Source organism: Pongo abelii, chromosome 7, assembly GCF_028885655.2.
Source record: "Pongo abelii isolate AG06213 chromosome 7, NHGRI_mPonAbe1-v2.0_pri, whole genome shotgun sequence".
Lineage (NCBI taxonomy): Eukaryota > Metazoa > Chordata > Mammalia > Primates > Hominidae > Pongo > Pongo abelii.
In genome coordinates this window covers 91,059,468-91,131,556 of record NC_071992.2, presented here as the reverse complement: position 1 = coordinate 91,131,556, position 72,089 = coordinate 91,059,468, and the positions used below count along the sequence as shown (strand labels likewise).

Here is a 72,089-nt window from a genome sequence, read left to right as displayed (position 1 = left end):
CCAGTGTGTGTTGTTTCCATCCCTGTGTCTATGTGTTCTTACTGTTCAGCTCCCACTTATAAATGAGAATATGTGGTGTTTGGTTTTCTGTTCCTGTGTTAGTTTGCTTATGGTAATGGCATCCAGCTTCATCCATGTTCCTGCAATGAACATGATCTCATTTCTTTTTATGGCTACATAATATTCCATGTTGTATACATACCACATTTTCTTTATCTAGTCTATCATTGATGGGCATTTGGGTTGATTCCATATCTTTGCTATTGTCATTAGTGTTGCAATGAATATACACATGCAAATATCTTTGTAATAGAATGATTTATATATTTTGGGGTATATACCCAGTAATGGGATTGCTGAATCAATGGCATATCTGGTTCTAGGTCCTTCAGAAATTGCCACACCATCTTCCACAATGATTTGAATTTCTCTAATAATCAGTGATGTTGAGCTTTTTTTCTATATGTTTGTTAGCTGCATGAATGTCTTCTTTTGAGAAGTGTCTGTTCATGTCATTTGCCCACTTTTTAATGGGGTTGTTTTTTCTTGTAAATTTGTTTAAGTTCCTTATAGATTCTGGATGTTAAACCTTTGTCAGATGGATAGATTGCAAAAATTTTTTCCCACTCTGTAAGTTTCTGGTTTACTCTGATGATAGTTTCTTTTGCTGTGCCAAAGCTCTTTAGTTTAATTAGACCCAATTTGTCAATTTTTGCTTTTGCTGCAATTGCTTTTGGCAATTTTGTCATGAAATCTTTGCCTGTGCCTATGCCCTGCATGGTATTGCCTAGATTTTCTTCTAGGGTTTTTATAGTTTTGGGTTTTACATTTAATTAAGCCTTCAATCAACTTTGAGTTAACTTTTGTGTAAGATGTAAGGAAGGATCCAGTTTCAATCTTCTGCATATGGCTAGCCAGTTTTCCCAGCACTATTTATTAAATAAGGAATTATTTCCCCATTGCTTGTTTTTCTTGGTTTTATTGAAGATCAGATGATTGTAGACATGCTGTCTTATTTTTGAGTTATCTATTCTGTTCCATTGTTCTACGTGTCTGTTTTTGTAATGGTACCATGCTGTTTTGGTTACTGTAGCCTTGTAGTATAGTTTGAAGTCAAGTAGCATGATGTCTCCAGCTTAGTTCTTTTTGCTTAGGATTGTCTTGGCTATACAAGCTCTTTTTTGGTTCCATATGAATTTCAAAATAGTTTTTTCTAATTCTGTGAAGAATGTCAGTGGTAGTTTAGTGGGAATATCATTGAATCTATAAATTACTTTGGACAGTATGGCCATTTTCATGATATTGATTCTTCCTATCCATGAGCATAGAATATTTTTTCATTTGTTTGTGTCCTCTCTGGTTTCCTTGAGCAGTGGTTTGTAGTTCTCCTAGAAGAGGTCCTACACTTCCCTTGTTAGCTGTATTCCTGGGTATTGTATTCTCTTTGTAGCAATTGTGAATAGGAGTTCATTCATGATTAGGCTCTCTGCTTGCCTGATGTTGGTATATAAGAATGCTTGTGACTTCTGCATATTGATTTTGTATCCTGAGATTTTGCTGAAGTTGCTTATCAGCTTAAGAGGCTTTTGGGCTGAGTCGATGGGGTTTTCTAGATATAGGATCATGTCATCTGCAAAGAAAGAAAATTTGACTTCCTCTCTTCCTATTTGAATACCCTTTATTTCTCTTTCTTGCCTGATTTCCCTGGCCAGAACTTCCAATACTATGTTGAATAGGAGTGGTGAGAAAGGGCATCCTTTTCTTGGGCTAGCTTTCAAGGAGAATGCTTCCAGCTTTTGCCTATTCAGTATGATATTGGCTGTGGATTTGTCATAAATGGCTCTTATTATTTTGGGGTATGTTTCTTCAATACCTAGTTTATTGAGAGTTTTTAACATGAAGGGATGGTGAATTTTATCAAAGGCCTTTTCTGCATCTATTGAAATAATCATGTTGTTTTTGCCTTTAGATCTGTTTATGTGATGAATTGCCTTTATTGATTTGCATATATTGAACTAGCCTTGCATCCTGGGAAGAAAACCAACTTGATCCTGGTGGATAAGCTTTTTGATGAGCTGCAATATTAAGTTTGCCAGTATTTTAGCGAGAATTTTTGCACTAATGTTTATCAGGGATATTGGCCTGAAGTTTTCTTTTTTTGTTGTATCTCTGCTAGGCTTTGGAATCAGGATAATGCTGGCCTCATAGAATGAGTTAGGGAGGAGTTCCTCCTTTTCTATGATTTTGAATACTTTCAGAAAAAAAAGGTATCAGTTCCTCTAGCTGCAAATCCATCTGGTCCTGGGCTGTTTTTCGTTGGTAGGTGACATGGTTTGGCTGTGTCCCCAGTCAAATTTCATCTTGAATTGTAACTCCCACAATGCCGACTTGTTGTGGGAGAAACCTGGTGGGAGGTGATTATATTATGGGGGGCAGGTCTTTCCTGTGCCAGTCTCATGATAGCGAATGAGTTCATGAGATCTGATGGTTTTAAAAATGGGAGTTTTCGTGTACAAGCTCTCTCTTTGCCTGCTGACATCCATGTAAGATGTGACTTGCTCCTCATTGTCTTCTGTCATGATTGTGAGGCTTTCCCAACCAGGTGGAACTGTAAGTCCATTAAAGCTCTTTCTTTTGTAAATTGCACAGTCTCAGGTATGTCTTTATCAGCAGCATGAAAATGGACTAATACAGTAACAAAAAATGGACTAATACAGTAAAATACAGCAGCATGAAAATGGACTAATACAGTACTAGTAGAGTGGGGAGCTGCTGAAAAGATACCCAAAAGTGTGGAAGCAACTTTGGAACTGGGTAACAGGAAGAGATTGGAACAGCTTGGCAGGCTTAGAAGAAGACAGGAAAATGAGGGAAAGTTTGGAACTCCCTAGAGACTTGTTGAATGGCTTTGACTAAAATGCTGATAGTGAAATTGACAATGAAATCCAGGCTGAAGTGGTCTCAGATGGAGATGAGGAAATGGAGTAAAGGTGACTCTTACATAGAGAGTGGTGGCATTTTGTCCCTGCCCTAGAGATTCATGGAACTTTGAACTTGAGAGAAATGATTTAGGGTATCTGGCAGAAGAAATTTCTAAACAGCAAAGCATTCAAGAGGTGACTTGAGTGCTGTTAAAGGCATTAAGTTTTAAAAAGTGAAACAGAGCATAAAAGTTCAGAAAATTTGCAGCCTGACATTGCAATAGAAAAGAAAATCCCATTTTCTGAGGAGAAACCTAAGCTGACTGCAGAAGTTTGCATAAGTAATGAGGAACTGAATGTTAATCCCCAAGACAGTGGGGAAAATGTCTCCAGGGCATGTCCCCTTTGTGGCTGCCCCTTTCATTAAAGGCTCAGAAGCCTAGGCGGAAAATGTTATTATTATTATTGGTTTTGTGGGCTGAGCCCAGGGTCCCTGTGCTGTGTGCCGCCTAGGGACTTGGTGCCCAGCATCCCAGCTGCTACAGCTATGGGTGAAAAGGGCCAATGTAGAGCTCAGATTGTGACTTCAGAGGGTGCAAGCTTCAAGCCTTGGCTGCCTCCACATGGCGTTGAGCCTGCCAGTGCACAGAAGTCGAGAACTGGGGTTTGGGAACCTCCTCTTAGATTTCAGAGGATGTATGGAAACCCCTGGATGTCCAGGCAGAAGTTTGCAGTAGAAGCAGAGCTCTCATGGACAATATCTGCTAGGGCAGTGCAGAAGGGAAATGTGTGGTCAGATCCCCCCCACAGGGAGTACCTACTGGGTCATTGCCTAGTGGAGCTGTGAGAAGACAGCCGCCATCCTCCAGACCCCAGAATGGTAGATCTACCGACAGCTTACACCATGTGCCTGGAAAAGCCACAGACACTAAACAGCAGCCTGTGAAAGCAGCTGGGAGGGAGGCTGTACCCTGCAAAGCCACACGAGTGGAGCTTCCCAAGACCATGGAAACCCACCTCTTACATCAAAGAGATCGAGGTGCAAGACATGGAGTCAAAGGAGATATTTTGGAGCTTTAAGATGTGAATGCACTGCTGGATTTCAGACTTACATGGGGCTTGTAGTCCTTTTGTTTTGGCCAATTTCTCCCATTTGGAGTGGCTATATTTACCCAGTACCTATAACCCTTTTGTATCTAGGGAGTAACTAACTAGCTTTTGATTTTACAGGCTCATGGGTGAGAGGGACTTGTCTTGTCTCAGATGAGACATTGGACTGTGGAGTTTTGAGTTAATGCAGAAATGAATTAAGACTTTGGGACACTGTTGGGAAGGCAGGATTGATTTTGAAATGTGAGGACATAAGATTTGGGAGGGGTCAAAAGTGGAATAATATGTTTTGGCTGTGTCCCCACTCAAATTTCATCTTGAATTGTAACTCCCACAATGCCCATGTGTTGTGGGAGGAACCCAGTGAGGGGTGATTCAGTTATGAGGATAGGTCTTTCCTGTGTTGTTCTTGTGATAGTGAATGAGTTCATGAGATCTGATGGTTTTAATAATGAGAGATTCCCTGCACAAACTCTCTCTTTTCCTGCTGCCATCTGTGTAAGATGTGACTTGCTCCTCTTTGTCTTCTGCCATGATAGTGAGGCCTCCTGAACCAGGTGCAATTGTTAGTCCATTAAACTTCTTTCTTTTGTAAATTGCCCAGTCTTGAGTGTGTCTTTATCAGCAGCATGAAAAAGGACTAATACAGTAGGCTATTTATTACTGCCTCAATTTCAGAACTTGTTAATGTTCTATTCAGGAGTTCAACTTTTTCCTGGTTCAATCTTGGGTGGGTGTGTCCAGGAATTTATCCATTTCTTCCAGATGTTCTAGTTTATTTGCATAGAGCTATTTATAGTATTGCCTGATGGTTGGTTGTATTTCTGTGGGGTCAGTAGTGATATCCCCTTTATCATTTTTTATTTTGTCTCTCTGATTTTTCTCTTTTATCTTCTTTATCAGTCTAGCTAGCAGTTTACCTATTTTATTAATTTTTGTTCCAAAAACCAGCTCCTAGATTCATTGATTTTTTGAAGGATTTTTCATGTCTCTATCTCCTTCAGTTCCACTCTGATCTTGGTTATTTCTTGTCTTCTGCTAACTTTGGGCTTTGTTTGCTCTTGCTTCTTTAGTTCTTTTAGTTGTGATGCTAGGGTATTGATTTGAGACCTTTCTAGCTTTTTAATATGGGCATTTAGTGCTATATATTTTCCTCCTAACACTGCTTTAGCTGCATCCTAGAGATTCTGGTACATTGCCTCTTTCTTCTCATTGTTTTCAAAGAACTTCTTGATTTCCACCTTCATTTCATTATTTACCCAGGAGTCATTCAGGAGCCTCTTGTTCAACTTCCATATAGTTGTGTGGTTTTGAGTGAGTTTCTTAATCTTGAGTTCTAATTTGATTGAACTATGGTCTAAAAGACTGTTTGATATGATTTCCATTCTTTTGCATTTGCTGAGGAGTGATTTACTTCCAATTACATAATCAATTCTAGAGTAAGTGCCTTGTGCCACCAGGAAGAACGTATATTCTGTTGTTTTGGTATAGCTGTCAGGTCCACTTGATCCAGAGCTGAGTTCAAGTCCTGAATATCTTTGTTAATTTTCTGTTTCAATGATCTGCCTAATTTTGACAGTAGGGTGTTAAAGTCTCCAACTATTAATTATTGTGTTTGAGTCTAAGTCTCTTTGTAGGTCTCTAAGAACTTAGAGTGCTACATACCTACATACCCAAATTCATACCTTTATGAATTTGGGTGCTCCTGTACTGGGTGCATATATATTTAGGATAGTCAGCTCTTCTTGTTGAATTCAACCCTTTATGATTTTGTAATGCCCTTCTTTGTCTTTTTTTATCTTTATTGGTTTTAACTATGTTTTGTAAGAAACTAGGATTGCAACCTCTGCTTTTCTCTGTTTTCCATTTGCTTCGTAAATTTTCCTCCATCCTTTTATTTTGAGTCTGTGTGTATCTTTTCATGTGAGATGGGTCTCTTGAGTACAGCACACTGACAGATTTTGACTCTTTATCTAGCCTGCCACTCTGTGTCTTTTAATTGGGGCATTTAGCCTATTTACATTTATGGTTAATATTGTTATGTGTGAATTTGATCCTAACATTATGATGCTAGCCTGTTATTTTTCACACTTGTTTATGTATTTGCTTTATAGTATCACTGGTCTGTGTACTTCAGTGAGCTTTTGTAGTGGCTGGTAATGATTTTTCTTTCCATATTTAGTGCTTCCTTCAGGGGCTCTTGCAAGGCAGGCCTGGTGGCCCTCAGCATTTGCTTGTCGGAAAAAGATTTTATTTCTCCTTCACTTATGAAGCTTAGTTTGATTGCATGTAAAATTATAGGTCTGAAATTCTTTTCTTTAAGAATGTCCTATATTGGTCCTCAATATCTTCTGGCCTGTAGGGTTTCTGATGAGAGGCCTGCTATTAGTCTGATGGGCTTCCCATGATAGGTGACCTGGCCTTTTTCTCTGGCTGCCTAAACACATTTTCCTTTATTTCAACCTTGGATAATCTGATGATTATGTGTCTTGTAGTTGATCTTCTCTTGGAGTATTTTCCTGGGATTCTCTGGATTTCCTGAATTTGAATGTTGGCCTGTCTTGCCAGGTTGGGGAAGTTCTCCTGGATGATATCCTAAGTGTGTTTTCCAATGTGGTTCCATCTTCCCCAACTCTTTCAGGTACACCTATCAGTCATAGGTCAGTCTTTTAACATAATCCCATAGTTCTCACAGGCTTTGTTGGTTCCTTTTCATTCTTTTTTTCTCTTATCTTGACTGCTTAACTTATTTCAGCAAGATAATCTTTATGCTCTGATATACTTTTTTCTTCTTGGTCTATTTGGCTATCGATATTTGTGTTTGGATTATTAAGTTCTTGTGCTGTGTTTTTCAGCTCCATCAGGTCATTCATGTTCCTGTCTAAACATGTTATTCTTGTAACAGCTCCTGTAATGTTTTATCATGGTTCTTAGCTTCTTTACAGTGAGTTAGAACATAATCCTTTAGCTCAGTGAAGTTTGTTGTTACCCGTCTTCTGAAGGCCAATTCTGTCAATTCATACATCTCAGCCTCAGCCCAGTTCTGTGCCCTTGCTGAAGATGTGTTGCAATCATTTGGAGGAGAAGAGACACTCTGGCTTTTTAAGTTTGCAGCATTTTTGCATTGATTCTTTCTCATCTTCATGGGTTTATCTATTTTTGATTTTTGATGCTGCAGACCTTTGGTTGGGGTTTTTCTGGGGTCTTTTTCATTGATGTTGTTTTTGTTGTTGCTGTCTGTTTGTTTTTCTTTTCGCTGTCAGGCCCCTCTTCTGTAGGGCTGCTGTGGTTTGCTCGGGGTCTGCTCCAGACCCTATTTGCCTGGGTTCCTCTCACCCCTGGAAGTATCACCAGTGGAGTCTGCCAACCAGCAAAGATGGCAGCCTGCTTCTTCCTCTAGAAGCTCTGTCTCAGAGGGGCACCAACCTGATGGTGGCCAAAACACTCTTATGTGAAGTGTCTGGAGACTTCTGTTGGGAGGTCTTGTGTAAGACCACACTCAGTCAGGAGGAGCAAGATCAGGGACCTGCTTAAAAAAGCAGTCTGGCTGCCCCATGGTAAGGTGGGTGTGCTACACTGGGGGGAATCCCCTTGGTCTGGGCTGCCATGATTCTCCAGAGCCAGCAGGCAGAAAAGATTGTTGATCCACAATGCCACAGCTGTCCTTCCCGCTAGGGACTCTTCTCAGGGCTATCAGAATTCTGTCCATAAACGCCTGGCTGGGGATGCTGAAATTCCCACAGGGAGGTCCCACCTGGTGTGGAAGAGTATATCGGTGCCCTGCTTAAACAAGCAGTCTGGTCACAAAGTGATCCAGCCACTGTGCTGTGCTGTGGGGAACTGCTCTTGGTCCAGACTGCCCCATCTCACTGGCACTGATGGCAGGGGAAAACTGGCCAACTAGAGCCTCAGTGATGGTGGCTGCCCCTCCCCCCGCGAACTTGGTCTTCTTAGGCATTCTCTAGCCTGCTGCGCTGGCCAGCTGGGATTCTAAGCCAGTGGGTTTTAGCTTGTGAGGCTCCGTGGGAATTAGGCCACTTGGCTCCCCGGCTCTAGCCCCCTCCGCATGGGAGTAGAAGGATCCCCTGCCTCATGGGAGTTCCCAGAATTGGAATATGCAAATACTCCTGTTTCTCAGTGCCTGCTGTAGTGGCTGCTCACCCTAGCAGCCACCATAATTCTCCAGAGCTTGGGACCCAAGGCTCTGGTGGTGTGGACTCAGGAGGGGACCTCCTGATCCGCAGGTTGCAGGGATCCATGGGAAAAGCATGATTTTCAGGGAGGGGAGGCACAATTCTTTACCACCTCCCTTGGCTGGGCAAGGCAGTTCCCTTTGCCCTGTGTACCTGCCAATGATTCCCAAAGATGCAGAATCACTTGCAGTTTTTGTCCTTCTCTGTAGGAGTCCCAGAGCGGAGCTCTTTCTATTCAGCCATCTTGGCTGCTCTCTTCCTCTACTTCTTTAAAAGTATTTTTTAGACTTTTGTTCTTTTATACAAAATTGAGCATTGGTTTGTCAAGTTCCTAGAATTAGGCTTAATCTATAGATAAATTAGGAAACCATAGCTTTATAAAAATGACTTTTCCTATGATTAAATATATTTCTCTCCTTTAAAGAATTGCTTAGAATCTTACAAAGTTTTATAATTTTATCAATGTATTATTGTCCTAAATATAAGAGTTAAATAAAAGTTCTAAAAGAAAACATATGAGAATTTTTTTGTGACTTTAGGTTAGGCAAAGATTTCATAGGTATTATACTACAAGTACAATCCTCAGAGGGAAAATATTGATATATTGGACTTCAAAAAAACTTAAAAACTTTTACTAATAAGTAGTCACCATTGAAAAAAATGAAAAAAAAATAGGTTACTGACTGGAGTAACATACTGGCAAAATGTACGTCTGATAAAATTTCTATCCTGAAGATAGAAAGGAATCTTGTAACATTAACAAACTAACAGAAAATAAATAGATATTGGACCAGTGAAGATATATACATTGTTAATAAGCATATGAAAATGTGTTCAATGTAATTATTCATTAGAGAAATTCAAATTGAAACCACAGTAAAATATCACTACAGACTCACTAGAATAGCTTTAATCATAGATATTGAAAATTACCAAGTTTTGCCAAGGATGTGTGAAATGGAACTGTCATATATTCATGGTAGGAGTGTAAAATAAAATTGCCATTTTGGAAAATAGTTTCTTAAAATTTTAAACATATATTTACTCTATGATCCAGCAATTCTATTTTTATGTATCTACCCCCACAAAAAATAAAACATAAGTCCAAAAATGACTTGTATGTGAATGTGTATGCTTCATAATAGCCAAAAACATGAAACAACAAATGTACATTAACTGATGAATAGAGAAATAAAGTGTATTATACCTACTAAATTGAATAACATTCAACAATATAAAGAAAAGTACTATTGATATCTGCACCAATATAGATGTACTTCAAAAACATCATACTTAGGGAAAGAAGCAAGACACAAATGATTATATATTTTTAAATTTGATTTTTATGGAATTCTTAGAAGTAAAACTATAGATATGGAAAGCAGATTAATGGTAGCTGAAGGTGCAAGTGAGGTTTGGCCCTTTTTGTAGTGATAGAAATGTTCTAAACAGAGATTGTGTGGATGTTGTCTAACTACAAATTTACTTAAAATCAACCAATACATTTATGATGTATCTGTTTTGTAGTAAGCACATTTCACCTTTAAAAAATTATTATATAGTTAAATTTAAGTGTCTCAAAATCACTGCCAAATATATTTCTTTTCAGAATTCAGATGGTAAATTTAACTTCTATTCTGGTTTTGACCCACAGTGTTACTATAAACCAAAGTTCAAAAAAATCAAAATATGGTCTTCCTTATCTCCTATTTTCTTTCAATATCCTGTTTTACTGGTGTGGTGGTGATAGTTTGTTTGTTGTTTTGCTTTATGACTCAACATTCTGTCCTTCATCTGGAAAACAAATTAAAACAACTTTTCCAGTTAAGCCAAGTAGTTAAAATGGTCTTACACTTGCTTCCACAAGATGTCATATTCCATGCCAGTCTGCAGAGAAAATATTTTATGTGCCAGAGATGGCTATTTGGCCATCAAATTTCAGGCACTTCCTTCCATAGAAAAACATTATTGTGACCAAGTACACAATTTAATTTTTTTTTGCATTCACTTAAGCACTAGGCACCACCTCACACTGCTAGTGTATCTAATTTTTTAAAAACACTAGAAACTAAATCTTGAAATAATACAGGCACCTGTGGAAATCACCCTCCACCAGGAGATTGCTTCAAGACTCCACCAGCCCATTCATCAGATGAAGCAATAACTCAAGACGGAGACTTTTTAGTATCTGACTTAAGAATCACAAAGTAAATGCTCAGTAAATGTGCCTTAAGTGCAAATTAGTGAAATAGTTATCAAATTTTGAATCTCATTTCATTACAGTTCAAATAATTGATGCAAAATGCAATATTTTGTTGATGCTATAGAGAAACCCATACATTGTAAGCTTCAGTTTTTTCTTACATATATTTTACTCATGTACTAATCAATAATCTAAAAAATTCTGATTGCGGAAGGAAATTAATCAATCTATCAGATACTTATTTACAAAGACAACAAACATTTATAGCATAGTTTTTCCTTAAGGAAAGGGAGAAAAGACTCTAAACACAAAAAGAAAACTGGCAACACATGTAAACATTTCAATTTCTATTGAATATTACTGACAGTTATTGTTATATGGTTTTACATAATGGAGAAATTTATGTACATTAGAATGAAGGATGGTGTCCTGACAATTAAGACAATGTGTTTCAAGGTGGGGGGGTAATTAGTCAGTGTAATGTGCCCAAAGTAATATTAAGCTAAAACTAAATGATCAACTGGATTTAGTTAATGCTGTTGGTAAGTTAAATTTTTATTGTATTCCAGAGAAGGAAAGGTGTTGAAAAATCCTGGAAGGCAAAGGGGTAACAGGGATTATTGGTGTATAAGAACCTTAATAGAATTGGACTCAGAACACATGGGGAGTCTCTTCTGTCCATCAACAATTTGCTTTACACAAAAATAAATTAATTCATTATGATCGTATTTAAGCCTTGCTGGCTATACCATCTTGTTTAGAAAGATGAGAAAGAGATTTCCTTGATGCAGGCTGAAAGGCTTGAAGCAGATTGAAGAATGAGAAAAAGACATAACCAAGGAAAAGGGCAAAAATGGAGGAAGAGAAATGGGTAAGGAGAAAATGAAAGATAAGAAAAGAAGTAATGAAAGAAGAAGTGAAAAAGAGGAGTAAGAAATGAAAAGAAATAGAGAATAAGAAAGGCAAATGGGAAAGGCGAAGGAAGATGAGGGGAAAAATGGGGAGGGAAGGCAAGAAGAAAGTAAAGTAGATGCTCACAAAGCAATAAAGCAATGTTTAAATTTCTCTTTTTTTTCATTCCTATTCATCTCATAAATAAATCAATAGACAAAATGCTGTATCTTGTATAGATTCCAAAGGCTAACAAAGTCTTCTAAACAACGAATATGTAAGCTTAGAAAAAATTGTTTTTAACACATATGTTTGAATTATTAGGAAAATGTCTAAAAATGCACTGGTAATGATTAGAACCTCTTGTGACATGTATTGAACGTTTTTTTCTATCCATCCACCCTTTTTCAAGCAAAAGGTGGAATTTTACTCTAGGAACCACATTGCTCCTTGATTCCCACAATTTATCTTATGAGCTTTCCAGGTCACAGAAAATCATAACACTGAATTCCCCTGACCATAGCAATTGGTTTATAGTAAATTTCATTACAATTAATCTCAGGATATATTCTGAACAAAATCTCTTGCTCTCTGATACAGCCCTAAGAGTTGCTAGCAGCTCTTCTGAGACCACTAGTGAATGAGGTTTTGTGAGGATGGAGTTAATATAGAGGAAGCAGACCCAACAGACGGGAGGAAAACCCAGTCCTAAAATTGTTTAATCCAGTCCTGAAGCTAGGTCTACTCTTCAATCATTCTGTTATGGATTAATTCATTCCTTTCATTCATTCCATTTTTCTTTCCCCCTTAGGCAAATTACATTTGGGTTTTGTCACTTATGACCGAAAAAAAAAAAAAAGAAAAATCTGAAAAAAAAATGTAAAATTCATTGAACATAGTTTTTTCATGAGTAATGTTTCTCTTATATTTTCATTTGTGTATTAGTCTTCTTAGTATGTTCTATGAAAGAAGGCTCCTAAAATTATTACGTTTTTATAGGATATTTGTGAATCAGGATTTCATAAGAAGTGCAATTTAGTTTTATGTTTAAGAGAAGTAAATTTAGGAAAAGGAATTAGCCAAAACTCAAAATATATCACAAGTATGTCATTATTAAAAGAAAAAAGAAAATAGTAATTCTGTTCAACACTAAGAATATTATGAAGAAGCTAGGATGTAAAATTTATATAAAAATGAAATTTATAATTTGAAATTGTTCCCTTAACATTCAAGTAACCACAATATCATAAGAATGAACAGCTAACCATGAATTTGGCTTTAATCTAATTTCAAAATATATGCTCCTGATTTCAATGGTAAATAAAATATAGTTTTGCAAAATGCAAAAATGTGGAGTAATGACTTTCTAACTTTAAAATTATATACTTTTCTGACTACAACTAACTTATCAAACAACTTTTTCCCATGCTGATTTCCACAAAGATATAAATTATTTTAAAACCATATATTAAGGGGAGCTGATTTATTTCCAGTTGAATTCCTCAGTACTTCATTCATCCAAAATACTTTGTTGTCAAATGAATCAACTTTGTGATAAACTTCAATGGGTCTTAGGCATAGCTTTTTCTTTAGAAAATTCTATGTCCTATAATTATATTTTTTAAATATTATATAATTTGAAATTTTAAAATACACTGTAGTTGTAATAGAAGAGCCAGGTTACATAAAAATATATATTCAAATGAAGAATAAAATGTCTGCTTGGAAGATAAATTATCCTAAGGAAGTAAATAATTTAATTTTTAAAATGTATTAGTGATAGAAAACCTACAGAAAAGAGAAAAATTCCTGAGCACACACACCCTGACAAAATTGAATCAGTAAGAAATAGAGGACCTGAACAGAGTAATAGCAAGTCATGATATAGAATCAGTAAGAAATAGTCTTCTAACAAAGAAAAGTCCAGGACTGAATGGGCTCACTGAAGAATTATCCAAATTATATCAAACTTACAAAGAAGAACTAACACCAGTTATCTTCAAACTATTACAAAAAATTAAAGATAAGAGAATTCTCTCTAACTCATTCTACAAAGCCAGCATTACTAAAACCAAACAAAGAAATAACAAGAAAAAATAACTAAATAATAATAAACAAACAAAAAACTCCAAAAACTACAAGCCAATATCCCTGATGAACATAGATGCAAAAAATCCTCAAGAAAATACAATCAAACCAAACCTAAAAACATATCAAAAAATAATAATAATACATTATGACCAAGTGGGATTTTTCTCAGGGATGCAAGCTGGTTCAACATATGCAAATAAATAAATGAGATACATCACATCAACAGTATAAAGGACAAAAACAATATGATCATCTCAATAGATGAAGATAAAGCATTGATAAAATTCAGCATTTCTTCAGGATAAAAATGCTCAACAAATTAGGAATAGAAGGAGCATACTTCAATTTAATAAAGGTTGTATATGACAAACTGACAGTTAACATCCTACTGAATGCTGAAAGCCTTTCCTCTATGAACTGGGACAAGACAAGGATACCCACTTTCACCACTCCTATTCAACATAGTACTGGAAGTCTTAGCCAGAGTTATCAGGCAAGAGAAAGAAATAAAAGGCATCTATATTAGACTTTTCTTACATTACTATAATGAAACACGTGAAACTGGGTAATTTATTTTTAAAAAATGGGTTTAATTGGCTGATGGTTCTGCAAACTTTGCAGGAAGCATGGTAATAGCATCTGCTCAGCTTCTAAGGAGGCCTTGAGAAGCTTACAATCATGACAAAAGGTAAAGGGGAAGCAGGCATATCATACGGCAAAAGCAAGAGAGAGAGAGAAAGAGAGAGACAGAGAGAGAGGCAAGGGGAAGTGATACACACTTTTAAATAACCAGATCTCACGAGAACTTATTCACAATTGTGGAGAGAGCACCAAACCATGAGGAATCTGCCCCCATGCCCCAAACACTTCCCCCCAGGCCCCACATCCAGCATCGGAGATTACAATTTAGCGTGAGATTTGGGCAGGGACAGATATTAAATCTATATCAGCATCTAAATCAGAAAAAATGAGAGTAGAATCTCATTTGCAGAGGACATGATTTTACATTTGTAAATACATAAAGATTCCACCAATAAACTCATATCTGATAAATAAATTCAGTAAAGTTGCAGAATCTAACATCAACATACAAAAATTAATCGCATTTCTATACACTAATAATGAAGTAGCCAAAAAGAAATAAAGAAAGCAATCCATTTATAGTATGTACAAGAAGAAAAATATGTAGGATTAAATTTAAACAAGAAGGCAAAAGATATCTATGAGGGAAACTACAAAACACTGATGAAAGAAACTGAAGAGGACACAAACAAATGAAAAGACATCCCATGTTCATGGATCAGAAGAATTAATATTGTAGAAATGACCATACTACCTAGAGCAATCTATGGATTCAGTGCAATTCCTACAAACATACCAATTCATTTTTTACACAATTAGAAAAACCAATCTTAAAATTTATATAGAACAAAAAGAGCCCAAATAGCCAAAGCAATCAGGAGCAAAATAAATAAACCTGCAGACATCACACTACCTAACTTCAAAATATATTACAAGGCTGTAGTAATCAAAACAGCATGGTATTGGTATAAAAACAGACACATAGATCATTAGAACAGAAATAGAGAACCAAGAAATAAATCCATGTATTTATAGCCAACCAATTTTTTACAAAGGTGCCAAGAAAAAACACTAGGGAAAGGACACTCTTTAATAAATGCTTCTGGGAAAATTGGATATCCATATCCAGCAGAATGAGACTAGACCCCTAACTCTCACCATATACAAAAATCAACTCAAGAAGAATTTGAAGCTGAAGTCTAAAGCCTGAAACTATAAAACTACTAGAAGAAAACACATAAATGCTATTCAGACATGAATTTAGGACATTAGTCTAGCCAAGGATTTTATGGCTAAGACTACAAAAGCACAGGCAACAAAAACACAGGTAGACAAATAAGACTATATTAAACTAAAAAGCTTCTACATGGCAAAGGAAATAATTAAATGAGTGGAGAAACAACCAGTTGAATGGAAGAAAATATTTGCCAACTATTCTTCTAAAAAGGGACTAATATTCAGAATATTAGAAACACAAACAATTCAACAGCAAAAACAAACAAACAATAATTTCATTAAAAAGTGGGCAAAGGCCATGAATAGACATTCATTAAAAGAAAGCATACAAATCATCAACACGTATATGAAAAATATGTTCAACATCACTAATTATCAGAGAAATGCAAATTACACTCATAATGAGATATCATCTCACCCTAGTTAGAATAGCTACTATTTAAAAGACAAAACAAAAACAAAACAACAACAACAACAACAACAACAAAACATGTTGATGAAGATACAGAGCAAAAAGTACTCTTATACACTATTGGTGGGGATGTCAATTAGTACAACCACTATGGAAAACAGTATGGAAAATCAGCTGTTAACTAAAACTAGAACTACCATACAATCCAACGATCCTACTACTGAATATTTATCCAAAGAAATGAAAATCAGTATGTCAAAAGGACACCTGCACTACCATGTTTATTGCAGCACTATTCACAATGGCAAAAATATGGAATCAACCTAAGTGTCCATCAGTGGACAGATGGATAAAGAAAATTATATATATATATATAATATATTATATAATATATTATATATATTTTATATATTATATATATAATATATATATTATATATTATTTATATATTATATAATATATATATTATATATTATTTATATATTATATAATATAAAAATATATATATAATATATATATACACACACACAGACAAAAACACACACACACACACAACAGAATACTATTCTGCCATAAAAAGAATGAAATAATGTCATCTGCAGCAACATGGGTGGAACTGGAGGTTATTATGCTAAGTGAAATAAGCTAGGCACAGAAAGACAGATGCAGCATGTTCTGCCTTTTATGTGAGAGCTTAAAAATTTGATCTCATGCAGGTAGAGTCTAATGAAAGATACCAGAGGGTGGCAAGGATATGTGAGTGGAGGTGGTGGTGAAAAGGGGTTGGTTGATAGGTACAAACATACAGTTAGATGGAAGGAATAAGTTCTAATATTTGACAGCAGAGAAGGGTGACTATAGTTAACAATATGTATTATATATTTCAAGATATCTCTAAAAAAGAAGACTTGAAATGTGCCCAACACATAGAAAAGATAATTACTCAAGGTGATGGATACCCTAAAAACCCTGACTTAATCATTAATTATACATTCTGTGTATGTAAGAAAATATTACAAGTACCCCATAAGTATATACGAATGTTATGTATCAATTTTTTAAAAGGCTAGAAAAAGTATTAGTGCATTTATTAAATGTATATTAGCTAAAGACTGGAAATAACTCAAAGGTCCATCAGTAGAAGGTTGTGTAGATAAACTATGGTATATCTCCATTGGAAAAGAGTACTTTGCAGGCTTAAAAAAGAATGAGGAATATCTTTATACAATGCTATGGTATGTTTTTCAGGATATTATAGTACATAGTAGCTAAGATAGATTGAAATATATCAAAACATATTTTAATCTATAAGTTCACAATGTTATTAAAAACACAAGTACACTTTGTTTTATGTTTGGGGGGTTCTTAAGGAAACAACTATTCTGAAATGTGGTGACAGGACAGAATCTTGTAGGCATCCTACATCTCCAAACTCATATGTATGACTAATACCTTTGGGTAACCAAATAGTTGATGAGAGGAAATTTCTCTCTTAGGAATATTTCAGCTAATAAAGAACAAGTGATGGAATTAGAATATCATCAATTTGTTACCCCTAATAAAATATTGAATCTGGGTCATGACTGTCAAGAAATGCTAAAACCATTATGTAAAAAGCTAAAGAAGGGCTTTATAGTAGATAGATTAGGCCAGCAACTGAACCCACTGACCTACTGACTGATTAATCATTACAATTAAGGCTGCTGGACATTCCTGTGCCTCCTTATAGAAGTATATGACACCACCTGGGAAATGCGATGTGTTGTTGCCAAAAAATAAGGGGTGGGAAGGGAGGGATAAAGAGAGACAGAGAAGGAGAGAGACTAGACTAAAAGATATTTAAGAGATTATTGACTAGTTGCAATGGGTAGAATTTATTTGGATTCTGATTCAATAAACCACCTAAAAATAATTAAAAGGAAATGAGGAATATTTGAATATGGACTGAATATTTGATATAAAAACATTATTGAAAGATGTTCAAATTAAGAGAAGTGATACATTATGGATAACATTTCTATAATATCAGTGATTTTACTTCAACTAATCTATTGGTGGAATGATGAAATGGTTTGAAACAATATTACCATGAATTGACCATTGTTAAAGTGTGGCACAAATGCATAGAGGGCTACACAAAATGAAGCCTTGCTCCTCCAAAACTTCAAAGGCTTCTAGCAATGAATGAATGTTGGCAGAGCCTCCAGGCAGCATCTGGTAGATGCAGTGATGGCGAAGACAGTTGAAGTACTTGAAAGGGTGGCAATATCAAAAACGAAAGCTGGGCCAGGTGTGGTGGCTCTCACATGTAATTCCAGCTACTCAGGAGGCTGAGGCAGGGGAATCACTTGAACTTGGGAGGCAGAGGTTGCAGTGAGCCGAGAGGGCACCACTGAACTCCAGCCTTGGTGACAGCAACAGAGCAAAACACTGTCTCAAACAAAACAAAACAAAAACCAAAACAAGCTAAAGCTGATAGTGTTTCATGAAATGACACCCTTGGAAGGGCCATCATAGATCTACAGAATCCTCTTTGATGAAGTTACCTCAGAAGGTTTCATAGACATCAGAGATATTGGCACAAGACCTCACTAAATGTGGCCAGAAGAGACCAAGATCAGGAAAATGATAAGACATCGTGGGCTAATATATGAATACTTGTCAGACACTTCTAAGAAAGCTGAGAGATATGATTGAAAGTTGAAGGGAGCCTGGAAGCCTTAACTATATTGAGCATTAGAAGTGGATTTAATGGTCCTCCTCCCCCACAAAGATATGCCTATATATCATGATCCCCAGAACTGGTGAATGATACCATATTTGGAAAAAGAATTTTTTTGCAAATGTAATTAAGTTAGGGGTCTTGAGCTGTAGAGATTATCTTGGATCATCTGGGTGGTCACTAAATCCAATGTAAAGTGTCCTCATAAGAGACAGAAGAGAAGAACACAGACAGAAGAGGAAGAGGGGATGGGACCATGGAGGCAGATAGAAGGGATGCTGATAGAGTCAAGGATTGCCAACAGCCAATAGGAGCTATAAAAGACAAATAGATTCTCCCCTACAGCTTCCAGTAAAAGGAAATTGGCATGTTATCCTTGCATGTCGCTCTTTTTAGTTACCTGCTGAACAGAATTTATTTTCAATCTAGAGAGATAGAAAGACAGCAGAGTCATTTATGAGCTCCTGTCTAGCTGAGACATACTGATCCAGGGTATCATTTGCAAAAGTTTTCTTATCAGTATTTGTAGCCTAAATTAAGTATCTGCAAGGATTTGAGCTTGGCCATCAATATTTATTCTTCTCTCTCAACACTTCTATGTAAAATATGCTATTTTTATAATGAAATGCTTTGTTTTATATTGAGAAACACTGAGATTCAGGGAGGTAAAGGACTTGTGCAACTTTACAATGGCAGAGCTGGGATTCCACCGAAGGTCTGTAGACTCTGTATCAGGAAGGCCACTGGTTTCTTTCTTTCCTCCTCCTTCTCCTCCTCTGTTTCTCTTGCCTTCTTTTTTCTTTCTTTCTTTTTTTTGTTTTTGTTTTTGAGACAGCTTCTCACTCTGTCACCCAGGCTGGAGTGCAGTGGCAGGAACATGGCTCACTGCAGCCTCAATCTCCTAGGCTCAAGCAACCCTCTTTCCTCAGCCTCCTGAGTAGCTAGGACTACAGGCATGTGCCATAAACCCTGAATAACTTTCTTTTTTTTTTTTAATTTTTGGTAGAGATGAGCTCTCACTATGTTTCCCAGGCTGGTCTCCTGAGCTCAAGCAATCTCAGAGCTTAAGCCAGACTCAGTCTCCCAAAGTACTGGGATTACAGGTTTGAGCCACCATGCCTGTTTCCCTTATACCACTTTATTCACAGAGAAATAAACATGAAATCCTAAGTCCCCAAACTGACTGAATCCCTCTCTTGGCCAAGGACACACTAAAAAAAACCTTGAAGACTGAATTCCTGGCCATGATAGGGTGGGAGGTTGGATACAATTTCAATCCCTCCCTCACTAATCACCATTAGGCTTTCTTTCCTAAGGTTTAAACAGAAACAAATCCTTTGGAAAGACTCACTTCACACTTAATATCAACCAACTCTGACACTGCTTGCCCTTCTGCATTTTTAACAAAACAACCAACCAGCATTCCTTCTTGATAAAAGACCACTGATCACAGAGTGGTCTGCTCAGTCTATGAAGGGTGCACAGAGGACATGAAAACTCTTCACTGTGTAGCCTTGAATCATGCTAACAGTGACATTTTTTAAACATGGATGCCATGGAGAGACATAAAGCTCAATTTGCATGCACACATTTCTCCTTTCAAAATATTCATGACTCCTCCTATACCTAATTGAATATGTACATCTGGCCGCCAACTTCAGCATACATCTCCCTTATTCTTTTCACCCTCTAAGTGCCTGTTTCTGGCTTCTGACTGGAAGCTACACTTCCCAGCCTGTCAGAAATGTCCACCCCGAAGGCTGCAACCCTTTATAAGAAGTAAAGGTCTCCTTTCCAAATTTGTGAAGCTCGTCATTCTTCAGTCAATACCACATTTTCCTTAAAAAGGAACAGAAAACAAAATAAAAGAAAGAGAAGCTAAAACCTAAAGAACTGAGAGTCTAAATCCACAAACTTGAAACGGCTCGTGCTTGGACAAATAACATAAACTAAAAGAGGATACCAAAGTAAAATTCTCTTTTCCTCATTTGATGAAAGGATTATTTTTAAGTAACCAAAATGTTTTTATGACTCAGTAGCATGTTGTTTCTTTTGTTTCTTCCAGAAGGCAGAATTATCAAGAGCAGAAAAAAAATGATTTGGGTTGAGAAACCATAATAAATGTATTCTATTTCACTTGCATGTAACATCTCAACTGACTGGCATTAGCATTAGGTTAAAATATTTTTCACACTTATTCAGGATAAATTGCATCAATATAATTTATTATTTAAGAACAAATGCGAATAATCTGTATTGGTGAACGTAAGATTGCACCTCATACTATTCTTGACAAAGGCAGGTTTAAGGAAATGTTAAACTACTTGGTTTATAATTTATAAAATACAAAAATGTAACTGTAAATATTTTAACATCTTTATGAAAAAAGAATTAAAAGGTGTGACAACCAACCCAAGGGGTGGGGAGAGCATGCCCCAAAGACATTTCAACAGAAAAGTCTGCCTGTGAAGCATTCTAGAGAGTACTGAATTAATCAGACTATCTCCCTGTGGGTCCTTTAACAGTTCTATTTTAAATGAGGAAAGTAATTTACATCTACACAGATTCTTCAATAAATAACTTCCACCACTGAGTAACATGGCTTAGTTTTTTTCACCCTAACTTCTGTGACTAAGAACTTATCTCCTAAGAACTTAAAATAAAATAATACTTAGAATTAGAATACTTAAATGTTTAAACTTCCATTTTCTTAGGTTTACTAGCTTTATCTTACCATTGGTGAAATCTGCATTCATAATAGTGATCTCTTGTACTGTCATCATGAAGGATGCTGCCGATATTTCCACTGACATCTTTTCTGTGACTGTTTTGACATCATCCTAGATATTACTTTCCCATCATCTTGACATCATAGCATAGCCTCCCCAGACTGGTGGTGATATTGCTTTGCATTGTTTTAACATCACAATCTGGTCTGTGTAGATTTGTATTGACCTTATTTTGCCATCAATTTGACATTGTAATTTAGTCTCCATGGAAACATGAAACCATTTTGTCATTATAATTTGTCATTATAATGTGGTGTCCATGGGCTTATCAAAATTGTTTTCATATAGCAATTTGACATTACAACACAATCTCTATAGGCTCCCCCTTAGAATGTTATGATGATGGTAAATTGCATTCAAATGAGTGGGAATAGAATTATGATAAGCATGAAAAAATATCCATTGTATGTACTCAGAAGACATTTTTCAATCTTAAGTATGTGCATAACTTAAGGGGCTTTTTTTTCTTTTAAAATCATGGTGGTAGATGGTGTTTTGTGTTAAGCATTAAATTTTATGCAGTTTAAATTTCTAAATTATTGAAATAAAAAAAACTTATTTCTGCAGAGTAAATTTTCTCCTGTTGGCAACAACCAGAATGCACAATTATCTTTGCTTATTTTCTTCAGTTTTCTACATATAGTAACACTAAAACCTGTCTTTGCTCTGACATAGTAATAAATAAAGAAGAACCTTCTCCAAGCTAATCCTCAAATTTTCATTTCTAAGTGCCTTCCTCTTTTTGAGATTTTAAAATATGATTTTATTATTCTCTAAAAACATCTCTTGACATTATCTTTCATGATAATTTTCAGAGTTTCTTGGTAACCAATACATATGTAAACTACTCACATTATCTTCAATAGAAATGGGACATTGATTGGCTCAGAGAACCAAATCGCAGGAAAAAATAGTAGTATTGGCTGTAAGGGTGCTAACACTAAAGGAATTGAATGCTTCTTGGCTCTGTCTAGTTTTCACATCCACTCCTTTCTGAGTATCAGTTTATACTCTCTATTCTAATCTAAGTAGAATAGGAAAGTGGCAAATGAATGGCTGACAGCAGTTTAGAACTTCAGATCCTATAGGCTCTATGACCAAAGAGGAATAAAATACATTTAGAAATCACCTTCCGCAACCACCCCAGTAAGAAAAACTTCAGAAAAGGAACTTCTTATCCAGTCTTTGTTACTTGCTTACTCCTAGAATAACCACTGTGGTCAGGGATGAAAGATAAAATGGGCCCAATTTGAGTGACCTATTACTCCCATACCCTAGTATAACAGTGTTATGATCTGAAAAATCATCTATCGAAACCAACAAAATATTATTTACATGTTGCTTTACACTTTTTCCCAGTGATTTCAATTCTTAACTCTAGTGTTCACAATTAACCTTGTTCTTTCATTCCATTTTTCATACATTTCAATAGGCTTCATTACAATCTGTCTTCCTATTATTGAGTCTTTGGCCTTAGTTTTCAGATGCATTCTGACCAACCTTTATGTATAGGATAGCAACCATCTAGCCAATGATAAAGACTGTTATGAGAAGAACATGGAGCTCTCTAAGATCTGAAATATTTGTGGCAATTTTATTTCTCATTTCTCTTTTACTTATAAATTTAAAATTTATATAGCATCTTTTTCTATAGAATATATTTGGAAAATAAAACATTAAGAACCAGCATTGTTCTAAACAAAAATGTATAATTAAACAATACAACTTATGTAAAGTCTTCTTAACTAATTGTAAATAGATGCTAATTTTACCCTCACCATTCTTGTAGAGAACATCTTACAATATTCATTTTATATATGACTAAACTAATGTCCACAGAGATTAAGTAGCTTGTTCAAACACTCACAAGTGTGTTAGCTCCTGACTCTTGGGCATTCAGACTCAGACTAGGATTTATATCACCCCCTGACTTTCAGGCAGGCTGACTCAAATTGAATTACATCAATAGCTTTCCTGGATCTTCTGCTTGCAGACAGCAGATGATGGGGCTTCTCAGCCTCCATAATCATGTGAGTCAATTTCCATTACATATATACATATGTATATACACACACTATTGTTTCTGTTTCTCTGGAAAATCCTACAAGGATCTATAGATCTGGGGAATTTCTCTCTTCTTGAGGTTCTCAAAATATCCTGTTTCATGGGTCTTAAGAAAATCCCAAACCACTTTTCTTCTGCTCTCACACCACAACAATCATCAACACAGAAGACTTCTGTGACCAAGAACACCATGACCAAATGAGCAATCAATTCTGCAGCAGATACCAACTGGGTGTCCTCCAATCCAATTCCAACACTGTCTACCTAGAGATAGTGTCAGATCCCACAGGTTGGGAGCTCAGTCTCCAAACTGCTCTCCCCTCAGACACCAGTCACAAGTTTTGGCCTCTGGAACTTCTGACCAATCAGCTTTAAGTTGGGGTTCCCATAACCCCCACTTTGGGTTCAATTGATTTGCTGGAGTGGCTCAGAGACCTCAGGGAAACACATTTACTGGTTTATGATAAAGGATATTGCAAAAGATACAATTAAAGAGATGCATAGGGTGAGGTATGGGAAAGGATGTGGAGCTTCCATGCCCTTCCTGGGTGTACCATTCTCCAGGAGTCTCCATGTGTTCAGCTATTTGGAAGCTCTCTGAACCCTATGTTTTTGGGTGTTTATGAAATCTTCATTATGCAAGCATGACTGATTAAATCATTGGCCACTGGTGATCAACCTGGCTTTAGCCCCTCTTCCCTCCCTGAAGGTTGAGGGGTGGGGCTGAGTGTCTCAATCAGCTAATCATCCCTTTGTCTTTCTATTGTCTAGCCCCACCCTGAAGCTATGTCATCACTTAGCATACAAAAACGACAGCACTTTGGAGATTCCAAGGATTTTAGGAGTTAATATATTTCACAGTATCACACTGAGCTTGCCAGGAAGTGACATCCCTTACTCACCTATAAGCCTGGAAACCCTGTAAGTCAGGTGATAGGTCAGTTTTTCCAACGCAGCTTTGTAAGCATTGGCTCCATAAAGTCAACTTTGGTTCCTTAAAACCGTCTGCTCATATGTAATTCTACGCATCATGCTCAAATATGACATTCCAGTCAAAGCTTTGGTAACATAACCAATGTTTGCAATTGTGTTCTGTTGTAAAGAAAAAAGATTCTTATTTAACTTAAGCAAATAATTGTGTTGCCATGAAAATAAGAATAATCAATAATAGTTTCTAAATTCTGGAGGTATCAGGGCAGGGGACAAATATAAGTGTTTTATTTCTGTTAGCAAAAGTATAATCTACTAAATTGCCACAAGTATAGACAACTTAAAAGGGGAAAGGGAGTTCTTATATCTGAAAAATAGAACATAAAACATCCAGCAAAATTCTAAAGAAAATCTGTAATCATCCTTTACCAGTCAGTCCACTGAATCTCATGTAATGAATTCTTATTCTGCTTAATTTTAGATGAGATGTTTAATGAAGCTGTCAGCTTCTACCCTTGAGTTCTGGAAACTCTTACTCAACCCAGTAGCATTGTTTGGGGTGCGATAAATATTCTAATTACTGAATTACTGGAGGGTTTGCAGCAACCTCAATTCTTGTCTCCTCAGAAGAAAGAATTTAACTGAGGAGTATGAGGCAGAAAAAGAGATAAGGCAAGTTTCAGAACAAGAATGGAAGTTTATTAAAAAGCTTTAGATCAGGAAAGAAAGGAAAGTACACTTGGAAGAGACCAAAGCAGGCTAATTGAAGGACAAGTGTGGCGTTTGACGTTTTGACTTGGGGTTTTATATGCTGGCATAATTCTGGGGTCTTGAGTCCCTTTTCCCATGATTGCTCCCTTAGGATGGGCTGCCTGCATGCATGGTGCCCTCCTTGTGCTTAGGAGGAGAACACGTGCAGTGTGTTTAGGAAGTTGTACACATGCCCGCCTGAGGCTTTCATCCCTTTTCTAGTGGAATGGCCCCAAAAGGTCATACTCCACCATTTTATCTCTTAATGCACATGCTTGAGCTCACTTGCACAATTCCTGAGATTTTATTGGAAGTTGATTACCAATTTCAAGTGTTTTTATCTGCTTGGGAAATTGCCTCTCCCTGGTGCCTATGATCAATTACCACTTTAGGGTGATAGCTGTGGACCATCGGGAAATTGCCTCTCCCTGGAACTTGCTGCCAATTTTCATTTTTAGAAAGGCATTGTGATAACTGCTGAACCATCACCTGATGGTTGCCTGACATTCCTAGTGGGTATGAGGGGGAGCCCTCTCCTGTCCCACTCATGTCTGGCTAGATACCTACTGTAACAGTACAGTCTCAAAATTATTTATGTAATGCCATCATGAAGCATTCTGTTCAGTAGCTGATAGCAAATACTTTCAGAGAATAATTTTAGAATAAAACAAGAAACTAGGAACAAATTCCTAGGAATTTCATACAATTTCTGAAATAACTGCATTTTTATCAATACATATAGTAACCTAGGAGGGGTTAAGCATCTTTTCTTATTTGGCAATGTTTCCTGTGTCATTCAAGTATCAAATAAACCAAATTATTTTTAATATTTCTTTTTAGAAGGTAAAAGAATAAATGCTTTAAGATTTTCCAGGGGCCTTTTGCAAAATCTTAAGGTCAGTTCAAGAACAAGAAGATTTAATTTGCTGGGCACAGTTGCTCACACCTGTAATCCTAGCACTTTGGGAGGGTGAGGCAGGGGGATCATGATGTCAGAAGTTCGAGACCAGCCTGGCCAACATGGTGAAACCCTGTCTCTACTAAAAATACAAAAATTAGCTGGGTGTGGTGGTGGGCACCTGTAATCCCAGCTACTCAGGAGGCTGAGGCAGGAGAATTGCTTGAACCCAAGAGGTAAAGGTTGCAGTGAGCCAAGATCATACCATTGCACTCCAGCCTGGGCGACAGAGTGAGACTCTGTCTAAAAAAAAAAAAAAAGCTTCAATTTAGGATTTTATTTCGGGAAGGCAAAATTATAAAAACTATAAAAAAGCAAAAAAAACTCTTTGCTCTTTTAAAATTCAGAAGTCTTGATTCTCTTAAATAGTTAAGGACATAACAAAAGTTAATATAAAGCAAGGAAAATTATTCTCACAGAACACAAAATTTTAGTTTCCTAGGCAGATTACTAAAAATGTAAACAAAAATCCTTCACAATCTCTCATTAAGAAGAGACTAATATAATACAAGAAAATGTCCTTTTAACAAAAAACTAAATTCAACTTTTATAATAGTACTCTATTAGGCTTATTTTTTTTAATTCCTGTAAGTAAATCCATTCATTTTTACCATCTTTGATCACCATGAAGTTTACTTTCCACAAATCTTCTATAATTTTCTATACCCATTTTGTATTTGTCCTGTATTTTCCTCTTTCTCCTTCTGGAATAACCAGTATCTTACTTTAGGACAAAACTGCTCTCATTTGCCCTTAAGAAACCATATCCTTCATATTCGTTACCTTTTCTTATCAATGACACATCTTACTTTCCTTGTATAGTTTTCATAGAACTTTCTTTAGTATTTTAGGTAGTTTCACTTACAAATGTCAATTATAATTTTTTAATGCTTGGTAAAATTTTTACACAGAAAACTAGGAAGTAAACCATTGTGAATTGTCTGTTGCATACCAGTATTCAGTATCAGATTACAAGCACTTAAACTTAAACTTATGCTTAGCTGTTAATATTTAAGTAGTCGATGTTTGTTAGAAATAATCTAGATGTTGAATAAATGTCTATTACTTAATTTAGCTTAGCATAACTCAACAATTTCAAGATACTAAAACAATATTGAAATTGTTTATAGGCAGACATAGTACAACATTGAACAAAACTAGCCGTCATTGCAATTCCCTATTTTTCAACCCACGAATATTAGACTTCACTACAAATCAAAAACCTAAAAAAAGTTAAATACATGTCTTATAAAAGTTTACTCTTGTGCTTGAAACACACAAAGTAATATATATCAAGTCATTCATTTGTATTGCCTCTTTACTTCTATATTTGTTCTTAGGTTGAATATATAATTTTTATAGTCTTAAACTATATTATTAAGTAGAAATAATATTACCTTATTGCACTAGAGAATCCAAGTAGAATAAAAACATATGCTCATATTATACTTAATGCTGATAACTAAGAAGATATAGCTGCTTATATTAAACCAATAATATTAAACTAATCATATTTACCAAGATTTACCCTAGTCATGTGTACTTGAAAAGCACTTGGGCTAGTTTCTGTATTTCTGGAAATGTTGAATTATATTAGCATTTATTTATCTCCAAGCCAATAAGACTAGAACCTTTATGATATTCTACAAATTAATTTGGTAATACCATCGGGAGGTAGAAAATATCATACACAGGCATACCTTAAAGATACTGCAGGTTTAGTTCCAAACCACCACAATAAAGCAAATGTAATAAAACAAGTTATATGAATTTTTTGGTTTTCCAATGCATATAAAAGTTATTTACACTATTCTGTAGTCTATTAAGTGTGCAATAGCAGTATGTCTAAAAAACAATGTAAATAATTTAACTTAAAAAATACTGCTTGCCAGAAAGTGCTAATGATCACCCAAGCCTTCAGTGAGTTGTAGTTTTTTTGCTGGTGGACATTCCTACCTTGATGTTGATGTCTGCTAACTGATCAGGGTGGTCATTGCTAAAGGCTGGGGTGACTGTGGCAATTTCTTAAAATAAGTTGTGCACTACTGCTTGAAAGCATTTTATCCACAGTAGAACTTCTTTCAATATCAAAGCCAATTCTTTCAAATGCTGCCACTACTTTATCAACTGAGTTTATGGAATAGTCCATATTCCAAATGACTTTGTTCATTTCAACAATATTCACAACATCCTCACCAGCAATAGATTCCGTCTCAAAGAAATCACTTTTCTTGTTCATTGATAAGAAGCAACTCCTCATCCATTCAAGTTTGATTGAGATTGCAGCAATCCAGTCATATTTTCAGGCTTCACTTCTAGTTCTAGTTCCCTTGCTATTTTTACCACATCTGAAGTTACTACCTCCACTGAAATCTTGAATCCCTCAAAGTCATACATGAAGCTTGGAATCAATTTCTTCCAAACTCCTGTTAATGTTGATATTTTGACCTCTTCCCATGAATCACAAATGTATTTAAATGGCATCTAAAATGGTAAATCATTCCAGAGGTTTTCAATTTACTTTGCCCAGATCCATCATAAGAATCACTCTCTATGTCAGCTGTAGTCTTACAAAATGTATTTCTTAAATAATAAGACTTGAAAGTCAAAATTACTCCTCAATTCATGGGCTGCAAAATGGAGATTGTGTTAGCAGGCATGAAAACAACATTAATTTCCTTGTTCATTTTCATCACAGCTCTTGGGTGACCTAGTGCATTGTAAATGAGCATTAATATTTTGAAAGGAATCTTTTTTTTTAGGAAGGGTAGTAGGTTTCAACAGTGGATTTAAAATATTCAGTAAACCATGCTGTAAATAGACATGCTGTCATCCAGGCTTTTTGTTTCATTTCTAGAGGACAGGTTGAGTAGATTTAGCATAATTCTTAAAGGCCTTATGATTTTTGGAATGGCAAGTGAGCACTGGCTTCAACTTAAAGCTACTAGTGCATGAACCCCTAACAAGAGAGTGAGCCTGTTTTTTAAATTTTGAAGCCTGGCATTGACTTCTCTCTAGATAGGAAAGTCTTCTTCCAATAGAAAGGTGTTTATCTACAGTGAAAATCTATTTTATACTATGGCCATCATCACTGATAATCTTAGCTAAATCTTCTGGATAACTTACTACAACTTCTACATGAGCACTTGCTGCTTCGCCTAGCACTTTTATGTTATGAAGATGGCTTCTTTCCGTAAACCTAATAAACTAGCCTCTGCAAGCTTCAGACATTTCTTCTGCAGCTTCCTCACCTTCCTCAGCCTTCACAGAATTGAAGAGAGCTAGGGCCTTGCTCTAGATAAGGCTTTGGCTTAGGAGCATACTGTGGCTGTTATGATCTTCTATCTAGACCACTAAAAGTTTCTCCATATCAGTAATAAGGCTGTTTTGAATTTTTATCATTTGTGTGTTATCTAAAGTATTGTTTTAAATACCTTCAAGATATCACTTGGGGGGGGGTGGTTGGAGATAGGAATTTGACAAGATATTGACGGTGATCGGATATTCGGTGGGAAATGATGATTAAACCGACTTGATTGAATTGTTGCTAAAACTGGGTTCTTGAGGACATGCCCACTGATGGGCCCAAATTGAGAAAGGACTTAGAGAAGTCTTTCTAGAGTTTGATTAAGGAGATAATTTTAATTTTGTCACTTAGCATAACATCCTTTGCATTAAATGGCACTGTAATTATTGTTGAATTATTAAAATTATTTTTACACTTGCCTTCATCTGCATTTGTGCAAATCCTTAAAGGCAATCTGTTTCAAGCTGATATTCTGTTTACAAAAACAATCTTACTGAAGAATAGCTTCAATTTTAGATTTCCCTTATTACCATACTTCAAAGTCCAACTTTTTTTCTTGGCAAAAGCAAACCTTAAGTTATTAGGTAGTAGGTAGGCAGTCAACCTTAAGCAAACCTTAAATTAGTGCTTAGTCAAAGATACAAATACAAAGGACCGATATAATTTTATGAAGGTGGCAGAAGAAGGAGGAAGATTCATTGCATCTTGATTGCTGAATCTAGTCCCCTAGGTCAACTGTTGTAACTCAAATAACTTTCGAGTCAGGCAGGTGATATAAACAAGTTTTGCTCTAATACAGGATCTCGATAGTTTTCTTTAGGCAGAGATACTCCTTGAATAGTAAATACATAGGGTAATATTTCATGAAACATGCAATCTCTTTATTTTTCTGTTCAGTAGCAAGAGAATAATTGTCTAACACAGACGGTAAGTAAAGCAGAGACATGAGGGAATAGCAGTGACTATGGTGAATGCATAAAATATATCTTCTTGAAAGGGCTAGTTACTCTTTAGTTCCAACTGATTATTCCCATATGAAAATGTATAACCACTGAGGCCAGATAGCCTGACTTTTCAAGAGAAGTTATATATTCATATATTAATAGGAAATCTTTAGATATTTAAATTTTGATAACCAATTCAAAATTATCAAAAACATCTTTCAGGTCACAGTGAGATCCAGATGCCCTAACCTGAATTAGAAATGCATATAAAGAGGGCTGACATCATGAAGTAAAATAAAAATTCTGAAAAACAACATATTTTAATGGCTGCTGTGAGAATTCTGTCATTGGCATAAGGTCCATAAAGTTCCAGTTCAGAGTAAGGATTAAACTAACCTTTTTATCAATTAAGTAAAAGTGTACTTTTCTTTGCTTAGGCTGACAATTCTCTAATTTAAAAACAATGGCCAGGGAAGTAATTGAAACACTCACAGCTCAAAATTGCTAAGTAAATAGGTAGATTGTTTGCTAGGAGACCAAGGCTTTCTAAATGATAGGTTCTGAGCTTCCAGTTAGAATCTAGGCTTAAATAAAGGTATACCTTGGAATTCTTCTGCCCAATGGTGGTCATTTGCTCAGGAGGAGTTGCCCCTGGATGATTTAGGTAAATGTAATGTACTTCAATCAAACAAGGAAAAAAAAGTACCTTGATGGTATTCCAGAAAGCCACAGCACATTATCTGTCTTCACTTTATCTCTTCCTTCTTCTAGTACACGGAGCTTTTAACGACACAGGAGAAAACTATTATTAGTAGTAATAATTTAAAATAAATGTTACCTTTTTAAGTTGAGATAGTAATTTCAGAGTAGTGGTTAAAACTTTAAGATTCAATGTCCCTTTGCTATAATAAATATTTTTTGACATGTGTAATGAAATAAAATTCATAGATAATATAACATTTTAAAAATAACATTTAAAAATAAGCTATGTAATGCCTTAATTCAAGCATAAAGAGCAAAACAAAGAAAACAATTCGTGATATAAAATAAAATAGTATACATTAAAATATGTTAAACATTGACTACTCTAAAAGGTAAAAATACTCTCTAAAATTTCTAAAATGCCCCTGCAAGGCAGAACCATATGAACTGAGAACTATTCTGGTATATTTGAATTTGTGGTACACACATACTTTGCCTAGTTAAGTGTTTCCCACATAGAACTGAGGTTCTTAGGACATCTGTCTCCTGAGATACTTCAGGTTAAGGATGGCACATTAGAATACACTTTTAAAAGCTGACTATTCTCATTATTATATTTGATAACCTGAAAAGTCTTGCAGAAGTGAAATGCGTATAATTTTGTTTATCCTAGTGTTCCTCAAATTTATTTGATCACAACACATCTTTTTCCCATAAAAATTATTTTTCTCTGCTATTTTGTTTCATAATATGGAATTTTCAGTTTAGTAGTTTTCCCAGGGGAAGGATCCATGGCATGTGTAAAGTTAAAATACATTAGGAATAGGTGTCTATGTTAGGCAATTACAGGACTGTAAACCATCTAAGAGATTATGTTTTAAATATCTGGGTACCTTTTAAAATCCTCATCTTTTCTGGATGGATTATAGTAATTTAAGAGATAATTTATGGTACAGCTAATTCTCCATCTGTACTGTTTGTAATTATTATTTTTATATAATATCAATTTAATCTGAAACACATAAGTACTGCTTTGCTAAGCACAGGCCCTGAGCTGAGTGAATAGTGAGTTTGATAAATCTCTTAGGCACAAGCAGCTTATTTTCTTCCAAATATTGCAAGATCCTTTCGGTCTTCCACTGTGTTTAGCAAATATTAAACACTTGGTGAGTAGTTGTTGATTCCCCGATTTTTATATTTGAAAGAACTGTTAATGATTCTAAAACATAAGCATACTTAGATTAAAAGAAGACATACTGTATTTGAGGGAAGCCATTACATTAATATCTTCATTATCATTATAATCATCATCATTATCATCACCTAAGTTTCCCTATAAATGTCACAATACAAAGTTCATACAAAAGTTGTAATAATTAGTCATATCTTTAGAGCAAAATCACTTGTGAGAAATTACTCCTTTTCATCTGTGTCATCATCATCATCATCATCTTTATCATCTTTAGCAGGTCCTGCCATTTCCGATGTTTTATAAACATATAAAGGATGGAAAGGCATAATTATCATATCAACAAGGCATTCTTAATGTCTAATATTTAATGAATACTTACTATATTCCAGCCACTGTGCTATCTTCCCTACATGAATTATGCTTGGTAACCATCACAACTCTATGAGCCAGCGGCAAAGATAAGGAAACCAGAGAAGAGTGATGTTAAATAATTTCCTCAAGGTCATAAATTGGGACCAGAGTCAAACCTCGACTCTCAGGGCTTTTGACTCCAGAGCCCACGCTCATAAGCTAAAGACAGTCATGAAAAGAACTAAGGTTACTGTGTTTACTCAACTTTCATACACGTACTTGTAAAGCTGTGCAGTTGCGGCATGAATTAGTCACCCAAGCTCTTCATGTATTGGTACAAGAAGTCATTCTCAAAGCTTAGGGACTTGACCTTGTTCTGAAGTTCTAAGACTAAGTTCCTTAGGGGAAAATGTATCTGTGTGTGTTTTCAAAAGGAAAGACAATTATATCTAGACTTTTCCAGCATCCCTATGATGGTATCTATCTCTCATCCATGTAATTTCTTAGCCTGATTTGGAGCCTGAGGTAAAGAAAATAATCCTAGGTATTCTGACCTCTTCTCACCCCACCTCTACCTCTTCTCTGATTTTATCCTTAAATGGATAAAGGATGATTTGTTAATATGGTTACTTTCTCACATATTAACAAAAAATATTTTAAATATACATGAAGAAACGAGGTATTTATTGACTAATGAGTTCAAATTTGGAAGGTAAAATGAATGTGAGTTATTTTTATATAAGCTTACAAAACTTAACAATAGCAATAAAAATTTAAGAGCAAGAAATTTAATGTCATCCACCAATTGAACAGTTCCCTACCAAGGATTGGTCTACAAGAAAGAGTGTTTTCTTCAGTATCAAAAGTGAGCTATCACAACTATTAAAGGAACAAAGGCAGCAGAATTTTAAAAGGTACTGGCTGAAAGGAGAAAAATAATTGCTCATTCACTGATCTTTACATCATGTAGTTCAACATCTTATTTCACTTATAAGTAAGATTTTAACATCTCATACACATTCTCACTTTTTATTGTCACTCTCTACTATGAGTTTTACTGTGTTATAGATAAAAATGAGAGAAACAGAAACAAACTCCCTATACTGAGAAGTATTCATAAATGATTATCATGACTCCAAGTTTTTAATTCATGTACAGGGTTATAAATTTTAGTAGTTAGCACCTATATGTTTACTTCATTTTCTTAGAATCTATATGCAAACTTTCAAAATACACACATTCACGGGATTTGCAGCATTTTGGAAAATTATAAATACCTTTTAAAAATACCTTTATAAATTAAAAATTATAAATACTTAAAAAGTACCTTTATTTCCAGCTTTAAATTATATAAGCTATTCTGCTTTCCCTCTACCATGATTCTGGCATTTTCCCATGTAATGTGAAAATAAGACTGTACTACATTAAATTTCATTTGTAACATTCCCGGTCACGGCTATATTCTATTAAGATTTCCCTGTAGCTTTATCCCATACTTCGGTCTGTCTACTGTTTTCAAACCAAGGTATGGTTGAGAGTTTACTCCTATTTCAAGGTCATTTATACAGAAGCTAAATGAGATTGGCCCTAGTATAAATCTCAGGGGAACTATATTTGTTACTTCTTATTTTCTACAATCTTCTACTCACAATTGTGGGGAAGGGCTGTGTATGTTTGTGTGTGTGTGTGCATGTGTGTGCATTTTACTCTTCCTTTTTAATTTCATTCTCAGATACAATTTACTAATCTATTAATACAACACTTTATGGACATGAGCAAAGAACTATTATAGAAAAGAAGGTTTAATATTTATTCCAATGGGAACAAATCTATAAATGCCTCTACGATTACACATGTTAAAATTCAAGTACAGAAAGAAACATATTGAAAGGGATAAAGATCAAAATAGGTAGTAAAACTGTGATTATATGAACATCTTTACATACTGTTTCTAGTTGTAAACAATGATCCAAAATTTAGCGTCTTGTTTTTATATTTCTTTTTCATAGAATTTAGCCCTCCACTTTGAAGGCTTCATTTGCATATGATTTTAAAAGTTTTGAACTAACATTTTATTATTTATAAGGACTATTTTTAATTATATATTATTTACGTAAAGTGATGGTGTTATGCTTTGTAACATCTTAAAAGATTTAAGGACTGGAAAGTTTATCACATTTATCCTTAAAAGACACTGTACTGTAAAACTAATAATTTCTAATTTGTTATATTTTCATGGTTGGATTATGCATCAGAAATATGAATTGTTAGTGCTTTCCTTAGCACGTAGTTAGAATAGCTAATAGAAAGCATTTTTTTTAGTTAGAAAAGTGTAGTGTTATGTATTTATAAGGGGATCCTATTATTTTGGGGATCTATATTTGCAACCATAGATGATTCTGAGAATTTAGCTTTTGCCACCTTTATTTATTCCTGGGACACCAATGTACGTAAAAGAGATCACCGATATTTTTTTCCTACCATTGTTTGGCTAAGGAATTAAATGTGAAGTGTCTTTTCTTAGGAATATCTGCTTTGCTACTTTAAATGCTCATACTTGAAACACCCATGCATTCCTGCTTGTAAATGGCCGTGTGGAGAGCCTCTGAAACCACATGGAGAAGACAAAAAACCCAGATGAGCTCAGCCTTCCCATAGCCTTTGCCAAAACACAAAATATATGAGGGCAGCCCTTTTTGACCCTCAGGCTAGTCTTAGTTAAGAACTGAATACCTCTGACTGATCCATGTTGATGCCTGATGAAATAGAATACTCTCCCAGTCCAATCCTATCTAAATCTGTAATGCCCAGACTGTGAGCATAATAAGATGACTGATTTTTTTTAAGCTAATAAATTTTGGGTTAGTTTCTTATGCAGCAACAGGTAACTGGGAAACTACCTTTCAGATTGTATGAAAACATTTATTATACAAAATACAGTTTCCATGCATTTACAAATAACTTATTCTTTAAATAGTTCATTATTTATTCTATAACAAACTAAAAGTCATTAGCTTCTTTTTCTGTGTTCTCTTAATTAAGTTTTTTTACAGTCTTCCATCACAGTTCTTTTTTTTTTTTTTTTTTGCAATACATTTTAACTGTTACTTTATGTGTCTTGCTTCTTTCTTTAGACTACATGTGGGTCTAAGATCATGTGTATTTCTTTAGTAAAATAACATGAGGTTAAGCAAATACACTTTTGCTCAGACAGTCTGGGCTCCTGGTCTGTGTAACTTAACCTCAAAAAAATTCTCAGCCTCTTGATGTGCAACATGGAGGAATGAATAATATTTAATCAAGAAAATTTTAAAGATTAATCAGGATTAAGCATAGAAAGTTCTTAAAATATTTTAGCTTACCAAATTTCCTGCTCCTAAATTTTATTTCTTGTCAAGATAAAGTAACAGTTAACTCATTTCCCCTCTCACCTAAAATAATAAAAAAAAGAGATAATACATATGAAGCAACAGTTTTCAGGACACTGAACATCAAACAGCAAAGAACAGTAATCTTCAAAAGACAGGAGAGAAGTCAAGTGATGCTAGGAGTGCTCTACCTTACCCTGAGGGTCTCCTTGCTGTGACAGAAAGAGGGGGAACACAGGTGGAGTCTGATGGCCCATGAATTGAGGAGCCGGAGCTGAGACAGATCAAGGAGTTGAGTGTTCGTAGGAGAAAGTACTGGAGATTTGAGCACCTCACACAGAGAGAATTTTGGATATCTCAGGGGGCCCCTTTCTAGTATTCAATGGAGTACTGCTCAACACAAGCATGTAAAGGGGCTACCTCATGCCCAGGGAAAAAACAGTTCAAAGGATTGCAAGTGAACAGGACATATAACTCACCTAGGGCCAGAAATAGTCCTGTTTGCATCAACCAAACTGGAAAACTTTATGACTTAAGGAGCACTGAGTAGAATACACAGAAGAGTCTTGCCTAGTAGTGGAGAATAATTATCCCTGGAATGGGCACTGCTCCAGTCCAACCTAACACATCTTGAAAACAAGATGTGAGAGAATTAAATCATTTCTAAGTTACCTATCCACATCCAATGAACACAACTCAAGAATATTTACAGATTCACAAAAATGTCCAGAACTCACATAGGTAAAATTTACCATGTTTGGCATTTAATAAAAATTATTAAGTTTTCAAGAAGCAAGAATATATGTCCTATAATGAAGAGAAAAATATACAGTTAAGTTCAACTCACATAGATGTTAGAATTATCAGAAGATATTAATGAAGTTATTATAGTTGAATTACACATGTTCAAAATATTAAGTAGAGATATATGATATATATCAATCAGCCTCCTTCTTCATGAAAACTAAGATGGGGGAGATGATTAAAAAAATACACTGGACAGAATCAACAGCAGATTAGATAGAAGAGATTACACTTTTGTAATTAATTAATATGCTTCACACATCTACTGAAAAATAATTAAAAAATAGCTATATAGAATATAAACTTAGAGTTAAATAGAAAAGAATAGGGAAGAGAAATAACATTTTTTGTAGTTGTATACTGTCCTAGGTACCTTGCACACATTATCTCATTTTACTCTTACAATATAATAATTCTTATAACAAAAACAACCTCATTTGATTCTCACAATAATATTATTCATGTTTTTAAATGAGAAAACTGAAGTTCAGAGAACTTCAGAGACTTTTCCAATATTATACTGCTTGAGATGATAAAAGCCAACATTTGAGTATTCTGGCTTTTTAAAATCAGAATTATTTTGGTTTGTTTCTCTGCTCTCCTGAACTATTTCCTGGAAAAAAAAAATTCCATTTCCCACTATTCTATCCACATTCCTATCAACAGGAAAGAGGATGATAGGCAGGGAGGCACACATCTAGTTTAGGGCAAGACTGTGAAATTTGTTCACCTAAATACTGCTTATTTTTTATTGGACAAAAATCTAGTCATATGCCCAGATCTATTCAAATGGGATGCTAGGAAATGTATTCTGTAACTGGGTACCAAATCAGTAATTGGCTGTTCTTACAGGCCCCACCACAGCTTGCTCTAAATGCTGCAGTAGAGCTATTCAATTCAGTAAGTTGATCCCCAGAGTTCATTGATCCCCACAGTAAGAAACAAACTAATAACAACACAAACAAAAGAAGAAGGAAGGGGAAGAGGAGGAGGAAAGAGGAGAAAGGAGGAGGAGCAGGAAGAGAAGATGGCAAGAAGAGAAAGAAGTAGTTGTTTTTCCCCCACAGTCAATGACAAAAACTCATTTGTAAAATTCAAAAATACTTAACACATGATTCTCCATAGCCAATAGATCTGTGGCATTGTACAGAGAAGAGCTAAAGAAAATACCTCCTTTTGGAGCAAGCAAAAACAGAAATAGTGCCTGAAGGAAGTAAGTAACCACTATTGTCATGGCCACTTACAAATCAGATACATTGTGACTTGTAGTCTACACTTTGTTAAATGTCATGAAAAAAGTCATTGCAAAGATTAGGTTACTTTGGTAATGTTAAACTTTTAAAAATTTCATCTCCAGAAGATGAAATTTAAAACAGTGGTATTATGCGAAAAGATAATTCCTGAAGTATCTTAACCAATTCATTAAATAACAAGGGAATAAAATCCCCATAAAAGTAGACCCTAAATAAATATTATATTTTGAAATAATCCTCTTCTTAATAAGTATCACTTGAATAATCATTTTCCAAGTTAGAATGTAATACATTTCAATGAGAAAAAATTGGACAAATGTTTGAGAACCTCTATTAGATTTCTTGACCGGGTAAATATCACATACAATTTGTATAATTATTTAAAGATGGCCAAAAGGGACAAAATAATGTTGAGGTGTAAAGTGATTCGATTAATGGTTCTTTTTTTAAGTACAAAAGTGAGATATATTAGAGAAAGGAAAAATGATTGGAGGCAACCAAAACCAGGACTCAGAAGATAACATCATTTTTCTTCTGGTTTCTATTCTGTCTGAACAGAGCTTTGAGTTTCAATCTTCCCCAATACTATATCTCATCCTTTACCACTATCTTTCTCTCTTAAAGCTATTGAGGAGAGAGTCAGGGGGATGATAAGGAATGGAAGATGGCTGAAAGAAATGATTAATAGGATTCTAAAATCTTACATAGTTAAAAAGAAGTTACTATAGCGGTGCCCTCTATATTCTAAAGTATGTGAACTTAGCTAAAACCCAGAAAATTTATCCCATGTTCTCAAAAATCTTTGTCTCATTTTTCCTTTAGTTATAATTTCAGATGATTTCTTCCTTTTGTTCACATGGTGTTTTTCATTTTATCTCAAATCCTATGCCATATAAATAAAATAACTGCAATTTTGTCTCTATCTATCTATCTATCCATCTATCAATCATCTATATTTAGTTGAAAATGTATAGGGAAGTCTTTTGCAGTTCATAAGCATGATGATTGGGATTTCACACTCCTGTGTGAAATATACCTTCCTCAATCCTTGTTATAACATCAGCACATTACCTAACATGAAAAAAATGTATACAGAAGCAACTTATACCATAAAGAATAAGTAGCTTAGAAAGATATTTTTCTCAGGTTCAGCTAAGACATAATGTGTCTTTCTGGCTAACAAAACACTATGATTTCAAGTATTTTTCATTTTTCATTTATTGTTCCCAAAATATAAATGGATATGGCTCAAATATAAATAAAAAGCATAAGATTAGATTCATGGGCTTACAATAAGGTCCTTAATCCTGCTTCCAAAATTCCCATTAAAATTGTCTACAAACTATGAAAATGTGAGAGGAAAATGTTAATGCCAGAAAAGATAGCTAAAGAAAAGTATCACCCATTTACCAGAAAACTGGTGGAATTTCTAGTAGATTCAATGTTAAAGACACCATTTTGAATCAAATCCAATAAAAAAGATAAATCACTACAACACTCATTAGCAACATTTTACACAATCCCACTTCCTCCACTTTCTTTCAAGTACATAGTATTTTTAGTCAGTATTAAGAGTAAAACCCTAAGTAGACTCCTTCAAATGATACCCATTAAATCAGAAAGGCTTCAGCTGCACAGCCCTCATTAAACATTATTTGGATCTCTATCACCATCAAGAAACAAGAAAATTTTAAAGACAGTCATTACCAAAATTAATTCCCTCCCACAATGTTCCTGGGTGGCTGAATCATCAAATGGTACTCTACTAGGAGTCTCTCTTTCATCTGAGGTCACCTAATCATAAAAATTTCTTTGTGAAAATTTTGAATGGAGATCCATACTTATTATCAACAAAAGCCAACTCAAGTATTTTAATAATTTCAAATCAATATTGGCAAATATATGCAGTTAATTAAACTGTATGAATTTGATGATGCACCAACATAAAACATTTTTGTTTTTCTCCTTACAGCATTCTTCTCTATTTGATATGGTTTGGTTCTGTGTCCCTACCAAATCTCATGTTGAATTGTAATCCCCAGTGTTGGTGGTGGAGCCTGGTAGGAGGAGACTGTATCATGAGAGTGGTGTTCATGAATGGCTTAGCACCATCCCCTCAGTGCTGTTCTCATGATAGTGAGTTAGTGAGTTATTGTGCGATCTGGTTGTTTAAAAGTGTTTAGTGTGCACCTCCCACCTCTCTTTCTCGCTCCTGCTCTGGCCATGTAAAACGTGCTTGCTTCTCTTTCACCTTCTGCCATGATTGTTAAGTTTTCTGAGGCCTTCCCAGAAAGAGAAGCCACTATGCTTCCCATACAGCCTGCAGAACTGGGGCCAGCTGAAACTCTTTTCTCTATAATTACCCTGTCTCACATCTTTCTTTATAGCAGTGCAAGGATGGACTAATACACTATTCGAAAGTTATTCCTAGAGTAAATGCAGAGATTAAACAATCACCAAACATCCAGTTGTTGAAAAATATGACAGCCTTTCTTTGGGGCATCCTGTTTTCCTGATTTATTCACATGGGACCCCATTTTGCTTGGCCTGTAATGGTAGGAAGTCCCCCTCCTCTCCTATTTTCCTCCTACCAAGAACTCCTGATTTTAACCTTTTATTTTCTTCCCCAGGCCTTTATGTTTATAGACAAAAATCTGTGTTGTGTTGGGTTATGGTTGGAGATAGCATAGCTTGTTCAATCAATTCTTAAGTCCTGAGAAAGGAGTTTAGCTCCAAATGTCTTTTTACCACTTGTATAATATATATGGACTTTTTTCCTTGGCTTCAGCCTCTAATTCCCACTTCAGTTGCAACAAGAATCTCATATTCAACATGTTCTTATACATAGAGGCTTTTGTAATTCAAAGATGCTACAATGCTGTGAAAGTGTTCTGCAGCCAACAGTGATGGAAGCAACAATCTGACAAAAATTCTTAGAGAAGCCATCAAGCAAGGGAATAATCCAAGCTAGGGAAGAACTATTTAGACATGAAAAATTGGCTTTCTAAATTATTAATTGTGATGATGCCTCTAAAACAGATGCTTTTTTACTCCCTCTATCCATAACTGGAATTCATTTTCTTTTGTCTTGAATCTAGACAGGCTATGTGATAGCCTGACCAACTCAATATGGTGGAAATGATGCTGTGTCTGTCTCTGAGTCCAGATCCTTAGAGATTGGCACCCTCCATTTCCTGACTCCTACAACACTTGCCATGTATATCCTACTGCCCTGACACTGCCATTTTGAATGGACCATGTAGAAAAATCACTTGGAGCAGCCCAGAGACTTCACAAAAAGAAAACATTTCTTAGCCCTCCAGCTAACCCAGGCCCCAGGCCACTGAAGCACCCCATGGACAGCCATGATTGAAAAGACAAGCTACCCCTACCTGGACCTGTCCAAACTGCAGATTCATGAACAAATGTGATGATAGTTGATATTTTAACCCATTCAGTTTTGTGGTTATTTGATACATAAGCAGAACATATAGGAGATGCAGAACATACAGTATAGAAAATAAAGTAACATATAAAAGACAAACTTAATAAACTCCCTGAAACAAATGTTTTAAGAAAGTGATAAAAATTATGAGGAAATTATAGCTTTGAGGTAAAGTTATAGAAAACTTGGCATAAAAGTAGAAACTTGAGAAAGAGAAAATATACCTTGCTCTTGTTTCTACATGATATGGCCATAAATTTTATTTCTCTAGAATATTTTTCAGTTTAAAAGTCATAAATCTGTTTCAAAGGAAGGCAGCCCATCCCTTTAAATATAGAAGAAGAGAAGAAAAACACAGAAACACGAGAAACATTGTATATCTCATATACCTGTGTTACATCAAATTACAAAGAATATAGAAAATTTGAACAATAAATTAAAGTTGAGTGAAGTCACATTTGCTTTTGAACTTCCCAAATATGATATGATACCTTCTTCTTTCCAAGTGTTCATTAATTTTTTCAAAAAAAATGATATTTCATGAGGCTAAAAATAAAACATTGCTAAGTATAAGACAGGGAAACTTAAAAGCTTCATTCTCTAACCATGTTATTAAAAATATATGTCAAAAGAGTTGGTGGGTGCAGCGCACCAGCATGGCACATGTATACATATGTAACTTACCTGCACAATGCGCACATGTACCATAAAACCTAAAGTATAATAATAATAATAATAATAATAAAAGAAAAAAAAATATATACGTCAAAGTTTAAACAATGCTTACAGAACACTTGGAAATAACACCCTTTCTCCAACACTACCTAACACATAGTATAGACACCCTCTAAAACACTCTTTCACATCTGAATATTTATTGATGCAAAAAAGGAAAGTAAAATTACAGTGATAAGAAAAAATGTATGTGAAAACTTTGAGACAAAAGGCACAGTTTTACTCATAAATAAATAGCTTAAGTAACTTACTTTAATAATAAAGCATTAAAGTTTTTAGATAAAAATTAAAGTAGTGTTATTTATTTTAAAAACATTTTCCATTTTTATTTCATTTTGAAATAATTAAAGAATAATGATATATGAAAATAAACTAACGGTTTAAGTGGTTTGAAAGTAAAAAATTAAATAAACAGAGAAAATAATAGAAAAGGGAAAAATTAAAAATAAATATTGAAGTAAATATATGTACAAAAAAGCAAAAATATAATTTATAAATAATTTGTAAACCTGATTTTAGAAAGTTCAATACTACAAATGCTGCCAAGTTGTTTTGAAAATGAGAGAAAAATAGAAAATTGTATATTTCCTCATTCTCAAAAATGATAAACTGGAAAGTTTATATGATAATGTAAAAGCATATTGTCTTTAATTATGGGATAATAATATATATTAACATCTTTGAAAATATCAACTAGAGTACATTTCTGAAAAATTGTAATTTACGAGATTTCACAATAGAAGTATAAAATTTTTTATCTCAGTAATGTGAAGAAAACTGAGTAGGTCAATAATGTATTATCTTAAAAATGGCAGGATTCTGCTTGAGAACTTTTCAAACTACAAATCTTATTTCAATGCTTTATAGATAATTTTTAAAAATAAAACTCTAGAAAGCTTCTCAAGTCATTTTAAAATTCCAGAATTTTGACAAGATACCAACATTTTTACAAGAAAATTGACAACACATTTTAAGAATATGATATAATGTAAAAATCCTAAAGACAAAATGCCAAAATATTTAAAAATATATTGATAAATAGTATTTTAATAAAATGAAATGCCTGTTTTGATATTAATTTTTAAAGAGTAGAACACACATCAATATATATTTTATTTTGCAAAAAAATATGAAAGACTGAAGGAAGTTTACTCAAGATCAGTACTAATCATCTCATAGGTATGTTGGAATTTCTTCTCTATATTTCTTTTAATTTCTAATTTTATAATAAACCAAATAGTTTTATAGTTTAGTAACTTCTTTTTAAATAAAATGTTAAAATTAAATTCTATTATTTAACTATACTGCAAGGATTGTATCGTCTTCCAAAAGAAATGCCTTATTTCATATGCATGTACAGCTTTTAAATGTACATTTTTAAATGTCCATGTTTTAATTTGAGAACTGAAGAAATTTGACAGCTATTAATAATATGTTAGCCTTATACCAGACACTCTATTTCTTTTTAGAAAATGTCCACTTTAATGCAATGATATGTGAGAAACACTATTGCTTTACATTTCATGCTATAGAAATCTACGAACGTATCAAGTTTAGATAACATCAACCCAATAAAAAAGAGTGACCTGTAGGTCATAAAAGCTTGCATTTTTAACAACTACCATCATTGTAAGAATGAAAGAAAAGTTTAAATTATTTTGGTTGTAAAAATAAACACTACAAAAATCTATAGATTTTCATGGCAATCTTACTGTCTGAAAGTACTTAAATGTGTACTTTAACTCATTCTACTTTTTATTTTATTCTATTTCCAAGGAACTGTATACAATACAAAAAATGATAAAAATATCTAAATTTTGAGCTCCTATAAGATGAACATTTTTCAATTAAAAAATACAAAGTGCAGCAAAATACTAATCAACCACAGTTGAGGTCAAGTGTGTTCAAATTATGTTGGTTTCATTCTTTTTGTTCTTTTTCCAGAGATGAAATTGTGTATTTACTGTATTATAATATTAAGGATTTGGATATGTTTTAGAATAAATCACATCAATAAAACCTAAAAAAACCTTGGTATTCATTCAAACATTCAGCAAACATTTACTAGCTGCTATACATTGTATTGAAGATGGAAAAACTATGAGTCAGAAACCATCTATAAACTTTAGATCATTTTAATATAGAGAAACAGATTTGTCAGTGACAGAAAGCTTTTTGGTATGTGATAGCAACTCATACACAGGCACAATGTCTGGGGCTAGTTTTGGCAATAGTGGTACAGAAAATCTTCATGGAAATTTAATTGTTGAATTGACTTTGCAGTTGAGCAGAAAGGACAACATTAATAAGTAATATATTTAATAGCATGGCTGCTTTGGGGACCAGCAAGATATTCAGAAACCCTAGAGCATGGATGGTAGGGTGTCATGGGCAATAGCAGAAATATAATAATAAAGGCAGTCAAAAAATAGATAATGCAGGACTTTGCCTGCCTTATTGTGGATTTTGACCTATTCCCTATATGTAATGAGGAGTCATTAAGTAATTTTAATCAGTAGAGAGCCATAATTAGATACATGTGTTTATCCTACATTGGTAAGGACTATGGTGGGGGGATTCATAGGGAAGGTCAGAGATCATGCATTTATTCTAGCAGAGAAATGTTAAAAGAAGGCAGTAGCAATATAATGAAAAATGAGAAAAGATATAAAAAAGAAAGGATCAATAGAAATTAGACACCAATGATGGTGGAGCCAGTAATCAAGACAAAAAATTTAAGAGAACCAAGATCAGCAGAGCCATGGAATCAAGAAGGGAGGAGCAATAAAAATCTGAATTCAGTTTGAACACATTTACAGTGTCTGTGGGACAACAGAAAGGAGAAATGAGGTAGTTAAATATCCAAGTCTAAATAATAAGAGAATAAATTGAATCCGAAATTTTTTTATTTGGCCTCTTAGAATTTTGATGATTCATAAAATTGTGTGAGAAAAACACTACAAAGGTAATGAAAATGATCGTGGAACATACCCAGGACAGAACTTTAGGGGACGCCACCATTGCAAGGTATGCAAAGAAAATTTCACCTATGAAGAACACTAAAAAAGGCTGATGAGAGAAATGGGATGAGTTAGAAGCCAGTAAACCTTGAAAGATAAAAATGATTAACTTCTACATATACTAAAAGGGAGATTCTTATGGAACAAAATCATGCTAATTTGATAGTGACTTAAATCTATGTAAAATTTTGCTTGAATTAGTCACAAGAGTCCTTAAAAAATGTTGTAAAGTATGCAATTATCATGTACATCTATAAATTCATTTTTCAGAGTTTATGAAAAAAGTATTTGGTAATAAAAAGTGTAAATCTCCCACTTTATCTTGTAAGGACATTGATAATCACTTTATTCAGGAAACTCATAATGACTTCTTCAATTTTACCTACCTTACTGAAATTGTACATGTCAGACTTGGCAATGTAAAAGCATTTGTTTACTGTTTTTCTGTCCTATTTTGATGAACTGCTTACTTTTTTCTTGTAAAATTTATCTCAAATTTCTAATTGTTCCACAACAAATATTTTAGAATGAAGACTAAAGTTTCCAAAGATAACATTTCACTTTCTTCTATCTTCCATAATTTCTGTGAGGAATCAGATGAGATGAAGAAGATATTTTTTTCTAGCAGCTTTAATATTTTCTCTTTATTTTTAGTTTTTAAAAGTTTGATTGTGCTGTTCCTAAATCGTATTTTCTTCTTGTTTATCTTGCTTAGGTTTTGCTGAGGTTTGTAAACAATGTGTTAAAGCATTTCAGTAATTTTAAAAATCTTTGGCTATTTATCTGTTTCTTAATAATTCTCTTATTCCAAATAGTATTTTGGATGTTTAAATTATATTCCACGGGTTTCTTATCTGATCATTATTATTTTTTCTTTATGCTTCAACATACATATCTTTTGTTAATATTACTTCCAGTTGACTAATCCTGCGTTCTCTTCTGTTCAATCTGCTGGTAAATGCAACCACCAGTCTTAATTTCAGATATTTATCTTTTAATTCAAGAATATCCAATTGATTATTTTTATATATTATCATTCTCTGTTGCAATTAGCCTTTTTAAATCTATATTTTTATTTATTCTTTAATCTTCCTCTAGCTTTTTAAATATTGTTATTATAGCTTAAAGTCATTTGGGGTTAACTTCAACATCCGGATCATCTAATGGTATCCTTTTAGCATCTGTTTTATGCCCTTGATTATCATTCCAATCCTGTTTGTTTTAAATGTCTGTAAATATTACATTTAATGATGAATATTTCTATTAAAATTTTTAGTGGCTGAAGGTCATTTAGCTCTTACCAGACAAAATTTGTCCTTTCCTCTGCTAGGCAGAAAAAGTATGGGCTAACCCCTTTCATTAAAACATGCAGTGAACTGGCTCAAATCTGGGCTCCAGTTTTGATACAACTCAGACTATTCCTGGTTTGCTAAGTTCCTAGGACATGGCCTCCACGTCTTTCAATGAACATCTAGAGTAATCTTACCTCCTCAGGCTAAAGAGACAGAGGGAAATATACTTTGCTTTTGGAAATGTTTGGCTTAGTCTTTTAATTTCCTAACTCTCAAATCTTCAGAATTTAGAATTCTCAAAAACATTGGTGTGTGTGAGGATCCTTGAGTCTTCAATTTTGTTACTCCAGCCCTATATAATCATTAAAACATCTATTGATTTCTCAGTAGCGGCCCTTTCTAGGCCTAACACAGAGCTTTGTCTTTGTCTAGCCTGCATCTAGAATTGGCTAATGCTCCCAGGAACATTTTCACACCCTTAGTGGACTTTGAGAGCTTCTCTGTTCTCCGCTCTTAGGAAGAGTGCTCTTTTGGTCCTCCTTGCTTCCATGGCTGCCTGATAGCTTTACTATAATATGGCTGTAATATACCATTTTTTTCTCATTTTTATTAGTGAGAGGATTTGCCTTCCATAGAGTACTTCATCCTACTTACAAGAAAAATTAAAGCTCTTTCTTGTAAAATAAGCCAATATTTGGTTTCACTATAGCTTCATGTTGACCTTAGAATAACTCAATAATAGTGAGAAAGCAAAGAAGAAAGAACACTCAAATCTCAAAGTGTTTTTAACTCAATTGTACAACACATACAATTTTTCCTGTCTCCTTCAGTTATAAAGTTCTTACGTCAACTGGTTTTGGCAAAATAATCCGTTTCAGGCAGCCCTATTTCTGTCATTATCTGAGTCTAGCATAGATGTTAATACCATTTCTGCCCAATGACTTAAGGCTAATTGTCTTCTTTGGAGAATCTTGTATTCAACAGAACTAATAACACTTCCATTTAGTGTACAAAATATATTTACTATAAAATTTCTGAACCGCCGTGAGTCAATATTAAGCATACATTTGTAGCTGTAGAGTTTCCAAAACTCAAATCTGTATAATTTGTCTCCTAATCTAAATCCTTTTTACATGGAGAGCAGTCCATTTGACAATCAAATGTTGGGATCTATTTATCTTCTTTTACCTTTTAGTTAAGGCAAAACAAGAGAATACAAGGCATGAGGTCTTTTCATCATTGTGTGCCTAAAAGATCATAGAGAAGTAAAGCAGTGTGTGGAATGGGTTTTGAAAAAATGAAACGTTACTAAAAAGTGTGTTTTATGACAACAACCTGTACAGCTGGAAGATTCAAAATTAACTCTAAGACCAACATAAACTTGGAGCGTAATAAGAATAATCAAAGAAAAAAAGATTTAACATTTCTTCCCGATACAAATATGAAACAAAGGTGAATTGCTGCATAGCATAATGTAGGCAGAAATAAATTATATGTCCAATTTCCCAAGAGAAAGATAAAGTGGTATTTGAGGTATTTTAAAATGGCACATTGTACATTGACTTTGAAGATATTATTCCAAAGTTCTAATAATAGAGAAAAATCCATTTCATTTGGACTTCAGTTAAATGTGTTTTTGATGTAATAATACATTAGCATAATATTCTAATATTTTAAATTATGACTTCAGGTCATGACTAATTAATCTATGGGGTTTTATTAGACTCTGATAAACCCTAGAAATAGTTGGTAAAAAGAAAAATGATGTTTTAATGACTATTTTAAAGCAGTTTAGTCTTTAAAAAGAAATCTGACTCTAAAAGTTCAAAATTAAAATTAAAGCATGATTTAATGTTTAACTTCTTGTATTTGTTTGGACTGAGAATTAATAGAGACATCTAAATAAGTGGGTGCAAGGAGACTTATTTATAAAGCATCTCAGTTTTTATATTGACAATTTTCTTCAATTTAGAATTCACAAAAAGGTGAGTTTTTAATTTTTCTGGATCATAGAACATTGACATCTCTACCTAGAAATATCTTTGTATATTTTCTATACCTAATAAATGTTGGCAAAACTGAGCTACCCAAAATAAATAATATAAACACAGGTTCTAAGTTCATTTAATTCATCAGTTCATCTAATGCAACATACATGTATATTGAAAGACAAAGTGTATAATTGCAACTATCCAAAAAGAATGACTATAATGAATACACCTAAATATATTATATTCTCCCAAGAGAATATAAACATAAACTACAAATCCACCATGCAAAAAGATGTAGAATGTCAGGATCATTTAGTTTATTCCACAACAGAAATGGAGCAGTAGGAAAATTACAAAATAGGACAACATGACTTTCCAGAATAAACAAAGTTTTTATGGAATTTATTCATTTATTCATTATAATAAAAATCAAAAGATAATTCATGAAATTCTTTCTGTTTGGCTGCAGCTTGAATTTTAATTCTAACCTACTTTTCACTGGTTGGTATTAAATTAAGTCAAGATAATTTTTTAAAAATATTATGAATTATGTACCCACTAATGTGTTAGCTCAGAGACCAACATAACTTTTCTATTGATCACGATCTAAGGATGGCTTTTGACATTTTTAAATGGTTGAAGAAAATAAAAGAAGAATCATACTTCGTGACACATAAAAATTAGATGAAAATCAAATTTCAGAGCCCATTAATAAAATTTTATTGAAATACAGAATGAGATCAGATATTGGGAACAGTCTGAGAACTTATCCTAGTCAATGATTAAATGTTGGAGAGATAATGTTTTGACTATATTGGGTTAAAAAAATAGATTATGAAAATTAATTACACATTTTTCTTTTAATACAGTTATTAAATAATTTAATATGATATATGTGTCTCATATTATATTTCTATTAGACAAGGCTGCCTTGAAGATTGGTCTCACTAATGATGTACCAGAGAGGTGTAAATAAGACCTTTATGTCTCTATTAATAAGATAAACTGATCAATACTACAGAATAATTTTCAGATCCTGCAAGAGATTGGAGTTAACTTATACCAACGGTAACAGAGAACATGACAACATGATAAATGATGGTATCAGGAATATAGGGCCTATCCAATTCAAAGCCCCTACTGCCCCTAATTATCCAATTTCTTTTTCCTTAAGAATTGACAACACTGCAAGATTCAATATTTTTGGAAAAGATGAATGTAGTGGCTTTAGATAACTCATACCTAGCAATCAACCAAAACATCCATTATATCGTCATTGTGTTTTAAGCTACCAAATACTTTCTTCACAGAAAATTTTACTTCAAAATCAAAATCATTATAAAAGCACAATAACTCTGATTAAAGTTGGATATGTGTCCTTAATGTCTGTTTATGCAGGTTTCCTCACACTCATCCCAGCCTTAAGATAGCTTAAGAGAACCATGCAGATACACTCGGAAAGAAAAGAATGTGAACACAGAGTTAAGCCTGAATGTGAATGTGTTGAAGTCTTTCCATTAGTGTTCCATTGTCATGAAATCAATGGCTATTTTTTAACTTAATAAATAAAATTCAGTACTGAATCTGTTTGAGAATAGTTCTCAAACTATATGCTAAGTATGTAAATGAAAATAAGAGGGCCAGGCACGGTGGCTCATACCTGCCATCCCAGCACTGTGGGAGGCCAAAGTGGGCAAATCGCTTGAGCCGAGGAGTTTGAGACCAGACTGGGTACATAGTGGGACTCTATCTCTACAAAAAGCACAAAAACATTATTAAGTTGGTGCAAAAGTAACTCAGTTTTTGCCATTATTTTTCATGGCTGGGCATGGTGGTGCACACCTGTAGTCCCAATTACTCCAGAGGCTGAGGCAGGAGGATGGTTTGAGCCCTTGAGGTCTAGGCTACAGACAGCTATGATCATGCTACTGCACTCCAGTCTAGGTGACAAGGCAAGACACTGTCTAAAAAATTTATATATTTATATATTTTACGTCTCTTCTAGTCTATTAATATTATACCTCAGGCTAAAACCAACGTTAGACAGAGGCAGTTGGTAGAAAAATGATTTTATTGGCAGGAAGTTAAATCTGAGTTATCTGAGAAGATATTTTAATTATGCAGAAGAGGGAGTCAATAGGCTAGTTGATGATCTTCTGAGGAGAAACTGGTAGATTTTGTTCAAGATTTTCTACTGTAGAACAACTTCCTACCATAACCAGATTATATAGCCTAAGGAATTAGCTATGGGGTAAAGGGATTTAAAGTCAACTTCTCTTCTTGTGCATTAAAATTAAATCTCAAATTATCAGCTGATTTATTGATAACTACCTTCAATGCTGCAGCTTTCTAACTTGATACTGTTAGATAGGGTTTCAGACTAGGAGGGACTTTTTAATAAATAATTTATGAATATGTCAAACACTCTTTACAAACCTTAGGAGGAATTTTCTTTTAGAGATGTTATCTGGAAACCCAATAAACAGGCACACATATTAGGAAAAGATTACAGTTCTTACTTTGAACACAGCAACCCAATTTCTCACGCCCTTGTAGTTCCAGTTTGCATTGGATGAAATTCTTGGTGAGATGATTAAGCAGTTTCTCATATATTCCTTCCTTATTCTTGGAGATGACATTATGAGAATACATATGAGCATTAGAATTTAATTATAGGAAACTTGGATATTATTTCATCCAACATCAGTTAAGCACATTTTAGCAAGTGCCCTAGAAACTAGAAATAGAGAAATTGTTAGGTCCTAGTCTATGTCATAGAAGAATGGTTCAATTCGGGAGAAAAGCCCATTGCATGCTTAGGTGATAGTTTAAGCATGGATATGAATATATTTTCTTTTACTTTCCATCCAAGTTTTATGAAAATAGAAAAATGCACCTCATTTTATCCTACAATGGAAGTCATAAATGCTGTCTTTTCTGTTTGTCATGTCTATAGGAAGTTGACAGGAGCTAAGAATGTGAGTATGTGGGCAAAATTATTGTAGTAGAAATATAGATAATATAGTATTGGGAGGAATTTTAAGAGGTAATATGCTACAAAGTATACTAACTGTCTTTATAAATTTGTATTTGTATGGTTATGGCTATCTTTTCTTTTGATGATCCATGAGTATATAGCTAAAAGATAAATCATATAACTTAAAAATCACAAAACCAAATACTGGAAAAAAATACATATCTTCTACACAGTCTGTAGAATTCTCTCATTTTAAATACTTTACTATATAGGTCAGTGGTGGAGGTAGTAAAATATAAACAACAATATGATTGGGAAAAATAAAGATGAGTGAGAGCATGCATCTTTTTAATGAATTTTTCAGGTCAGTGATCAAGATTATTGATAAAGATTTTAGAAACTACTCATGGTAGTCAACCTGCCACTAACACCTTGATCTGAAGACAAGTGAGCTTGTGCTTGGATAACTTCTTTATTTCATGTATACCAAGTCCTCCTTGGAATGTCAAATCCTGAATGCTCACAATTTTATGACAAGTATATAGATATTTCTGCCCAAGTTATTTCTTAGCTTCTTCATCTAAAATTGCTCTGGAATATCTCTGTTGAAATTGAATAGTTTTGTCACCCCATTCCATTTAATAGTTTTGAGCAAAAAATGGAAAACACAATTTGGGGAAAATAACTAACCTTTTGCTACAAACCACTTTCAGGCTGATGATATTCAATGTTAAGTTCTGTCAGAACCCAACAAACAACCTAATTGACTTTTTCATCTTCTGAAATTCTTCTGAAGGATTTTATGTGGCCTACTTCTGATCAACTTTCTATTATGCTGAAATTTCCTAAATATCCTATTTGGGAACCAGTACAAAAATGTTTGCTATAAAAAATTCTGAGAATATAAGAGATTAAAAATGTGTAGAGTCTTTGATCTCACAAGCAAAATAAAATATATTTATTTAAGCAGGGTTTTTATATTTAAAAATAAGTTTTAAAGTAGAAATTTTAAAGTCATTTCTATTTATGAGACAGTCACCTGAGATAATGTAAAAATTAGAAAATATTTTTAAAAGTATCTGTGGTCATTGACTTAAACCAGGAGACTTGAAGTTGAAAAAATATAAAATTTCATATCTGCTGGATAATGGGCACAGACTGTATAAGTCAATTAACTTTCTGAGATTTAGGCTCATTTCCTTATTGCTTTCAGGAGATAACACCAATGTCATGTGTTGTTTATTAGATTTCAGGCAATTTAGAAATTTGAGACATATTACTTGGAAAGTTAAACAAAACAATTATCCCCAGTTAGCTGACTTTTATTCTACTAGTACTAACTGTGAATGAGATGGAATTTTAATGTTGTATCTTTTTGATGACTATTTAGATGCCACATTTTCCTTAAGATCTTCCCTGGCTCCCCTTATACACAAGTTATTGCTGCTTTATTAAATCCCACAAATCCTCTTTAAAATATTACTATGTGGTACTTCGCTAAGGATATAAACATGAGAAACTCCTTGTCCTCCACTCTCCCATAAGAAAGTACTTGTATTTTCTTTCAGCGCTCAAATTATTCTGTCTGTGACTCCCATTAGTTTCTAATGAAAGACTCTTGTGTTATTCATTTCTCTCTCTGCAGCACCCTGTTGAATGCCCAGCTCAGATAATTTGATGAATGGGATTTTTGAAATAAAGTATATTCCTTTTTGTGAAAATTTAATATCTATTGCCTATTAAAGAATATCACTTTCTGTTTTTCCCCTGAAGTGGTTTTCTAACATGAGAGATTCAGTGTAATCAGCATAGGAAATCAGTAATCAGTACAGGAAAGAGTAGTAGAGAGAAAAAAGAGGGAATCTGGCAACTGCTTTCCTGTAAATTTAATATAATGTAAAACATGGCTGTCTCTTTACCGTGTATCTATACACTTTGGCACAGAATTTGGCTCATAATGGATGTTAACAGTGATTTTCTTAGCCAGTTGAGAAAATGGGAGAATTATAGGTGGAGTTAGCAGTCCACCCATCACCTGATGTGTGATTCAGTATCTATTGTTTAACCTTCACAGCTGTGTTCCATGTTCTGGAAGGGATTTAATTTTTATAGCAAGGTGATGTGAAGATTACCAGGGAGAAATGTTTATAAAAATGCCTAGTAAATTGTGAATCATTAAACCATTACATAAATATTAATATAATCTTAAAATATAAAACATTTGTGTTTTTTTGAATTGCCTTACATAAAAAGAAAAACAAAATGAAACAAATGCTCTTTATCTATTACATATTTCAATTATATGGTAGAATATTTGAATTTCCTTTCCTTCCCTTTTTTCCATAATACTATCGGTTTTACTGAATTTCAGCTACTCAAATTACAGTTTTGCATCCTGATGTCTTAATAATTCAAAAGATAATTAACATTTTTGTTCAAAAGAACTTTCATTTCTTAGCCAGAGTAGGAGATGTAAACCCCAAAACATTTTTAGTGTAATTTTTAGTTAACTGTTTGAGTTATCTTAATAGAAGTCTCAATAACTAAAAGAAATGCAGTCCAAATGGGAAGAAGGAAGAAGAAAGGAAATCAAATTTTGTTTGCAGACAACATGATCCTATATGTAGAAAACCCCATTGACTCAGCCCAAAAGCTTCTTAAGCTGATAAGCAACTTCAGCAAAGTCTTGGGATACAAAATCAATGTGCAGAAATCACAAGGATTTCCATACACCAGCAAGACAAGCAGACAGCCAAATCATGAATGAACTCCTATTCACAATTGCCACAAAGAGAATAAAATACCTGGGAATACAGGCAACAAGGGGAAGTGAAGGACCTCTTCAAGGAGAACTACAAATCACTGCTCAAGGAAATCAGACAGGAAACAAATGGGAAAAAATTCCATGCTGATGGATAGGAAGTCAATATCATGAAAATGGCCATACTGCCCAAAGCAATTTGTTGACCCAATGCTATTCCCATTAAATTACCATTAACATTCTTCACAGAATTAGAAAAAAAAACTATTTTAAAATTCATATGAGACTGGGAGCACTGGCTCACGCCTGTAATCCCAGCACTTTGGGAGGTCGAGGTGGGCAGATCAAAAGGTCAGGAGTTTGAGACCAGTCTTGCCAATATGGTGAAACCCTGCCTCTACTAAAAATACACAAATTAGCCAGGCATGGTGGTGTGTCTGTAGTCTCACCTACTTAGGAGGCTGAGGCAGAAGAATCGCTTGAACATGGGAGGTGGAGGATGCAGTGAGCCGAGATTGTGCCACTGCACTCCAACTCCAGCTTGGGAGACAGAGTGAGACTCGTCTCAAAAGAAAAAAATAATTATATGAAACCAAAAGAGAGGTCATATAGCTAGAACAACCCTAAGCAAAAAGAACAAAGCTGGAGGCATCAAACTACCTAACTTCAAACTATACTAAAAGGCTACAGTAACCAAAACAGCATAGTACTATAACAAAAACAGTCACATAGGCCAATGGAACAGAATAGAGAACTCAGAATTAAAACCACACACCTACAACCATCTGATCTTAAAAAGAATCCTGACAAAAACAAGCAATGGGGAAAGGATTTTCTGTTTAATAAATGATGCTGGGAGAATTGGCTGGTCATATGCAGAAAATTGAAACTGGGCCCCTTCCTTACACTTTATACAAAAATTAACTCAAGATGGAATAAAGACTTAAATGTAAAACAGAAAAATATAAAAACTCTGGAAAAACTCTAGGCAGTACCATTCTGGACATAGGTCTGGGCAAAGATTTTATGATGAAATCACCAAAAGCAATTGCAAAAAAAGCAAACATTGACAAATGAGATATTATTAAAATAAAGAGCTTCTGCACAGCAGAAGAAATTATCATCAGAGTATACAGACAACATACAGAATGTGAGAAAACTTTTACAATCTCTCCGTCTGACAAAGGTCTAACATCCAGAATCTACAAAGAACTTAAGCAAATTTGAAGGAAAAAAACAACCTCATTAAAAAGTGAGCAAAGTACATTAACAGACACTTCTAAAAAGAAGACATAAATGTGGCCAAAAAACATGAAAAAAAGCTCAACATTGGAGAGTTCCAAGATGGATGAATAGGAACATCTCTGGTTTGCAGCTCCCAGTGTGATCGACGCAGAAGATGGGTCATTTCTGCATTTCCAACTGAGGTACCTGGTTCATCTCATTGGGACTGGTCGGAAAGTGGGTGCAGCCCACGGAAGACAAGCCGAAGAAGGGCAGGGCATCACTTCATCTGAGAAGTGCAAGGGGTTGGGGGATTTCCCTTTCCTAGCCAAGGGAAGCCATGACAGAAGATACCAGGAAAATCGGGACACTGTCACCTAAACACTGCACTTTTCCAATGGTCTTAGCAAACAGCACACCAGGAGATTATATCCCTCCTGGCTCAGTGGGTCCCTATGCCCAGCGAGCCTTGCTCACTGCTAGTCCGAGATTGAGCTGCGAGGCAACAAGCCTGGCTGGGGAGAGGGCGTCTGGAGGCCCACCTGCCTCTGTAGACTCCATGTCTGGGGACAGGGCATAGCTGAACAAAAGGCAGCAGAAACTTCTGCAGACTTAAACGTCCCTGTCTGACAGCTCTGAGGAGAGCAGTGGTTCTCCCAGCATGGTGTTTGAGATCTGAGAATGGACAGAATGCCTCCTCAAATGGGTCCCTGACCCCCATGTAGCCTAACTGGGAGACACCTCCCAGCAGGGGCCGACTGACACCTCATACAGACAGGTGCCCCTCTGAGATGAAGCTTCCAGAGGAAGGATCAGGCAGCAATATTTGCTGTTCTGCATTATTTGCTGTTCTGCCACCTCCACTGGTGAAACCCAGGCAAACGGGGTCTGGAGTGGACCTCCAGCAAACTCCTAGAGACCTGCAGCTAAGAGACCTGACTGTTAGAAGGAAAACTAACAAACAGAAAGGAATAACACCAACATCAACAAAAAGGACATCCACACCAAAACACCATCTGTAGGTCACCATCATCAAACACCAAAGGTAGAAAAAACCACAAAGATGGGGAGAAACCAGAGCAGAAAAGCTGAAAATTCTAAAAACCAGAGCGCCCCTTCTCCTCCAAAGGATTGCAGGTCCTCGCCAGCAACAGAACAAAGCAGGACAGAGAATGACTTTGACGAGTTGACAGAAGTAGGCTTCAGAAAGTCAGTAATAACAAACTTCTCTGAGCTAAAGGAGGATGTTCGAACCCATCACAAGGAAGCTAAAAATCTTGAAAAAAGATTAGATGAACGGCTAACTAGAATAAATAGTGTAGAGAAGACCTCAAATGACCTGTTGGAGCTGAAAACCATGGCACGAGAACTACAAGATGCATGCACAAGCTTCAATAGCCGATTCGATCAAGTGGAAGAAAGGGTATTGGTGATTGAAGATCAAATTAATGAAATGAAGTCAGAAGAGAAGTTTAGAGAAAAAAAGAGTAAAAAGAAACAAACAAAACCTCCAAGAAATATGGGACTATGTGAAAAGACCAAATCTACGTTTGATTGGTGGACCTGAAAGTGATGGGGAGAATGGAACCAAGCTGGAAAACACTCTTCAGGCTATTATCCAGGAGAACTTCCCCAACCTACCAAGGCAGGCCAACATTCAAATTCAGGAAATACAGAGAACACCATGAAGATACTCCTCGAGAAGAGCAACTCCAAGACACATAATTGTCAGATTCACCAAGGTTGAAATGAAGGAAAAAATGCTAAGGGCAGCCAGAGAGAAAGGTCAAGTTACCCACAAAGGGAAGCCCATCAGACTAACAGCGGATCTCTCAGCAGAAACCCTACAAGCCAGAAGAGAGTGGGGGCCAATATTCAACATTCTTAAAGACAAGAATTTTCAACCCAGAATTTCATATCCAGCCAAACTAAGCTTCATAGGTGAAGGAGAAATAAAATCCTTTACAGACAAGCAAATGCTGAGAGATTTTATCACCACCAGGCCTGCCTTACAAGACCTCCTGAAGGAAGCACTAAATATGGAAAGGAACAACCAGTACCAACCACTGCAAAAACATGCCAAATTGTAAAGACCATCAATTCTAAGAAGAAACTGCATCAACTAATGAGCAAAATAACCAGCTAATGTCATAATGACAGGATCAAATTCACACATAACAATATTCACCTTATATGTAAATGGGCTAAATACCCCAATTAAAAGACACAGACTGGCAAATTGGATAAAGAGTCAAGACCCATCAGTGTGCTGTATTCAGGAGACCCATCTCATGTGCAGAGACACACATAGGCTCAAAATAAAGGGATGGAGGAAGATCTACCAAACAAATGGAAAGCGAAAAAAAAGCAGGGGTTGCAATCCTAGTCTCTGATAAAACAGACTTTAAACCAACAAAGATCAAAAGAGGCAAAGAAGGCCATTACATAATGGTAAAGGTATCAATTCAACAAGAAGAGCTAACTATCCTAAATATATATGCACCCAATACAGGAGCACCCAGATTCATAAAGCAAGTCCTTAGAGACCTGAAAAGAGACTTAGACTCCCACACAATAATAATGGAGACTTTAACATCCCACTTTCAATATTAGACAGATCAAAGAGACAGGTTAACAAGGATATCCAGGACTTGAACTCTGCTCTGCACCTAGCCAACCTAATAGACATCTACAGAACTCTCCACCCCAAATCAACAGAATATACATTCTTCTCAGCACCACATCACACTTATTCCAAAATTGACCACATAGTTGGAAGCAAAGCACACCTCAGGAAATGTAAAAGAACAGAAATCACAACAAACTGTCTCTCAGACCACAGTGCAATCAAATTAGAACTCAGGATTAAGAAACTCACTCAAAACTGCACAACTACATGGAAACTGAACAACCTGCTCTTGAATAACTACTGGGTAAACAACAAAATGAAGGCAGAAATAAAGATGTTCTTTGAAACCAATGAGAACAAAGACACAACGTACCAGAATCTCAGGGACACATTTAAAGCAGTGTGTAGAAGGAATTTTATAGCACTAAATGCCCACAAGAGAAAGCAGGAAAGATCTAAAATCGACACCTTAAAATCACAATTAAAAGAACTAGAGAAGCAAGAGCAGACAAATTCAAAAGCTAGAAGAAGGGAAGAAATAAGTAAGATCAGAACGGAACTGAAGGAGATAGAGACACAAAAAATCCCTTCAAAAAATCAATGAATCCAGGAGCTGGTTTTTTGAAAAGATCAACAAAATTGATAGACCACTAGCAAGACTAATAAAGAAGAAAAGAAAGAAGAATCAAATAGACACAATTAAAAATGATAAAGGGGATATCATCACCAATCCCACAGAAATACAAACTACCATCAGAGAATACTATAAACACCTCTACGCAAATAAACTAGAAAATCTAGAAGAAATGAATAAATTCCTGGACACTTATACCCTCCTAAGACTAAACCAGGAAAAAGTTGAATTGCTGAATAGACCAATAACAGACTCTGAAATTGAGGCAATAATCAATAGCCTACCAACCAAAAAATGTCCAGGACCAGATGGATTCACAGCTGAATTCTACCAGAGGTACAGAGGAGCTGGTACCATTCCTTCTGAAACTATTTCAATCAATAGAAAAAGAGGGAATCTTCCCTAACTCATTTTATGAGGCCAACATCATCCTGATACCAAAGCCTGGCAGAGATACAACAAAAAAAGAGAATTTTAGACCAATATCCCTGACGAACATCAATGCAAAAATCCTCAATAAAATACTGGCAAACCAAATCCAGCAGCACATCAAAAAGCTTATCCACCACAATCAAGTAGGCTTCATCCCTGGGATGCAAGGCTGGTTCAACATATGCAAATCAACGAACATAATCCATCACATAAACAGAACCAAAGACAAAAACCACATGATTATCTCAATAGATGCAGAAAGGGCCTGCGACAAAATTCAACAGCCCTTCATGCTAAAAACTCTCAATTAACTAGGTATTGATGGAACGTATCTGAAAATAATAAGAGCTATTTATGACAAATCCACAGCCAGTATCATACTGAATGGGCAAAAACTGGAAGCATTCCTTCTGAAAACTGGCACAAGACAGGGATGCCCCCCTCACCACTCCTATTCAACATAGTGTTGGAAGTTCTGGCCAGGGCAATCAGGCAAGAGAAAAAAATAAAGGGTATTCAATTAGGAAAAGAGGAAGTCAAATTGTCCCTGTTTGCAGATGACATGATTGTATATTTAGAAAACCCCATCATCTCAGCCAAAATCTGCTTAAGCTGATAAGCAACTTCAGCAAAGTCTCAGGATATAAAATCAATGTGCAAAAATCACAAGAGGTAGGATGGAAAAGAAGAGATATCTGATGACTAGAGGCTGAGAGGAGGTTCCTGGGAGAAGAGATGGTTGATGAGGCTTTTTCTGGAGAAATTCTGAGTTTTTGTAGGTAAAACTTTTTTTTTGTCCCCAAAAATCTTCAGGAATAAAAGCAAATGTCTCATTGCAAAAAAAAAAAAAAAAAAAAGCTCAACATCACTGATGATTAGAGAAATGCTAATCAAAACCACAAGGAGATACCATCTCATGCCAGTCAGAATGGTGATTATTAAAATGTCAAGAAACAGCAGATAATGGCAAGGTTGTGGAGAAATAGGAACACTTTTACACGGTTGGTAGAAATGTAAATTAGTTCAACTGTTGCGGGAGACAGTATGGCAATTCCTCAAAGATTTAGAACCAGAAACACCATTTGAGCCAGCAATCTCATTATTGAGTATATACCCAAAGGAATATAAGTCATTTAATTATAAAGATACATGCATGTGTATGTTCATTGCAGCGCTATTCACAACAGCAAAGACATGGAATCAACCGAAATGTCCATCAATGATAGACTGGATAAAGAAAATATGGTTCATGTACGCCATGGGATACTATGTAGCCACAAAAAGGAAGGAGATCATGTCCTTTGGAGGGACATGTATAAAACTGGACACCATTATCCTCAGCAGACTAACACAGGAATAGAAAACTAAAGAGAACCATATGTTCTCACTTATAAGTGGGAGCTGAACAATGAGAACACATAGACACAGGGAGGGGAACAGTGCACACTGGGGACTGTTGGGGGAGGAGAGGCAGAACATTAGGAAAAATAGCTAATGCATGCTGGGCTTAATACCTAGATGATGGATTGATAGGTACAGAAAACCACTATATTTATCTATATAACAAACCTGCACATCCTGCACATGTACCATGGAACTTAAAATAAAATAAAATAAAGTGAAAGAGAAGAAATGTAAAAGTTTTAGTTTATCAAAATGTTTCAAGTTTTATTCTATATATTGAAATGTATCATCACAAGTTGTCTACTACATGAAGAATTAATAATCTATGTTTTAATTTGCCTATTTTTATGACTGTATGTAATATTCACTCTTTACTAAGATAGGGGTTACCTAAAATTTTCTGCCATGATTCTTCATTTGACTTTGAAAAAATCAATTGCACTCATGTCCTAAGTTACCCAATTTCCATAAAATAATAAAATACGGATGTTCAAACATAAGCCTGAATAGAAATCCTAGACGTTTTTGTCTTTACCTGTCTTCCCTTTGCCATGTATGTACATGAATATTCATAGGGATAGTCATAAGTTTAATGTCACTAAAAGTTTCCAATATTTAGTACTATTAAGTTTTTATGATCAAAAGTCTGAGGAGACCCTCAACATTTATCAACACAAATTTAGGTTTTAAAAATGTCAAAAGTATCAAATATTCATTGAGTGCCTAATAAGTCTCATCACCTGAGTTATAGTTAGTAAATGTAAGTAACAAACTGTTTTGTTTTTGTGTGTAATGTCCACTTGCAGTAAAAGCAAGGGTTGCAATAAGGTAGGAAATGCTAATTCCCATAGGAATCTTTCCTTATATAAAGATGTCTTTAAACTTTCTGGTACATGAAGGGAAAGTTAATCTTTTCTTATGATCATCTATGACAAATCAAAGTAACCTTTATCCTCTTTGCATTCTAGCAAATATGTCTTGCCCTTTTAGTGCCAGATTGAAGAACATACAATATTGAAGGTTTATATATACAAACTAGAAAATAACAAAGATAATAATAAAAATTTGGCTTGGTTAGTAAAGTAATTGGGATGAAAATTCAAACAGGCTATCCAAGGTCTTATTAAACAAAGTCTTTTTCATATAAAGCTTTCATAATTAAAATAAATCAAGTAATGTATGACCCTGTGAATTGAGGCCATTTCATTATATATAGAGAAGGAAGATTTGTGGGTTATCTTATGTATGTTGTGAATTTTTTGAATGACATAATGGAGGCTTAGATTTAGCCTGACAATTTGGAGGCTCACATGTCAAATTCAACTGAATTGACTGGCTTCATAAGTCAAATTCAACCAAGTCTTCTGTGTTTTGATGTATACCAATTTCTGACTGAGTCTTGGCAAATGCTCCTCATGTGGTGCAATTCCAAGGATTCTAGCCAAACAAATTATCCAGTGAAAACATTTCCCTCCAGAGCAAATTAAGGTCCTTTCTGAATAGTATCCTCTGTCTTTGAAAAATTTACTCATCTTTCCTTGACGGAATATTGTTGAGTGACTACTGTCAGGTTCTGGGCACTGTTCTAAGCACTGGAAGCCAGCAGTCAACAAAAAAAGCAAAATCTCTGCCATCATAAGGATTGTATTTTAATGGGGGAGACAGACAGTAAACAAATAATAAACAAATAAGTAAGTAAAAGGTATTTTATGTTAGATCATAATAAATGCTGAAAAGGAAAAATAAAACAGGTGATATGGTTTGGCTCTGTGTCCCCACCCAAATTTCATCTTGAATTGTCCATAATTCCCATGTGTTTGGAAGGGACCAGGTGAGAGATAATTGAATCATGGGGGCTGTTTCCCTCGTGGTAGTGAATAAGTCTCACGAGATCTGATGGTTTCATCAGGGGTTTCCGCTTTTGCCTCTTCCTCATTCTCTCTTTGTCTGCTGTCATCCATGTAAGACGAGACTTGCTCCTCTTTGCCTTCCACCATGATTGTGAGGCTTCCCCAGTCACGTGGAACTGTAAGTCCAATTAAACCTCTTTCTTTTGTGAATTGCCCAGTCTCGGGTATGTCTTTATCAGCAGCGTGTAAACAAACTAATACAGCAGAAAAGAGGGGATAGATAGGTAGTGTCAGATATGTTTGTGAAACTTCAGAGTTGGTTAGAGCAAGTCTCACTGAAAATTTAACATTAAGTGAAGGCTTCAAGTAAGTGAAGGAGAAAACCATTTGAACATCTAAAGGAAGAAAATATCAAAAGAAGAGAAGAACAAGGGCAAAGGTCCTGAAGCACATGTATGTCCAACAAGCTGGAGAAAAAGCAAGGAGGCCAGTGTGACTGATGTAGCATGAATGAGAGGAGAGTAGTAGGAGTGGAGAGTTGGAAAAGGAAGGATGTGCTGAAGAATTATGCAGATGCTTACGGTTATTGTTTAGAATTTTTGTTGTATTCTGAGAATAGTGGAAACCACTTGAAAGTTTTGAATACGACTGACATGATCTGGCTTAGATTTAAACAAGTTTCTTTTCATGATATGGGGCAAATAGAATGAAATAAAGCAAGAGTAGAAGAAGGAATGCTAGGTAAGTGGCTACTGAAATAGTGCATGGGATAGAGGATAGCGACCCAGACCAGGGTGGAAGCAAAGCTAAAAGGATTTGAGGAATGATTGAATGAGACAAAGAGAAGTGTCGTGGGAGACATCAAATGGTAGAGTGAAAAGGCAAATAGGTTAAGCAAATGGAAACATGGAAATGTCATTCCTCAGATGAGAAAGAATGTAGGTGAAATAGGTTTGAGTGAGGATGAGGATGTATTAGGAAATCAGTTTAAGAAGTCTCATTAGATATTCAAGATGTGTTTACTTGGCAATTAATATGTGGGCCCAAATTTCATGTGAGAAGTCTGGGTTGAAGACATAAATCTGGGATTCATCAGCATATAGAGAGTGTTTAAAATGATAAGTAATTAGAGCTCAAAGGAAATGAATGTAGGTATTTTAATAAAGAAATGTATATATAAAGGTAGAATTACTTCACCTGAAGTTTCTAGGAGATAAAAACAAATAAGAAAAGGGTGGAATTTCTGGGTCTTATAGTAACAGTTTTAATCATTTGAGGAATTGCTAGACTCTTTGCCAAAGCAGCTCTACATTTTACATTCCTATCAGGGATGTAATGTATTACATAATACATTAATGCTCACATATTGGCAATATGAGGATTCTGAATCTCCATGTCATCCACAATACTTATTATTGTCCTCCCCAATACTTATTATTATCTGACTTTTTGATCATAGTGGTGTGTGAAGTGGTATCCTGGTGTGTGAAGTGGTGTGTGAAGTGTGTGTGTGAAGTGTTATTTTGATATGCATTTGCCTGATAATTAGTGAAGTTGAAAATTATGTCATGTGCTGATTGGCCATTTGTATATCTTCTTTGCAGAAATATCAATTCAAATACTTCATCCATTTGTAATTGGGTTGTCTTTTATTGATGAATTGTAAGAGTTTCTCATATATTCTCAATACAATTTTTTATCAGATATAATTTGTAAATATTTTGTTCCATTCTGTAATTCTTTTTTCACTTTATTGATGGTGTCCTTTGAAACATGACAGCCTTAATTTGATAAAAATTAAATTTTTCTGGTGTTTCTCTTTTGTTGCTTATACTTTGGGTATTCTGTCCAAGAATCCTTTGCCAAATCCAAGGTCATGAAGATTTTCTCGATGTTTTATTTCAAAAGTTTTATAATTTTAGCTCTTACATTTAGACTTTTGATTAACTTTTAGTTAATTTTTATGACTGGTAAGAGGTAAGAGACTGATTTTATTCTTTTGCATTTGGCTATCCATTTGTTCCAACATTCCTAGTTGATATAACAATCGTTTCCCAATTAGATGGTCTTGGCACTCTTGTCAAAAATCAGTTAATGATATTCTAGACATAAATTCAAGGTAAATGAAAACATACCATTCATAATAGCCAAAAGATAGGAACCCAGATGTCCATCAACAGATAAACAAAATGTGTTATATCCATTCAATGGAATATTATTCAGTGATAAAAAGAAATGAATTACTGATACATAATACAATATAGATGAACCTTGAAAACATTATGCTAAGTGAAATAAGGTAGTTACAAAAATCACATATTATATGAGTCTGTTTATATGAAACACCCAAAACAGGGCAATGTTTACATACAAAAAGTTGCTTAGCTCTGGGGGCTGGAGGAGAGAGTAGCAGAGAGATAGCTAAGGAGGACATGGTTTATTTTGAAGTGATGGTGTTCTTATTTTTTAAGTGTTCTAAATGTTCTAAAATTGACTGGTGATGGTTGCATCTATGTGTGAATATAATAAAAACAATTACATTATAAACATTTAATGGGTGAATTGTATGGTACGTGAATTACATCTTAATAACATTGTTTAAAAGAAAAAAAGGTCTGAGAAAAAGCTAACATTGACTGGCCAAGAAGGGAGGCAGAAACAGTGGAGAAAAACTGAAAGAAGCTGCTAAAGAGGAAGGCACAAAATCAAGGCACTGATAATAGTTAGAAGGCAAGTAGGGAAAAAATTTTCCAAGGGGAGTGATCAAGTGTGTCAAATGTCAAATGTAATTGTTAATATAATTATGACATTTTATATTCTTTCATAGGTTAAATAAGGAAAGATTAAAGAATTGACCATTGGATTTAGCCCAGTGAAGGTTATTGACTTGACAATAGCCAATTTGTTGCATGGGGAAGCAAAAATCTGATTATAGTCAGTTCAACAGAAAAAAGAAAGGAAGAATTTACTGTCATTGAGTAAAGACAACTCTTTCAAGGACTTCTGCTATTATTTTTTAAGCGAGAAATAGGAAAATACCTAGAGTAAATTAAAATCTAGAGTTTTTTATTATTTATTTATTTGTTTATTTTTTTAATTTTATTATTATTATTCTTTAAGTTTTAGGGTACATGTGCACAATGTGCAGGTTTGTTACATATGTATACATGTGCCATGTTGGTGTGCTGCACCCATTAACTCATCATTTAGCATTAGGTATATTTCCTAATGCTATCCCTCCCCTCTCCCCCCACCTCACAACAGTCCCCGGAGTGTGATGTTCACCTTCCTGTGTCCATGTGTTCTCATTGTTCAATTCCCACCTATGAGTGAGAACATGCAGTGTTTGGTTTTTTGTCCTTGCGATAGTTTGCTGAGAATGATGGTTTCCAGTTTCATCTGTGTCCCTACAAAGGAAATGAAACCATCATTTTTTATGGCCGCATAGTATGCCGTGGTGTATATATGCCACATTTTCTTAATCCAGTCTATCGTTGTTGGACATTTGGGTTGGTTCCAAGTCTTTGCTATTGCGAATAGTGCCACAATAAACTTACGTGTGCATGTATCTTTATAGCAGCATGATTTATAATCCTTTGGGTATATACCCAGTAATGGGATGGCTGGGTCAAATGGTATTTCTAGTTCTAGATCCCTGAGGAATCGCCACACTGACTTCCACAATGATCAAATGAGTTTACAGTCCCACCAACAGTGTAAAAGTGTTCCTATTTCTCCACATCCTCTCCAGCACCTGTTGTTTCCTGACTTTTTAATGATTGTCATTCTAACTGGTGTGAGATGGTATCTCATTGTGGTTTTGATTTGCATTTCTCTGATGGCCAGTGATGATGAGCATTTTTTCATGTGCTTTTTGGCTGCATAAATGTCTTCTTTTGTGAAGTGTCTGTTCATATCCTTCACCCACTTTTTGATGGGGTTGTTTGTTTTTTTCTTGTAAATTTGTTTGAGTTCATTGTAGATTCTGGATATTAGCCCTTTATCAGATGAGTAGGTTGCGAAAATTTTCTCCCATTTTGTAGGTTGCCTGTTCACTCTGATGGTAGTTTCTTTTGCTCTGCAGAAGCTCTTTAGTTTAATTAGTTCCCATTTGTCAATTTTGGCTTTTGTTGCCATTGCTTTTGGTGTTTTAGATGTGAAGTCCTTGCCCATGCCTATGTCCTGAATGGTATTGCCTAGGTTTTCTTCTAGGGTTTTCATGGCTTTAGGTCTAACATGTAAGTCTTTAATCCATCTTGAATTAATTTTTGTATAAGGTGTAAGGAAGGAATCCAGTTTCAGCTTTCTACATATGGCTAGCCAGTTTTCCCAGCACCATATATTAAATAGGGAATCCTTTCCCCATTGCTTGTTTGTGTCAGGTTTGTCAAAGATCAGATGGAGTTAATATTTATTTATTTATTTTAAGATGGAGTTTCACTCTTGTTGCCCAGGCTGGAGTGCAAAGGCTCAATCTCAGCTCACTGCAAACTCCGCCTCCCGGGTTTAAGTGATTCTTCAGCCTCAGCTTCCCGAATAGCTGGGATTATAGGTACCTGCCACCACGTTTGGCTAATATTTTGTATTTTTAGTAAAGATGGGGTTTCACAGTGTTGGCTAGGCTGGTCTTGAACTCCTGATGTCAGGTGGTCCACCTGCCTTGGCCTCCCAAAGTGCTGGCATTACAGGCATGAGCTATCATGCCCAGCAGAGATTCTTTAATATGGAAGAAATATCAGCATTTTTTAGGCTGATGGAAATGATTCATTAAAGAGAAGAAAAATGATGACATAGGAGAGAGAAAAATGGCTGAAGCATTGTTGTTGAGTGGAGAGAGAGGAAACAGTATGTAGACCACAAGTGGAGACAAATGTGTTGTGAGTCCTTCCATCTTATTAGAGAAGAACGGAGAGTATGTGAGCACAAATGCAAACTGGTGTGTACATTTGGTGGTGGCAGGTGCTTATGAAAATTATTTTCTTGTTGCTTTCATTATCTCAAATTCCTTTGGTAAGTTTAAGGGTTAGGGAGTAGTGTCAAAGACCTGAAGAAAGAGGAGAATATATAGAACAGTCAACTAGGAGAGAGGGACAGTGAACGGATGAAGGAAAAATAATATGATTCCCAAGCAACATGAATGGTCTTCTTGAAGTTAGTGGTCATAGATTTTAAAATGAAACAGTCAGCATGGTTGTGTGCGTCTTCCTTCTCCTTATGTTTATCTGTGCTGATACAGATATTAGGCAAGCAGGAAGACAGCTTGTGGTTTAGTCAAGGGAGGAAGGTGATGCTAGAAAAGATCAAAGGAGTTTAGGGTGATTTAAGGAGTAACTATAATGACCGATGTGGAATTTAAGCTGGATACGAAGATAAATGTGGGAACACATGCAGTGAAAAACAGTGATGAAGTGGCGGGTCTCCGTATAATCAAAGGATGGTTGGAGCTAGGGCCCTAGAGTAAGTGACATAGAAAGAAAAGAGAAGAGATGGTAGTCGGAGAGTAGGGGAAAGACATTTTGAAGGGTTAGCAAGATGCTTATTGTTTCTTCATTCTCACATGGATGTGAAAGAAGAAGTGTCTATCACTGGAAAGAGAAATTCCAAAGAAGTAAGGGACAGCCAATGGCCAATGAGAGCAATTTAAATTTAAAAGATCAATCAGAGAATGAGTTGAGGATATAGGTGATTTAGCTAACAGTTACCTTAAGTTTCAGATGGCATAGAGCAAAGTTTTCAGGAAATGGAGAGGAAGGGCAGATTGAAACAGAAAACATAATGTAGAGATTTCTTTGGTGATCTTGGTGACCTAGGATTTATACGCTGCTTCTGGTGACCAACATGAATAAAGGGGATGCTGAAGTCTGCTCTGGTGATGGTTAAAGATGGTTGTATCAAGACTATGAGTGATGAGGGTCAGGAGGGATGGAAGCTCTTACCAGGAGCACACGTTTCTGAACTTGTGATCGATTCCTGCTGAAGAAGATCTGTGTTTTGCAAATGGAGGCAGGAGGTGGGCAGTGGTGTTATGTTATTCTGAGTCTTTCTAGGCTCGTTAGTGGTAGAATGCAGCGAGGTGGCCTTATGAACTCAAAATGGATCTTACCTTTCTAAAACTTGGTCTGAAATCTCTGTAAAAGTTGGGTTCCATGACAACTTTCTTTTTATATGTAATATTAAAACATTTAATGGATTTTTAATTATTTCTACTTTTTAACTTGCTATTTTGTCAGCCTGATTCCAGGTTTGCATGTAACACCCTCATTTTATAAACTCTCATAATAGAGAATAAAAAGATGAATATCTTTTTCTGTACAGTGTGGCAGAACAGAAAAGTAGGAAGAAACTGGGTAAATGATGTTTGTGTGGACACACCATACTAGCCTACATCTATTTGCTCTTGAGTATATATGAAAGATTAAATATTTGTGTGTTTGAGTTGTAATTGCATTTCTGTTACAAGCTGCTGAATGCAATTTTTACCTCACATACCTACAAAAATCTTCACCATTTTCTTTTTTTTTTTTTTTGCCATGTTTTCATGATCTCTAGTGATATGTAAATAGTAAAGAAGATACTAAAGTGGTATTCAGTAAGCCTCCTTACTCCCCCTCTACCCCACCACACCCCATGACCATCCCATTTTCCTCTTTCAAGGAATATGGTAAAATTAAGAATTGTGTTTGCCTTTTCCCTTGAAGAAAGAAATAAGCGTGTGACCTGCTTTGGCCAATGAAATATAAGCAGAAATAACCTTTGTGACTTCTAGAAGTAAATCTTAAAAAGCCAGTGTGTAATTTACCACATACCTTTTTTTTTTCTTTTTTCTGCCACATCAGCTTGAGATTATGGACACTTCATTAGCCTGGTTCATTGAGCAAGAACTATGTGCAGGAGAACCCCTAGTGATGGGTATGTAGTAAAGGTAAGAAATAATCTTCATTGTTTTTAAACTTCTGATATCTGGTGTTTATTATTACATCTTAGTGTAGCTTATCCCATCAGATGCAATGTACTTTCTTGTTTAGTTCCAATCTTAAAGTAAAACACCTACTGTTTCTCCACTCAATGTGCTGTTTTTCTGCATTTCAAAGGTATGTAGTTTAGACATATACTCTTACCTTTATAATTTATTTTTTATCTATTTCCTTGGTTTTGTTTTGCTGATTTTTAAATTCTTGAACACTTAGTTCATCAGCTGTTAATCCTTCTCATTTCTTCACAAATATATTTAAATGATAAGTTTCCCTTTAAATACTGCTCTGGTTGTGTGTCACAATTTTTGACATACACTCTTTTAAATATCATTCTATTGTAAGTATTTTATATCTTTCCTTAAGATTTTCTTTGTAACATGTGGCTACTTAATAGCATGTTATCTAGTTTCCAATCATAAGATTTTTATAGTTCTTCTTTAGTTATTAGTTTCCAGTATTACCAAATTTTATTGAGAAGAATGTTATATTGTGTTGATTTTCTGAAATATATTAAGGATCATTTTTGTCCTAGTATATGATAACATTTTGTGAATCCTTAAAAAGAGCGTATGGTCCTTGCAGGCTGAGTGTAGAGTTTCTAATCATGTTATTCAGATCTTCTGTTTCTTATTTGGGACTTTGTGGCCTTGATCTGTCAGTTTCTGAAAGGAATGTGTTAAACTCTTCAGCTAGAATTGCTGACTTACCTGTTTATCCCCATGATTCAGTCAGTTGCATTCAATATACTCAGAGGCATTAACAGACTATTTCATTCATCTACATTTTTCACTACTCTGCGTCCCTTGAAAGTAGACTGCACTAGCCACTGTAACATTCGAAGTGAGAAATACAAAGCCTGGATATAGTACACCCTTAATTCACCTTTGCTGAACTTGAATAAGTGAATATTAATGTAAAATTAATTTTAGAATTTTTCCCATGAGAGTTATATACTTGAACTGATATATCTACATACTTTCTCTAGTATCTCGTAGTGGTATAAAATATTCCTGTGAAGGCAGCATGTTGACAGGATGATGCCAACTACCTTATAGGAAGATTTAACCTGTAGAAACATTTGTCATGATCTAAGAAAGTCATTTTGATGACTTTATTTAATCATTATTTTCAAACCTGCTTAAGTCAGACACACCAAATAACAAGACAAATATTTTAATAAACATTCTAGAATCTGACTGAGTCTAGCAATCTTATTACAAATTAAGATGTTTTTAAGCCTTGGTTTTAATTACCTTTCATCAGTATGATACTCAAGGATAAATTCTGTCACATTACTTTACAGATACACTTTCTTTATGAGCCAAAACAGAGCATGAACTTGATTTTTAAACATTTATTAAGCATCTACTACATACATAGTAAGTAATTTAGTCAAAATTTCTGCTCGCCTGTATCACACACTTAGAATGAGTAGACAGAAATTAAATGTTAATAAACATAAATAATATAATGTTAATTAATTGCCATGAAGAAAATATTGGGAAATAATAACATTAGCAAGTGATGAGGAATGGAACTACGTTAATTACAGTTACATATGAAATGAAGTTTTACCCAAGTTTGTAGTGATAAGAAATAGGAGGTCATACAGAGAGTTTGTGGATATTCTCATTACTTTTCACTGAAAGTATTAAAATCTGACTCATTGAATTTAATAAACATTACAAAAAAGTCTATGTTTAATTCCACTGAGTATACAAAAAAGTAGCGATTTTTACCATAAAGGCAGTGAAAATTTCCCTAACTTTTGAAAAATATGTTCCATCCTGGGAATAAGTAATCATTTAAGAGAATACAAGAAGAATTTAAATGCATATACCCTATGTTCTTAAAGATTTCGTAATTTTATTGGCATTATGTGTTAGTTTGCTCTCATGCTGCTAATAAAGACATACTCAAGACTGAGTAATTAAAAAAGGAAAGAGGTTTAACTGACTCACAGTTCCACATGGCTGGGGAGGCCTCATAATCATGGCAGAAGGTGAATGAGGTGCAAAGTCACATATTACATGATGGCAGTCAGGAGAGCTTGTGAGGGGAACTCCCATTTATAAAACCATCAGATCTCATGAGACTTATTCACCACCATGAGAACAGTATGAGGGAAACCAACTCTATGATTCAATTATCTCCACCTGGCTCCGCCCTTGTCATATGAGGATTATTACAATTACAAGGGTGAGATTTGGGTGGGGAGACAGCCAAACCATATCACGTTAGTCCTAAATTATGTTTCTAGTTTATTTTGAATAACCTGTGCATAGGCCTTTGTCTTATTGATATTTGTCAAATTACATATTTAATAATAGGTGAAAAGAATAAAGAAAATAATTATGTATTCATTAAAAGAGGCCAATCAAGTTATTTAAAAAGCATACCACCTTTTTAATACAAATGTATAGTTAATCCATGCTGCAATAAAACTCATTAGTATATTATTTAGACTTTATTCTTTCATCTTATCTCAACTCTTTTTGCCTTACAATCTACTCCCAATACCTAATATTCATTTAAATGCAATATGATAATGGTAAATTATTTCTGCCTACCAATGGAAAAACAATCAACAGTTCATGCAAAATATAAAGAAAATACTACATACCCATAGTTATTTGAATCTCATGCTGAACTCTTTGGAAAGTTGAAATTACTGTCAATTGTTTTGCTTACCTCTCTGTTTTGAGTTCTAGAAGCTTACCAAACGTGTGCTACTCTTCAAAAACTCCTTTCAACAACACTTGTGCTTCATTCCATTTTAACAAAGCCTCTTGCCTTAATACTTCAAAGACATGTAAAAATTATCTATTCAATTGACATTGCCAGCATAAAAGTGAAAGTGAAGCACAGTAGCCAGTCTATCAAAAAAGTACCTGTCTTTACTGTTCTTTTGAGGAGTACCAAGAATTTTTAAGAAGAATGGCACTTTC

At 34.9% G+C, this 72,089-nt stretch overlaps 1 non-coding gene across 1 annotated transcript; it reads left to right on the top strand.

The window, feature by feature from the left end:
• The first annotated feature begins 38,750 nt into the window (after nt 1–38,750).
• On the top strand, nt 38,751–38,855 carry LOC112134830 (small nucleolar RNA U13). The gene has a single exon (XR_002916179.3). It is a non-coding gene; the product is annotated as a small nucleolar RNA U13 (small nucleolar RNA).
• The last annotated feature ends 33,234 nt before the right edge of the window (nt 38,856–72,089 follow it).